Genomic DNA, 69,965 nt, shown 5'->3' on the forward strand with positions numbered 1-69,965 from the left:
TATCTATAATTTTAATTTTATTAACATGTGAATAATTTTAAAGAGAAAATAAAACATCTCTCCAATCTACAATAAGGAAAGAGATCTAATCTCTTTCTTTAATCTTTGTAAATCTTTACAAGAGAGATATTTTAATTTTAATTCTCTTTAAATTAAATCTTCCACATAATAATAAACATTAAAATTAAATTTTCTTTAATTAATTATGGTCGGCCCTACTAGCTTGGGTTCAGCTAGGGACTGCCACCTTAAACCAAGCTTAGGCCACCCTAGCTTGGTTCCTGTGCTAGTCACCCTGTGTATGTGGGTAGGGATATGGAACTCCATAAATAAGAGGCTACGAGGACCGAGAGGAGGAATTGTCTCGACTAAAATTCATCCGAGCATCCTGCAGTTCGCCTAACACTTAATTTTATCAACGATAATTCATTCCACTAGAGAACATCATCATTGCACTCAAGACAATCCCAAATTACATTTTGGCCCTTCTATTACGAGTGTTAGTCTCCTGTTTAAGATATCGAATGTCCACCATAAGTGAGTTCTCGACAACTCATTAATTAATATCTAAGTCAAGTACCACCAATCACAGCCGTCGTCCACTGCAGGTTTAACGACCTTATGAGCTCCTTCTGAGAACATTATCAACCTAGCACTAGACACGGCTTCTCTATAATCAACAAACACACCATGAGTGACACCATTTCCCAATTTATCGAGTTTATTGATTCATCTAATCACCCATTGAAAATTAAAGAAATAAATATCAAACATATGTGTTGTTATTATATTAGATTAAGACACTTCATAATAATCGAGGTCTTATTCCTTTATAAAGTCGATAGGAACGACTCAAAGGTCCCACTCAATATCGAGTGTACTAGTGTAATTATATAGTCAAGATAAAACTAATACAATTACACTACTTACTTATGGTTTGTCCTTTCCATTCGGTCGTGAGCATCGCTTATAATACACCGATAACATCATCTTCTGTATGTGACACCACATACTATGTTATCTACAATATAAATTAAATGAACAACTACAAACAAATGTAGATAATTAGACCAAATGTGATTCTTTATTCATAATGAATGTTTACAAAGCTTAGGCTTTCAGTATACACTCCAACAGTAAGACGTTTTAAAAAGTTACGTAAATCAAGAAAAACTAACCATCTATAGGGTAGAAAGAAAAGGACGATCAAATGCTACCGCTGCAACGAAGAAGGGCACGTCAAAGATGTTAGAGTGTATACTAAAAGTCTAGCTTTTTGTATAAACATATAAGAATCACATTGGTCAAATGTCTACATTTATATGCTAAGTGTAGTTGTTCGATTAATTTATATTGTAGATAATATGGTGTGTGGTGTCACACACAGAATATCATGTTATCAGTTCTTCATAAATTATAAACAGTAGCTCATGACTGAGATGAAAAGGAACAAACAATTAGAATAGTCGTAGTGTAATTAAGTATTAGTTTATCTTAACTGATAAATTACACTAGTACACTATGAGTGTATTGAGCAGGACTATTTGAGGTAGTTTTTTTTATACTGACTAAATAAAAGAATAATACCTCTATTATTATGGAAGTGTGTGCTCTTAATCCTAATATACTTAATATTTATTTTTTTGATCTATCAAATGGTGTGATTTAGTTCGATAAATCAATAGGCCCGATAAGTTGAGAAATAATATTATTTATAGTGTGTGTTGTTGATTATAGAAGGAAACTGTGTCCTAGAAATCTAGGTTGATAATGTCCCCAAGAGGAGCTCATAAGGATTATCATGTTAAACCCTGCAGGTGGACTTAGTCCGACACGACAATGAAGTTGAGTGGTACTACTCTTGTACTAAGATATTAATTAAAGTGAGTTGTCAGTAACTCAATTAATTAGTGGGCATCCGACATCTTAAATACAGAGAGATTAACACACTCATGATAAGAAGGAGCTCAAAATATAATTTGGGATTGGTGCGGTAGTTCAATAATAATTCTTTAGTGGAATGAATTATTATTGATAAAATTAAGTTGGGTGTTCGAAGCGAACACGGGAAGCTTAATTTCATCGGGAGACTGAAATTAATTTCTCCTCTCGATCCCTGTTATAATCTCAATAAAGCCTTGTATCTATCCAAGCCCATCTTCTAATTCGTACGTTGACATTGCTATGCAAGGATGCTTCTCAACGCTGATGTGTTAACGTTGGAGAAGCTTTGAGAAGTTTTTTTTAAAAAAAATTGCCAACGTTTGATAAGTTTTGAAAAGTCTTCACGTTGACACATCAACGTTGTTAAGCAAGTTTGAGAAGTTTTGAAAATTCTTCACGTTGACACATTAACATTGTGAACAAGTTTTGAGAAGTTTCTCAAACGTTGGCAAGCAAGCTTTGATGTGTCAACGAGTTTGAAAAGCTTGCTTGCCAACCTTGATGTGTCCACGCAAGAAGCTATAACCGATCATATTAAAAATAAAAGAATATTTTAATTTTTAAAAACTCTTCTATATTTTAAAAGAGAGAATTTTAAATTTTAAAATTTTCCTTTTTTTCTTAAATAGGTCACATGGTTTAAAAGAGAATTTTAAAAGTTTTAAAACTTTCCTTTTTGGTAACCATCCACATGGTTTTTAAAATAGAGTTTTAAATTTTAAAACTTTCTTTTTTTAACCATGATTTAAAAAAAGAAGTTTTAATTAATCTTCCATTTTTTTAGATGTTTACATGATTTAAAAGAGAGATTAATTTTTAAAACTTTCTTTTATTGCCATATACAATAGAAAATTTAAAAGAGAGAGATTTTAATTGTTATTAAAATTTCCTTTTTTAAAGGGAGGCTACAATTAAGGAAGTTTTAATTATATTTAATTTTTTTTTTTGCCAAGACCAAGGATTATAAAAGAAACGGAGAGGGTGCATCATGAGCACAACAACCTATTCTATTTCTCCCTCTCTTAATTCTTGTGGCCGACCATCCTTCTTTGTTCTCTCCTTTGCTTGTTCTCCTAGGGCCGGTCCTATTCTTAGCACTTCCTCCTCTCATCTTGCTTGGTGGCCGAAACTTTGATTGGAGGAGAAGAACTCTTGGACCGGCGGAATACTTGGAGAAGAAGGAAGTTTCCTTTTTTGGCATCACTTGGTGGCCGAGACTTGGAAGAAAGAAAAGGGCTTCGGTTGGATTTCTTTTTGGTAGATCGTCGCCCACATGACGTCCAAGAGAAGGAGAGGAATACAATAGAAGATCAAGAGGTTTTTGTTAACAAAGAAAAGGTATAACTAGTTGTTTTATTCCGCATCATACTAGTTTGTTTTCTTTGTATGAATTTTGAAATATCAACACAAGAGGCAATCAGTTTTATGTTTCGATATTGTGTTTTGTTTGTTTTTCGAATTTGTGATTCGATTGTTCTTTTTGGTTAAACCTAAAGTTATATAAGGAAATTAAATATTGAATTTCGTTAAAAAGTTTTGTCAAGGCAGTGGTGGATGCTCCCATACTCAAAAAGGCCAAGTGTCTCGCCATGTTTGACTTGGGAGCCGATTTTCGAAATAAATATTTAATTGAATTTATAACATAGGTGGATTTGGATCAATAATATTAAGTTCCGTTTGCGATCCAAGTCTAAACCTAAAAGAACAGATAAATTAAATTTGGAATCAATAATGTTAAGTTTCGTTTGCGATTCTGAATTTAATTTCTAAAGAACACAATAGGTTGTTAGGAGTTTAACACTTACACAAAATTTTTGTACAGTGAAACCAGTACGATCTTCCTAGGACCAACCAACAAAAGATAGCTGCCCCAAGCTAAGGAACAAGGACAAGGACAAAGGAAGGAAGCCTGTTCAAACGAACAAGTACAAGACACTAAAGGCGACGTGGGATGATACGTCGTCCGAATTGGAAGTCGAGGCTTTCTCCAGACTTACATTAATGGCAAGTCATCAAGAAGATGAACACGAAGCAAGCTCGTTAGAAATGAGCATCGAGAGCATCGATGAAGGGGAGCTTGTTGGTTGCTACTCGGAATGTCGTACTGATTCTCCTATACAAAAATTTTGTACAAGTCCTGAACCTTTCTTAACAATCTATTGTGTTCTTTTGTAAATTAAATTTGGAATCTCAAACAGAACTTAACATTATTGATTCCAAATTCAACTTATCTATTCTTAGAGGTTTAGACTTGGATCTCAAACGATACTTAACATTATTAATCCAAATCCACCTATGTTACAAATTTGATTAAATATTTATTTCAAAGTTCGGCTTTCAGGTCAAACGTGGTGAGACACTAGGCCTTCTTGGGTATGAGATTATCCACCACTGCCTAGACAAAGCCTTACAAAGAAATTCAATATTTAATCTCCTTATAGTAACCCTAGATTTAACCACTAAGAATAATCGAATCACAAGATCGAAAAGCAAAAGAAACACAAAATCGAAACATGAATTTGATAGCCTAGAATCGTTAGCCTCTTGTGTTTAGTATTTCAAGATCTAAACAAAAAGATGAACTAGTTATGATGCGGAAACTAATAACTAGTTATACCTTTTATAGCTTATAGACCTCACGATCTTCTGTCGTATTCCTCTTCTTATCTCGGACGTCATGTGAGCGACAATCTACCGAGACGAGAATCCACCCAAGCCTCCTTCTTCTTCTTGCAAGTTTCAGCCACCAAGAGTCTTCCAGAGATGAAGAACTTTGGCCACCAACCAAGCTCCAAGGGATGCTAAGAAACAAAATCTCCTTTCTCTACTTCTTCTCCAAGCTAAATCCGACTACCAAGGACTCCCCAAGAGTTGATGCCGCCGGCCACCAAAGAAGAAGAAAAGGAGATGAGGAAGGATGAGGGTCGACCACCACCAAGGAGGAGAGGAATAATAGATGTGTTGTTATGAGGTGAGGTACCTCTACCCTCTCTTTTATATTCCTTTGTCTTAGAAAATAAGGAAAGTTTTATAATTAAAACTTCCTTATATTCCTTGCCAATGTCTAAGAAGGAAAATTTAATTAAAAATTTCCTTATAAACCTTTCAATGGTCAGCCCCTACAAGTCATCCAAATAAGGAAAGTTTTAAATACAAAATTAAAACTTCCTAATTTGTTTTTGGAAATTTTTAAAATAAAAATTTCTCTCTTTAAAAATTCTTTTCATGGTTGGTTATAAAAGGAAACTTTTATAAATTAAATTCTCTAGATGATTACAAAAAGAAAAGTTTTCTCCAAAATTAAAATCTTTCTTTTAACTACAAATAAGAAAAAATATCAAACCTTTCTTTTAATCTTTTGTAGAAACTATAAAAGGAAAGATTTAATGTTAAAATTCTCTTTTAAATCATTACTTCTACATAAGGAAAGATTTTAAAAAATAAAATTCTTTTAATTTTATTGTGGTCGGCCACCAACTTGGGCTCCAAGTTAGGGCCGACCACCTACTTGATCCATCCAAGGTTTATCTTGGCCGACCCTTGCTTGGGCTCCAAGCTTGGCTTGGCCCGCCACCTTAGGATGGGTAAGAATGTGGGTATGAGTGGGTATAAGACTTTATAAATAAGAGGCTACGACAGGGATCGAGAGGAGGAATTGGTTTTGGTCTCCCGATGAACTTGAGCTTCCTGTGTTTGCCCCGAACACCCAACTCGAGTTCATCAATAATAACTCATACCACTAAAGAGTTATTATTGAACTACCGCACCAATCCCATATTACTATATGGGCTCCTTCTTATCATGAGTGTATTAATCTCCCTGTGTTTAAGATATCGAATGTCCACTAATTAAATGAGTAACTGACAACTCACTTAATTAATATCTAATTCCAAGAGTAGTACCACTCAACCTTATTGTCATATCGAACTAAGTCCACCTGCAGGGTTTACATGACAATCCTTATGAGCTCCTCTTGGGGACATCATCAACCTAGATTCCTAGGACACAGTTTCCTTCTATAATCAACAACACACACTATAAATAATATTATTTCCCAACTTATCGGGCCTATTGATTTATCGAACTAAATCATACCCTTTGATAAATTAAAGAAATAAATATTAAGTATATGTGTTTGTTATTATATTAGGATTAAGAGCACACACTGTAATACCCCGGTTCTGAGATTATGGTTAAATATGACTTAAAAGGTTAGATGATACTATCCATATCACCAAGGTGCACCTTCCTTTTCGGAAGCCCAAACTCAAAGAACTCTAAAGTTAAGCGTGCTTGGCTTGGAGAAATCTGAGGATGGGTGACCTCCTGGGAAGTTTTCCAGGGTGCGTGCGAGTGAGGACAAAGCACGTTGAAAGGACCTCCGGTGGTTTGTGGAGCTAGTCGTCAACCCGATGGGCAATTCTAGTGACGTTCCCGGTACGGTCTGGGTGGGGCCCGCCTGGGCCGGGGCGTTACAGATGGTATCAGAGCGACCTTGCGACCGTGATTGCGCCTGTGGTAGGAGCACACAGTGCACCACCTAGCGAGGGAGATTCTGGGATTTGTTTGTGGTGTGATTTGTGGTTACACAACGAGGACGTTGTGTCTTTAAGTGGGGGTGATTGTAATACCCCGGTTCTGAGATTATGGTTAAATATGACTTAAAAGGTTAGATGATACTATCCATATCACCAAGGTGCACCTTCCTTTTCGGAAGCCCAAACTCAAAGAACTCCAAAGTTAAGCGTGCTTGGCTTGGAGAAATCTGAGGATGAGTGACCTCCTGGGAAGTTTTCCAGGGTGCGTGCGAGTGAGGACAAAGCACGTTGAAAGGACCTCCGGTGGTTTGTGGAGCTAGTCGTCAACCCGATGGGCAATTCTAGTGACGTTCCCGGTACGGTCTGGGTGGGGCCCGCCTGGGCCGGGGCGTTACACACACTTCCATAATAACAGAGGTCTTGTTCTTTTATTTAGTCAGTATAAAAAGAAACTACCTCAAATGGTCCTGCTTAATACACTTAAGAGTGTACTAGTGTAATTTTATAGTTAAAATAAACTAATATCAAATTACACTACGACTATTCCAATGGTTTGTTCTTATCCATCTTAGTCGTGAGCTACTGTTTATAATTTATAAGGAACTGATAACATGATCTTCTGTGTGTGACACCACACATCATGTTATCTACAATATAAATTAATTGAACAACTACACTTAACACATAAATGTAGACATTTGACCAATGTGATTCTTTATTTCAAAAATAATGTTTACAAAAGCTAGACTTTTAGTATACACTCTAACAAGCTGCTACAAGGTGTATCTATTAACTGTCAAAATAACTGCTACAACTTGTAGTAGCATTCGATGTCCAACTGGTTGCAGGCATTTTTAGCAGCATTTGATGTCCAAGTGTCTACAGACGTTTTTAGCAAGTGTCGGCCTTGCATGTCGTAGCATACATCCTTCCTTCCTTCTACGACCACCATTCTAAGTTAGCTGCTACAAGTTGTAGCGGCTATATGGATAGTTAGCTGCGAAGTAGCTGTTGCAACGTTTAGCGGCAAAGTAAAGGCATTACATCAGTAAAAATAATTTCAAAATTTTTTTTACCAAGTTGATATACATCAACTTAAATATTTTTAGGAGTAATACCTACTAAAAAATATAGCTGCTACAAAAATGACTTACCAAGTGGCTGCTACATATTGTAGTAACTACATGGACAGGTAGTTGCTACAAGGTGTAGCAGTTAACTGTCGAAGTAACTACTACAACGTGTAGTAGCTACATTTCCAAGTGGTTGCAGCCTGCAAACGTTTGTAGCAGGCGTCGTCCTTACACGTTATATCATTAATCCTTCTAATATATGTTCAGATCACGGTGGGGAATAATAAATTAAAATGAAACAAATTACCATTGCATATGAAATGGAAGGAATTAAAGACATCGTCCTTACAATCGAGAATGAAGAGAAGTGGTAAGCACAACAGCGGCTGTCAAACGTGGTGTTGCCGGTGAAGGAAGAGACGAGAGAGAGAGAGAGAGAGCGACGAGATAGAGAGAGGCGAGCCAAGTAGCTTGCAGTGCCTTTGCTTTACTTTCTCGATAGGAGCGCGAGGTCTGACGGACGACAGAGAAAGAAGGTGTGAGAAAGAGAGCAACGAGGGAAATTTAGAAATTGAGAAATTTCGCTTGGTGATATTTTGAAAATAAGGTCAAAGGGAGAGAGAATAAATGAAATATTTTTTTTAAATAAATCGAGTTGACAATGTCATATCTACGCGTCACTCACGATCACACATAAAGTGTCTCTTAGCATATCAAGCATCTCTATATATGATTAAAAATTTTAAATTTAGATTACACGAGCCAATTAAGTATTAAAAAGTTTAAAATTTAAATCTAACTCTTCTTCTTCATCGGTATTTGCATTGGAGGTTATTTAATATAAAAACAATATTACATTTAATTTAGTAAAACAGAAGTTACTCTTTAGAAAACTGATTCATCTATACATTGACATCTAATTTTTAAATTTTGTTTTATAATATATAGGGAGGGCAAAACATAGAAGGTTTAATCAAAATTTAATTATAATTTCAAATAAATTTCAATTTTCCTATAGAAATTTAATCATCTAAGTAAATATTTTATACCTAATTTAGGTACCAAATCAGAAAATAAGGAAAACTATACGTAGGGTGGATTATTTTATAATTGAATTGTAATTAATATAAGTTTAGTAAATACTGTTAAAATCGAAGGTCAAATAATTTAGATGATTTAATAGTAATTATAATTAAGATAATTATTGAATTAGTTGAGCTGAAAATGAATGAGTTGAAATTTGAAAGGGGTGGACTACCTAAAGAAAAGAGTTGCATTCTTTCTTTGCTTCAAGAACCGTGGAAAAAGAGGACAAACACTAAAAAAAATATCATAGATGACTAAACCATACCTACGAGTCTATTCAATTTTTCAATTTAATTTTAAGTTTTAGGAAAACAAATTTTCTCAACCTGTAGGTCAACCCTAGCTAGTCGCGATGATTTGTGTAGGTCACGGGCCTAGATAGGTCAGCTCGTTTGGTTTCACTTTTAAATATATTGATAAAATTTTAATCTAATCTATGTAAATTATGTGGTAAAATGGGTTAATCCAACGAATACAATGGTTCTAATAACGTTGAAAGTAACTGATATTTTAGATAAAAAAAATAGTATCAATTTAATTATTTTTATAGAAGGGACGTTGTTCATTTGATGATTTGTTAAGTGAGATGCTTTTTTTTATTTTTGTCCAAAATTTCAAACTCATAATTTTTAAAAATTAAGAATTATTTGAGGGGGTGAATGAGCAATATAAATATAATATTTTTAACGATGGCAGAAAAGATTTTTTATTTTTTTATATTTTTTTTGGCAATACTATCTTCAAAGAAGATGACCATTTCCATATGTGCATTATATAAACATGTGCAATTATTATAGAACGTAATAATTCTTATCCTACTAATATGGTCGTATTTGTCATAATTTATCGTCTAACTCAATGATCATCTAAGTATATACTCATACTATCTTAAACGTATTTCTCGAAATTTTCTCTCAATAGATGCAATTCTGACTTTTTATTTAATACTCTCATTTTTTATTTTTTCCATCCTCATATATCTACACATCTATTTTAGCATCCTCATTTTTGTAACTTTCATCTTCTGCTCATGTGTTCGAGTCATAGTCTAACATTCAACTCCATATAACATAGATGTCTAACTGTTCTTTAAATTTTAGAGATACTTTACGATCACATAAAACATCTGACGCTTTCCTTCATTTCAACTATTCTGCTTGTATTCTATGTAACATATCTCTCTCAATCCCTTCATCGTTTTACAAAAATAATTATAAATATTTAAAGCTCTCAGTTTGATGTAACTCGTCATCTTTTATCTTAACAATTATCTCATTACTCTTAATATTGCTAAACTTAAATTCTATATATTCTATCTTTATTCTATTAAGTTTAAAACCTTTCCTTTCTAGTATTTCTTGCTAAGATTGTAGTTTAACATTTACTTATTCACGTGTTTTATCTATCAAAATAATATCATCTGCAAACAACATGCGCACAGTACTGTGTCTTGAATGTGTGTAGTGAATTTGTCTATAATTAGTATGAAAGATAGGGACTTAGATTTGATCCGTAATGTAACACTATATTTATTGGAAATGCTTCAGACACTCTACCTGAAGTGTTTACTCTGGTCGTTACTGTTGGCGCAACGGGGCTAGCAATGGGGGGGGGGGGGGGGGGGGACTTGCCTATATAACAAAAATTAACTTTTCCTGATCTTCCAACTTAGATTAATAGCACAATTATAACAAAAGAAATTGAAAAAAAAATAAAAATAAAAGAGACTAAGAAAGTACTTAGTTACAACCAACGTGGTTGTTAATCCAAGGTAAATGAAAATATCAAAAAAAGTCTCCTTCGTTGAAGGCGGAGAAGCCTCTCACACTCTTTGAATGCTTAGAAATAAGCTATGAAATGAATACAGGAGTTGTTAATTATTTCCTAGGTCCAGGAGTCTTTTTGTAGCTCCTGAAAAACTCTATCAGCAGCTTGAAGGTGCCTCCAATGAGGTCCAAGGGGCCTTCCGTCGAATAAGTTTTATCCACTACGGATAAAACTCTATCCGGACTAATGGCTATTAGAAGATGTCTTCAAAAGCTGTAAGGCACCTTTGTGCTATTCATTAAATGCGCTTTCCAAGTTATGGAAGGTGTCTTCTATACGATAGATCAGCTCCTTTATTGATCTCTTCGCGTGGGTGATGCTCTAACTAACCGGAGTTGAGCTCACCCGAACCTAATTCCGACATTCTCCTCAAGCAGCCTTTCTCTCCGGCTTCTAGTCCCTCGGACCAGCGTACGCATCATTCTCGTCCGCCGGTGTACTCTTCTGCATCATCTCGTCCTTCGGATGTATCGAGCCTGTCAGCTCCTTTCCCGTGTCATCCTTCTCGTTAGCTATGTCTTCTGCTTAACTTCTTGTATTCCTAAACTCCTACACACTTAGGAGTCGTCAAAGGCTCTGAATCAAGTAAAATTGAATGTATGCCTTTTTTACTTGGTTTTGTTCTCGTGTTTAATTTTCCGCAGGACATACTTTATTTTTTTAAAAAAAAAAGTAAAAGAATTTTTTTTGAAGCCCACGTGATTTATCCCCTTCTCACATGTGTCTTGATCCAACAGAATATTCCCTTGTGGCAAAAGGCGAAATCGCTCGCCCCTAGCGCTCCCGCCGCACCCGATCATAGGTCATCACGAGGAAAGTAAATCATGGCAGTCGAGAGGAATCTATGGTAGGTGGTTGCAATTCTCTAAAAAGACTGTTTCCTAGAGGGGATCCGACTGGCTCTAGGGCCAACCGGATGTATGCTGGGAACCTTGCATTGGAGAAGCGGGGAGCTGGGCCCTGTAGATCCGACTGACGCTGGGGCGACCGAGTTTTTGCTAAGAACCTTACATTGGAGAAGCGGGGAGTTGGGCTCCATATGTTCGACTGGTGTTGGGTCCGTCCAGGTTTATGTTGAGAGACTGTCCCATGAGGAGTGGAGCTAGGCCACATAAGTCAGACCGGCTATCGGCGAACCGGCTATAAATTGGGAGCCCTACCTTTGCAAAGTGAGGAGTTAAGTCCCGTAAGTCCAACCTATTCTAGGGATGATTAGGTTTATGTTGAGAACCTTGCATTGGAGAAGCAGGAAATTGGGTCCTGGAGATCCGACTGACGCTAGGGTTTGCTTGGGTTTATGTTGAGAGCCTGTCCCATGAAGAGTGGAGTTGGCCACGTAAGTTTGACCAGCCATGGGGCCGACCTACTGTATACTGGGAGCCCTTCCTTTGAGAAGTGGAGAGCTGAGCCCCAAAGGTTCGACTTGTTTTGTGGCTGACCGACTGTAGACTAGGAGCCATACTCTGTGAAGTGGAGAGCTGTGCCCCGTAGGTCCGATCGATTTTGTGGTCGATCGACTGTATGCTGAGAACTTTGTATTAGAGAAATAGGGAGCACTCAGCGGTGACACTTGACTCATTTCAGCATGACACTGATATGACCCAAGGTTTTGCTAACTCTGAGGGGCTCAAGATCCTATCGGACCAGCGGTCCAACTGACCAGCCCAATCGCCCAAGACATGTCACCGTGTTAGCCTTGAGGGTTGACCCATGTTGGTCCCTTGTGACAGGCTAGAGGGGAGGGAGGTGTCAATTAAAGTTATAACTTCTTTTGCTTTCTTGTTTAACAAAGACAAACACAAGCTAAGTAGTTAGAAATAAAATAAGCATAAATTAAAGAAGGGGAAAAATTTATTTGGTTTGCAATCGGAGAGGTTACTAATTCAAAACAATAAAAGTTTCAATAGAAAGATCTCCTTTTGCCAAAGACGAAGTAGCCTCTTACAATGTTGAAAGCATAGAAACATAAAAATAGAATTGGAAATTAAAGCTCAGAATTCGTTAACAAGTGTTGTACTGAACTCCTACGACCGAGGCTCTATTTATAGCCTACTGGTCTAATTTATCCGTTGGCTGACGTGGTAGCTCGGCGCTCCCAGCGGTCAACCTTATCTGCTTCACAATGGCTCTTCAACGGCTTGACGATAACTTTTTATCCTCACCCGGGTATCTAGACCGGTTCGGACACCTGGAGTGTTGCTGATGTGGGCTCTAAGAGTTTATCCTTGTTGCAACGGTCAAAGAGGTGCGTGTTCGGTACCACGGTGGTTCGGGCGTTTGGACTTGGCCCAGACGCCTGGACAAGTCAATATGATGTTGACTTGTCTGATTTCTACTCTAATCGTTTGAGTAATTTTTCGTGCATCTAGAGTTGACCTCATCCGAACCTACTTCGACCTTTTCCTCGAGCATACTTCTTTTCCGGCTTCTCATTCCTCGGAAGCGTCGCGCTCATCTTTCTCGTTCACCGTGTACTCTTTCACAATTTTTCGTCCCTTGGATGCACCGAACTTGTTGACTTGCTTCCCGTGAAATTCTTCTCGCTAGCTGCGTTTTCAACTCGATTTTTTATGTTTCTTAGTCTATGTATACTTATATATAAGACATCAAAAAGTACAGAACCTAACTTAATCGACCATATCAAAACTCATCCAAGATATTTATAATCTATTATTAACTTTGCCGTCTATATCAAACAGAAATGTTTTTTTTTGTTGACATGAAATTCAACTTTGTGAGTCCCACCTTCTTATTAGACATATCGAGATTCTAATTTCATTTTCCTTGATAAACCAACACAACTATGGTTAAAAACATCAAAATAAACGTTTATCTGCCCACCGAGAGTGACTCACCCTACAGACTCCGCAAGGCAGAAAGAAACGGTCGTGCTGACATACATATGCATGACGATAAACAAAGAAAAAGGAGGAGCCAACGACGACGACACAAATCCACGCCGTGGACCCGGCGATTTGAAGGCGAACCCGCGAATGGACTTAGTGTGCAGTCGTGGCGTTGCTGGATATCGAGGAATATTCGCTCACAGCGCGTTCACACTTCGCTGTAATTCCACAGAATAACACAAAGTGCTTACGAGTGGACTTGGCCAATGACTTCATTTGATTTGCTTGACTTCATCCATGTTTCTTTTTTCCCCGAGACGTCAAATGGAAAAAGTCATGCGTTCCTCCGTTACGACGGGCCCACCTGCGAGCTCCAATCTCCTCTAATCACTTATTTAATCACTTCTCGCTATGAATAGTTTGCTGATTCGATCGTGCCCTCGTACTCGATGGAGTTCATTGTGGCGGGAGGTGGCTCACCGGAGTTCTGCCGCCGCATGGGGCGGAGCTGCAGCAGCAGCACCGACTCCGGAAGTGTGTTCAGTGAATGCCGCAGCGAGCGTTCCGACGATCTCTCCCTACCCGGTTCTCCGTTTTGCGTCGGCGCCGCCTCCTCATCCGACTCCCTCCGTAGCTTCCTCTTCTCCTCGTCCGGATGCTCGGACGATGATATCCGAAGCCTCGTTTCCGACCTCGAATCGCCCTACGTTGAGTCGCAGCGCCGAGCAGCTATGGAGCTCCGCCTCCTCGCCAAGCCCAGCACCACCGATATCCGCATCCGCATCGCGTGCGCCGGGGCGGTGACGCCCCTCGTGGCGCTTCTCTCCCACCCGGACCCGCAGCTGCAGGAGCACGCTGTCACCGCCGTCCTCAATCTATCCCTTTGCGACGAGAACAAGGCCCCGATCGCCGCCGCCGGTGCGGTCCCCAACCTCGTCCGCGCCCTCGTAACCGGCACGCCCGTAGCCCGCGGGAACGCCGCCTTTGCCCTCGTCCCCCTCGCGGAGCTCGCCGACGTGCGCGCCTCCATAGGATTATGCGGCGCCATCCCTCCCATCGTGGATCTCCTCCAGACAGGCGACGCCCGAAGGAAGAAGGACGCCGCCGCCTCCTCCCTCTTCAAGCTGCTGGTCGTGGAGGGCAACGCTGCCGTGGCAGCGGAGGCCGGGGTGGTCCCTCCGCTGCTGGAGATGATGGCCGATCCGGAGTTGGGCATGGTGGACAAGGCCGCCTACGTGCTCCTGCGAGTGCTGGCTTCGCCGGAGGGCCGGGCGGCTACCTTGGACGAGGGCGGCGTGGGGGTGCTGGTGGATATGCTGGAACTGGGCAGCAAGAGGCAGAAGGAGGTTGCGATGCTGTCGCTCGTGGAGATATGCAAGGAGTGCGAAGCCTACCGGAGGATCGTCGTCCGCGAGGGAGCCATCCCGCCGCTCGTTACCCTCTCCCATTCCTGCTCCAGAAGGGTCAAGGAGAAGGTCGGTAACCGTACCATCCATTACGAATCGGTGTCCATATCCCACCCTTATTTAATAAACTATTTTTTAAAATTTATTTTTAACAATTACATCAACAGGTTACGAGTTTAGTTACGCTGTTACGTCAAAGTACGACTCGGGGGCGTTTAACGGAACCGGGGACAGTGCCGTCGGATGCTAGAAGTCACGACTTCGGTGACGACTCGAGGATGTGAGCAGACACCGTCCACGTTGGCAGTTCTCGATTCGTGACTTAAGTCGGTGCTTTTTTCGTGTTTTTTCCCACTGTAAAAATTAAAATATTCTTATGTTTTTTCCCCAATATTTTTTTAGAAAATATCGGTGGAATAGGGAACTAGATCGTTGTATTTTCCATGTATGCGCACAATTTTTTAACGATAGTTTCTGACAGGATTTTTATTCATTAATTAAATATATTAACGATTAAAAAACCAACAGATTGTTTGGAAAGATTATTAAATATGGTATACAAAAAATATGCACAATAATAATATTACTAAAGAATTTAATTACAAAATATAAATCCAAGTTTTTGGTAACCGTTCATTCCATTTATAGAGCGGTGTTCGTATCCTGCACTTATCTAATAATATATATATTTATTAAATAAATAGAAAAGTTGACAATGAAAAATTCAGCCACCAAAGAAAATACCGTTTTTCCAAATTCCGCAAAAATCATGCCCAGTGGATCTCGCTGATACGAATTGACGTTTATGCCCCAAGCAAATCCGTCTGGTTGACCCAGCAAGTTGCAAGACGAAGTCTTAAACTTTACGGCGTAGAGGGATGATTTTGTAAATATATTGTTCGCGATGGTGCTCCCAACCACGCACGGCGTCCTCAAGCTGCCACGTATGTTCCGCGTCGGCCTCCCTCGATGACTCGATCTCGCCTTCTTTTTTAGGGTTGAATCCTCCATCGCAGCGCTATCTCGTTCCTTCGCCGGCTCCTCCCTAAGTCCCAATCGCCCCTTTTGCGCTCCCTTACGTCAAGGTTTCACATGGATTTTTGCTTCTCCAGTGCAATTGATTGCTCGATCTGCAGTTGCTCCTTCGCAATTCCTTCTTTTCAATACCCTTTAGCCTTCGATTCCCCTTGTAGTCTTCGGTTTCCTCCCGTTTAGGTTCAGATCCGGCGCTGGGAGCTCTGGTTCTGACGTTTCGGCAGCTTTCGTCATGGGTAAAGGTGAATTCTTGCGATTTTTCCTCTTCTTCTTCTTCTTTGGGGTGGGTGTCGGGAGGGAGAGGACGGGGGTCAAAATAAACGAAGCAATCTTTATGGTGTGTTCTTGGTCATGCAGGTAGCAGGCGAAAGGCTGCTGCGGACCAATCCGACAGTAGCGATGTCGAAAGCATGAGTTCGGTATCGACGACTTTTTCGGAGCTAACGATGGCTAACGAAACAGAACATGTGAACTCCCTAGATTTCCAACTCGAAAAATATATCGATGCTCTCTACGAGAAGAGGTAAATCTCCATGTTTTCAGTTTATTTCCAAACTTTCTTAAATCATTCCTTGCCTTATTTTCCTTATCTAATTCTGTAGGGAAATATTCTTACTCTAGATTGAACTTAATATATACAAACTTGATCATTACTCTCTGAGTTGAATGATATAGCTTCTTGATATCCGAGAAATATTGGGTAGCAGTTGTATTGACTTTTTATTCTCACAATATTAGTCTCAGGTGTCTATTTCATTCATCCTATGTGTTGCTACTTAAACAGCTAAAATATGATGATTTATGTAGGATAAGCGGTCTCTTTTGTCCTGCTGGACAAACATTGTACTCTTATGCATTTAGATATCTCTGAATAAGTTCACATTAGTCTTAAAGTTTGTCATCAGTCATATTTAATCTGTACTCGATATCCGGGCTTTAATGTTTGTGGAAGGAACTCTTAGGGGTGGAAATTTTTCTGCCCAATTATACTGGTTAATACAATATCAGACATGGTGTTCCAGAGAGCTGTGCATTATAAATATTAGTTGGGACCTCGTTCATGTCTGTTTGGCATCTTGCTGCAAATTAAAGGGCAGGCTAGTGCGCGAAGCTCCCGCCAATGCGAGTCCCGGGGAGCGATCGATTGTATGCAGCCTTAGTTGCTTTACAAAAGGTCGTTTCCAAGACTCGAACCCGTGACCTCTAGGTTACACGATAGCAACTTTACCTTGTTGCAAACTATGGACAAAAAATATTTTCATTGGATCAATGAGTTTTCCATGACGGTGATCTCTCACCGTCTCATGTGGAAGAGTCATACCGAGGTATAAGTATGACTTGCAGAAATGGGGGTGTGGCATGCTTGTAATATCTGTTTTAGTTCTCAACAATCTTGTTGATATTAGTGGTGCAATAGCAGCTTTAAGACAGTTTTTTTCCTAGTGATATGGTGTTGATAATTTGACCCTGTTTTAGGTTCATTGCCAGGTTCTCTCACTTAAAATCTGATTGTGTCTTTTCTATAATCTTTCTTTATGATTGTCTTCAATCTCTTGTTGTCTCCAAGTTGTTAGGGCCAAGGCATACTTATAAAATTTGATTCTATGGTGAAGGGGATCTGTGAGAGAGACAGCTTTGTTGGGGCTTGCTGAGGCTTTTGAAGGCCAGGTCCTCCTTCCATTCATTGAGAATAAGTAAGTGTTAACTGGACCTTTATAAGTATGTTGGTAAGTGTTGCACTGCATCGGGGCATTATAATATATCTTTTTTCTATTTTGTGTCAGCAATGAAGATTATTGCACTATACATGGTACATATATTCTTAGACTTTCAGCATGTTAGAATTACACCTTCGTGCTTTTCTAGCATCATAGATATGGATGCAAGCATAGATGCTTTGTAAATTTGGAATTCTTGTCACTGCATTATCTATGCCTTTCAGTCTAATCTGATAGTTGATGCAAGCTTTGAAATTGCGAAGTCGTTATATTATGTACTTCATTGAACAAGGAGTACATTCTCTAATTATTATTATTCTTTTATATTTTAGTCTTCTTTATGATTTTCTGCAGATTTGTTACATTGCTACATCAGTATCTATCTTCAATCAAAAAGGGTTCTGCCAAGGAGGCCTGTTTAGCTTCTCGAACCATAGGTAACGTTCAATCTTATTTGATAATAGCATTTTTTCCTCCCAATTGCCACTGAGTTGTAACTTTTTTTCAAGGGTTGTTGGCCATCACCATTGGAGCTGGAAACAGTGCTCATGAAATTATGGAAGAATCAATATCCCCACTTTCTCAGGCCCTTGTATCAGGATCAGATAAGACAAAGAAAAAATCAGTATGCCCTATGCCTCTATTTCTCTTGAGTGCCTTAGCTGCTGATGTCGTTCTATGTAACCCCTTTTACCTTATGTGAAATGGTATGCAGGTGATGGATTGCTTAGCTCTTGTCACATTTATAGGTGCAAATGATCTGGCTGAAACTGAGACGTCGTTGAAGACCATATGGCAAGTTATTTATCCCAAGTCAGGGCCGAATGTAAGTATTGTGTTCTGCCACTCATATCCTGTGTTGTTTTATCTTTTGCATTCAAACTATTTTTCCCTTCTTACACAGGTAGGTTCAATTAAAAAGCCAGACTCAGCTGTATTATCATCCGCCATTTCTGCATGGTCATTTCTTTTGACAACTATTGGTAGTTGGAGAATTAATCCAGATAGTTGGAAGGAGTATGAAGATTCTACCTCACACTTGGTTCTATTGTTTCAATTACTAGTACTCTAAAAGGATATATGATTTCAGGTCGATTTCTTTCCTGTCTAATCTCTTGGAAGACTCTGATCGTTCTGTCCGAATCGCTGCTGGAGAGGCATTAGGTCTTTTCTTCGAGCTGGGGATATTTGATATGAACTTCCAAAAAGAAGGCACAAACATTGATAAACTTGAACATGAGATCTCAAAACATGGAACATTTCATCATTTACAAGGTTTGAAGGCTAAGATATTGGCAAGAGCTAGTGACCTCTCAACTGAAGCTGGTGGGAAGGGCACTGACAAGAAGAATCTCAATGATCAGCGGGATCTATTCCAGAAGCTTTTGGATTTTGTAGAGGTTAGTTGCATTAATTTGTGTTCTTATATATTCTACTTACAACTGTTCCACTGGAATATGACATCGAGGTTTATACTGTTATGCAGACTGGTGAGTGTCCTGAAACATTGTTGAAGATTTCAAGCAAACAAGGATTTTTGATGACTTCCACATGGGCTCAGATGATCCAAGTATTGATTGTTCCTTTTATGATTCTGATTTAAAATGTAGCTTATGATGAACTTTATCAATTATTTGCCCTGCAGCTGAACTTCTTGAAGGGTTTTCTTGGGAAAGGCTTTTTGAAGCATGCACAGGTTGAAATATAAACTATTATTTGTATTCATTTCCACAATAAGATAATTAACATTGCCAATTCATCCATCTTCACGTTTTCAAATTCATGTTTCCTTGTCAAACAGGATAATGAACTACTTCATGATATTTTTGATTTTGAACAAGATAGGACGGGAATATTATCAACAAAGGAAAAGGTTTGTTTTGGCTATCTTCTGGAAAAGTAGTTCTTATATGTTTCAGTGATATTACACACAGCTCCATGATGAAATGAGATAATGTAGAGGACTCTAAATGGATGGCATATGCTGTTTTGTGGTTGTATCGTGCACCGAAGAGGCGATTCTCAGATAATTCTTGTATTTGAATGCAATGTGCTTTCTCTGCCACAGTTGCTTTATAGAATGTGGCGCATGAACTTAGGAATGATATTTTATCTTTTGTCATGTTTGGTAAAGTGTTGGAAATATAATTTGCGTTCTTTTCCCTGAGTAGTTGCTGAAACATTTGAGAATCTGTAGTAAACCAATGACTCAAAGCTGCAACACGCAAAAAGTTATTGAAATTAAATTGTTTTGGGTTCAAATAAATATCAATCAAATCGATACTTTATGACTCGTTTTCATCCCTTTCTTCACAATGGTCATTTTAGGAATGTTATGGACCATATGATTACTTGGTATCTTTTGCCTTTGGAACTTCAATTAGGTTTTTTCTCTCATTTCTTATGGTTTCATTTAGTTTGGTGCACTTGTTAACGCAATAGAGTTCTCCTGTTTTTTGGTTAAACATTAATGTTGTCTTTGCAGATCTCTAGAGCGGATGACAAAGGTTGGACACAAAAGATGAACAAGGATCGCAAGCTGGCTCAGGTATACCGCTCTATTTTTAAGCTATGCATGTAGGCATTTTCCTCATTTTCTTTCCTTGTATTGCTTACACAAATGGGGAGTTGATTTACGAATAAGCAGATACAGTCACAATTCAGTCAGCCTCGGGACAGTCACTATACTTTCTAAAATACTACTAGTTATTCCTAATGCTGGTCAATATTATTTAATAAACTATACTGGTGGGTACTATTTTAATGAACAATAAGTTTTGGAGTTACAGAAGTCAAATCAGAGTATTTTGTAAGAGGGATAGAGGGGAGGTTAGGCAAAATATTATTCAGTGTAATTAGAAAATGGTAGAATTAAATTTGAATATTAAATATTATGAATGATATAGGTGATCATTAATGAGAAAAAAAATCATATAAGGAGACTAAATAGTTGGTCATAGCTTCGCTTGATATAACAACCAAGCCTTATCCCATCAAGTGAGGTCGGCTATATGGATCCTTTTACGCCATTGAGTTCTGTGCCCTACTATATCATCTTGACCAAGTTTTTTTTGATCTTCCTTTTCTTTGTTTGATGTCTGTATTGTCATAGTTTTATATCGCCTAATTAGAACATTTATTGGTTGTCTAAGTACACGTCCGTACTATTTTAAACGTGTCTCTAGGAGTTTTTCCTCAATAGATACAATTTCGACTTTCTATCTAATACTCTCATTTCTTATTCTGTCCATTCTCGTATATTCACACATCCATCTTAATATCTTTATAATTTATAACTCTTATTTTTTGCTCATATGTTCAGTCATAGCGCAACATTCAGTGTCATATAACATAACAGGTTTAACCACCGTTTTGTAAAACTTCCCTTAAGTTTTAGATGTACTTTACGATCACAAAAAGCATCCGACACTCTCCTCTATTTTAAGTTTCGTACTTGTATTCTATATAAGATATTTCTCTTAATCTCTCCATCATTTTATAAAAATAATCCTAAATACTTAAAGTTCTCAGTTTCAGACAACTCGTCATCTCATATCTTAGCAATAGGGATGACAATGGGACGGGTTCGGATCGGATTCCATATCATTCGTCCTCCTATCCGTCCCCCTACCCATCGGGGATTCGATATTCATACTTATATCCATTAAAAAATTGAATATCTTTTATACTAATAATTTTTTTCCTTTCCATCTAATTATCATTATTCAATTAGATCATTATTCAACAAAAGCATATTAAAATTAACATCATATTAAAAAAAATTATAATTAAAAAAATAGATTAAACATCTATATAGTCTAGTCCTACCATCAATAAAAATAATTAGTGGATTTGAGGAAAGGAAAATTTTCTTTAATATATATATATATATACTATTTAATTAGATATTCAGGTCAAATATCGGATATCGGTAGTCTCTTCGTATCCGTCTACATTCAGATCGGATATTAGATCTTCTATTGAATTTGGAATAAATTGTTATCCCTACTTAATAATTATCTAATTATGTTTAATATTATTAAATTTAAATTTTATATTTTCTGTCACTCTATCCTATCCAATGAAACCATATTTTTTTTAGTGTTTAAAATCTCATGATTTGTCTTTAATTATACATAGGCCACAATTTATGTTTGGCTTACATTTTTACGTTCTATTTACAGGCAAGGAAACAAGGTCATCTAATTTTTGAATATGAATAAAGATCAATTGGCTTCGATGTTACATTAGCTGGTCATGATTGTCGCCGTAAAAACTTTTAAAGAGTATACTGTGATTGTACGTTTGTCGTGAAATGATTGTCATTATGGGGCTGGTAGACGATTTTGTTTTCTTAGTTCATACTTGGCCTCTGTTACATGCTACATCGATCCAATAATGGTTCTGATGAATAGTTGATGTTATAACAACAAGCCAAAGGATCCCCAACTTAGTTGGGGAGGTTTGTTGTGTGTGCAATTTATGTATTTGATTTGGATTGCAGTCATAATCAAGCAATTGCGGTACTTTGCAGCACCTGAATAAGTAGGTCCATTGGCATTTTGTTATCCAAAACTATCGACGAACAAGGACTGTTAATTCTTGTAATTTTCTTTTGACAATTATATTAATATATTTCTATTAACTTTCTTCGATTATTCTGATTGCTCTGGAAGGATAATGCCGAGGGAACTAAGTTTCATAACAAAATGCTATATTTTTGCTCATATTTTTTATTATATCTTGGACAAATAAAAGTAGTGTTAAAATTAATGAGAATTAAATGTTTGAATTTTTAATTAAACTGAACTGTCGTAAAATTTTAAGGCTGCGGATAGGTGTAATGTAATTAAACTTATCATGTAATAAAATTTATAATGTAATTAATATTATATTATTATAATGTAATTAATATTATATTATTATGGTTGAAGAATGTGTTGTATACTATGTATAATATAATTTATATTATTATAAAATAATAAAAATATTCTGTGATCTCTATCGTTAATGGTCGGTGTACTGAGGTAGTTGATAATGACGCCAGTGGTCAGTGTATGGAGATGTCTGACGATGAAAATAATGTTGGCAATCGATTATTGTAGAAATGGATTAAAAATTTATTTGATATTTAAATTTTAGTTAAATATCAAGTTTGAAATGTAATTGAATTACATGAGATAGCTTGTAATTCAAATTATAAAATTTTATTATTTTTTATGATTTAGAGTATATTATAATTTTAAAATTCTATCAAATAAAATAAAGTAATTAATGTTATAATATAATATAATCTTGATTGAATTATAAGATTACTTATAAGCTAATTACCCCACACCACTCGCCAAGCGTAGCTAATGTACATAGAATGCCCATTTAAAGGCAAACTACTATGACATCCTGATGATTTTTAATATTCAAGGAGCAGAGAGAATTTGTTGAATAAGTGAATGGAGAAGGAATGGAAGAGGAAAGAGGTTTTATTGTGAATGAGATTTTAGTCTCACATTGAAAGTTTCAAAGTATTTTTGTTGACTTATATTGATTCACATACATTAAGAATATGAGCAAATGCACGGGGAGAAGTTCTCTCTTACGTGTGGGTGCGAGCACGACCTGCGCACACGAATGTCGGATTGGGTGGGGCAAAATTTGTCCAAGTGAAATAACTAACATTTTGCCACATTGAAATAGATGATCATTAAGATAATTAACTCCAGCCATTGATCTGAGCTTCTATACAAGGAGACTTCGATCATAGGCAGAAAAAAAAACACAGCAAGCAAAGCAAAGACTCTTCATTTTTCTTCCTCCTCCTTTGTCGTGTATCTTCTGCTTAGCGGAGTGGCCGTGGTAGCATTCGAGTACCATTCAGCTCGCTGTGATCACCTGTGCTTGGTCGATCATTGTATCCTGGGAAACAGACGACCCCTGTAAGCCTCGAAGCACAGTCGGAGGTGGGCGAATCTGTTTCAAGGAAACTGCGACTCTCGGATCTCAGTCAGCTTGCCCAGTCGGTCTCTTTGTCAAATTGACATACTTTTCTGCCCGCTCGGGATCTTCGCTTGGCCTGTCAGCTCGCCCGGTCGGCCAGTCTCTTTGACAGCCCGACCTGTCTGCTTAACTTAGCTTGTCTGCTCGACCCGACCGATCTCTCTGACAACCCGACCTGTCTGCTTCGCTCGGTCTGTCTGCTCAACCCGCCCGACCTCTCTGACAGCCCAACCTGTCTGCTTCGACCGGTCTGTCTGCTCGACCCGGCCGACCTTTCTGACAACCCGACCTATCTACCGCCCGGTCTGTCTGGTCGACCCATTCGGCCTCTCTTGCTCGACCTGTCTGCCTCGTCCGACCGACCTCTCCTGTTAGTCTGTCTGTCTTGTCCGACCGGTCTCTTTACTCGGACGCTCTGCTCACTCAGATACTCTGAGGTTGACACTCGGATAAAAATCAATCCTTGCCAGCAGTATGAGATTATCAGTTCAGTTGAATTTAATTCGAATATTTAAATTCGACTAATACCCTATATATCTCCGGCATCATATTATTTGTGTCCAATAGAATTCTGGAAGATTAATTGAATTTTTCCTATTCCAAAATCCAAACACCAACTATTCTGAACGATAAAGTCCATGATTCGTTTGAAGAGACAGAAAACATTTATTAATCTCATTGATAATTATTTGTTCTAAGCAGTCAACAATTAAACAAACACGTTTTCTTTCCAGTACCACCTTTTTACATGACATTCTCTTTGATTAGCATAACTAATACAACATTCTGTGTAGTGCCAGAGGAAATTGAGATGGCTCAGTGACATAACATGCAATCAAAGAGAAAAAGAAAAAAGAAACGAAATAAAAATAGAGAAAAAGGAAAGGAATAAAAAAACAAGCTACATAAATAAGCCATCCCAGGAAAGGCAATCCAACTCGTACAAAAACACTCTACTCTCCATCAAGCAAACATTTCTTCACACTTTATTACCTCCGCAACGCTCCAGTTGTAAAAAAAGGAGTTTGCTGTCATGTTAGTGATCACAAAGTTGGTAATTGAATCTTCTCTGTTCTTTATATCTTGCTTTCTGTTCGTCTTAGTTGCAAAAGATGCCCTCGGATACTGCATTGCTTTACCTGGTTCATGAATTTGAGGTAAAAATAACCAAGAGAAGTCAGAACAGCAAATATCTAGGACCAAGAGGAGTCAACATGCAAACATCATTTTCAGCCATTTGGACCTGCAGCAAGTGCTTGGAATTTAAACTTACATGCAGAGCTGCATGGGTGGACAAGAGATCTCTTGATCGAGCGAGAAGCACTTGCTCTTGCACAACCAGTTTAGTAACTTCAGAAACAAAGCTACTCGTACCCTCTACCTGTACAAATAAAAAACATGAATTTATTATGTCCTATTTATATTCTGAATTATGATTGAATTATTGAATGCGGACACAGCTTGGTGTAAGTCATAGGACCACATATGGTAGAAACAGTCGATGTTTACTGGGCAAATTGTCAACCAAGTTGAAGCAGATTAGTGCTGGGGGGACGTTGCAGAATTAACAGCAGGGGGAGAAGAGAACGATAATCGAACAAGTGGATAGGATGAAGAGAAGCTTCTGCATAGTGCAAAACTTCTAGCGTGTTCCTCATTCACATTAGTGATCTTGATCATAACCACCCTAACAACACATCTTTCATTCCACCAATAATATATCATATATTTCACTCAAATAGGAAGAATGTATTGAAAGGAGCACGGTTGAGGTTTATGCCATCCACATCAAACAAGTTTTAATAATTAAAATTCCTTTACAGGAAAATTTTACAGAATCCTGATCATATAGAGGACAGTATATCAATTTGCATTATTATACTTTTATCAAATAAAGCAAAGGCAATGCATCTTTTTCTTCTTTAACTTCTTTATGCATACTATATCTCTCCAATCTCAATTTTCATGTTTTGTGTTTAATTTTCTCCAGTCCATGGGATAAAAACCAAAAACATCAGAATGGAGATGCTTCATCAGAACTTGTTCCATTATTACTATATCTGGGATTGCTCCGATATATTTGGATACTGATACCAATAGGAGATTTATGAGTAGTCAACCAATTAAATCTTGAAAATATCCCATAAGAGTTGAGAGTATGCTAATAAGAATAAAAATACAGTATTACATACAATTACTAGCTAGCTTAGTAAAATAATTAGTAAAGTGGATTCAATTGTTATGAGGTTTCATCTGAAATAGGATTGACCACAGGTTTAAGTCATAGCACATGGAAGTATTTCCCATCTAAATCACTCCTACACAAGGTTTAAAGTATAATTTTGTGTCAGAGATTCAATCTACAACCAAAACCATAAAACTTCATTATCGTTGGCATTCAACACACTTCAAAATGTACTAATGATTATACGTTAATAATACTAAACTGAGTATTAGTTCATATCAGGGATGGAGCCAGGGCGTATATTCATTAACCATTGGGAGTGGTGCTTAAACTAACACAATGAGAATGATGAGGAATGCACTAGGGATAATTACCTTAGATAATAGAGAGCATATTGAAGATCGCATACCCTGCATCATGTCAACTGCTGAACCAATAGCATCCTTAACTTCCAGGATGTCTGCCTGTTCAATGGTTTGTACCCAAAGTTTTATTGACATTTCTGAACTCATGTATTAAAATGAAAAAACAGGAAATGCAAACCTTGGCTCCACTAACTATAGGAAGACGAAGTGTGCTAGCCTTTAATGCTTCAGTAGCTCCTGATAAAGAACTTGAATGATCTTTCTCCAAAATTGACAGCTCCTCCAGAGATGCCATCTGTATCAATCATGTTGTAATATGTTCAAGTACAAACAACAAGTAAACAATCAAAGTGAAGGAAAAAAATGGTTCTATTCCAACAAAGAATTTTGGTCTGAACCATCTTACAACTAAGATAGTTCAAGTCCCATAATAGGGGTAAAAAACCCAGTAGCTTATCCTCTATCATCTATTGCAAAAATGCCCCTTCAAATAAAAGTATCAGACCATACATTTAGATGTACAATATTACCAAGGTTTCTGGACATAAAAGGCCCACTTATTATGAGTAGCATGCACCTCGTATGATCTAACTGGGATTATGGTTTGCAGACAATAGTTAAGCACAAACAACTTTAGCTGACTTGCCATAGAGCCATGGCATATTGAGTATTGTGGCACTTCAGTCTGATGGTTGTAATAATATATCCCAGTAGTTGCCCCCCATGATCACCATTTATTGTATGGAAATACTATCTCCACATTTTTTTCCAAAACAAACATCCAGTAAGTCAGATCTATGTCAAGAGGTTATTTGAACCAAATAAAGCCTGAAATATCAAAGGTCATTTGGCCCTATTCATTAGATTATACAAATATAAATGTGCAAAGAGTTATTGAGGTTTTCAGATAAATTGGAGCCCATCATTATGGATGAAGATCCTTGCTCTCTGAGAGAAGCAGGACAAGGGAAGTTCAATCAAACTTTGTGTACTGATGGACCTAGTGCCAATTAAGCTCCATGATTTCAATAGATATTCCTCAATTTACTCTATGCAAGTAGTCTTTTGACATAGAATGAAGATAGAATTATATATTGATATGTTTCTTGCTCCATGTAAAATAACAACTTATTTCTGTGTAAGAGAGAATGTATACTTTGAATTTGTTAGCTTTCTCCCATGCAAACATAATATGCAAGATCCTAGTGGTCATGCTGAAGAAGATCACATTGATGGGATAAAGAATGGCTCTTTGAAATGGAGAACTATTAATTAGAGTTGAGAAGGTATCGCTTAAAACGCATCCAATGAAATCTTCTCTGCATTATGTTTGCATCTTTCATATAATCTTATTTTTGAGAAACATCATTTTCCCATTCAATACAACAACAACAACCAAACCTTATCCGGGTGGGGGCGGCATCATTTTCCCATTCAATGCATGCAAAAATAACTGCTGAGGTTTCTTGTCATTGTGTTTAACATGCTTAACTATCATTTTCAGTATTATTCCATTATTAGATTTATTCTGAAACATGAGGCAGTTAAAAAACAATGCACAGGTCCTCTCCCTGTCACTGCATTATCACATTGTTCCCCTAGTGCTCATCCTCAATGCATATGGCTACATCATGATGTGAGTGCATCAATTTTCTTTGTCATCTTTCAATTCGCCATCACCAGAATTCTTTTTATTTCTAAGTCTTAGTTCAATTGTAAATGATAAAATATAAATAATCTAAATATGATTAATATATAAACTTGCATTAAGGGGATCATGAGCTGGTGCTGCATATAACATGAGAGATTCTTCTGTAGATTCTGAACACCATTGCTTTGTTTGTGACCAGGGTTTAATGACATTGAATGAGGTAACTAATATACAGATAGGTTCACTTCTCAACTGATGATCCATTAATCAAATTACCAAGTCTGTTTATTCAATTATAAGGGAGACATGAAGAACTATAAAATAAAAAACAGGTTAAGAATGAATACCATAATGCTTAAAACATAGAGAAGCCCGGGAAATAAATACTTACTTGCCCCTTAAGAATGGAAAATAGCTTTAAATGTTGGGTCAAACGTTTTAGCTTGATCCTTTTAATAGTGATGGAATCACGCAACTCTGTGATAATTTTCCATGCATTATGGATATTCTTCTGAAAAAAACCAATAGAAGCATTAGGCAATAAATCATCACCAAATTTTGTTGACACGGAAGAGAGAATCAAAATCCTGAGATCACAAATGAAGTCATAACTATACCTTAAGGGCAAAAAAGAATGAGAATAATGTGACTAAGTATCAAAGCTACATCCATGCTATATAAACGATTTATTTTCTTATGACACAATCAAGTTTGTTAACATTATACGACTTCATTGTTATTAGATTACTATGCACAATACCTTCTCATTTGGACTGGAGGGTTATAACAGTTACATATATTTTGATATCAACGTTTTTTCTCAACCATGTATCTTTCTATATATGATATCTTTCACACCTGTTTTCCTTATCCCGAAAAAATTATTTCATTATTGTCCTTGATAATGAAATAAAATGTCAATAAAACAAGGCCAACAATTTATCTATCTATTTAAATCGCACAAATAGGTTCATGGCATTTAGCAAAGGTAAGAATATCTTAGAAACTGGCCAATCCAGTTCTGCCAGCAGACAGTCTTGTTACATTCAATATGGTCCTTTTTTGCATTGTCAATCTCCTGTTGTATTTGAACTGAACAACCTTCCTGATTCAATTCTCTTAAAACTTTGAAATTTGTCAATGACTATTAACCAGATTAGCAGATCAATTTAGAACATTCTGTTTTTTTTTTCCAAAGACAAGAAAACATCAGCAACAAATTTTAAATAGGAGGCAAAGGAATTACAATTTTGGTATTCTTGGCTTCTGAAATTCCATTTTTGAGCTATAATTTCAATACACTAATTAGGATGAAATGTTACTCAACAAGCATGATTCACTCTAAAACATATAAATCTCACAGAATTGGGACAATTTGTAAGAACTTTGGTAGTCAAATCTGACAGCCTTATGTGAGTAGGTGAGAGGATTTCAAGGAAAGTTTTAATTCAAAATTCAAGAATTCTTGCATGTGTTTCCAACTTACTCTTAATGACAATTCAAAATACAAAAAATAAACTAGAGCTTCTTATAAATTAGAAAAATATAATGAACTTAAACACCAATGATGCAGCAAAGAGACAATCAAACGCAATTTCAAGCCAAAGCAAACAACTTGACGTAGTAACTGACTTAAAAAGGTAAAAAACCGCATTCCTCCGCATGCCATGCTGGGTAAAAAAGCACAAACAAGGACGGAACCAAGATAAACTAACTTGATTACTGAAAAAGATGGATATTTTGTAATAGATCAACATGCAGTTACCTCCATAGTTAGTTTCTCCACTAGAAGTGCAGTATCGGATCTGGCATTAACAAATCGCCACTGTAAATGCCGGTTATCAAGCAGCCTCAAAAAGTGAGCCTCCTCAATCCGGTTTTCCCCTTTCTTTGCTCTCCGTACTTCAGCAGCAAAGTTTATGATCGAAGGTGCATTGCCTTGTTGACTTATCGGGGAGGTACTCAATGATGCATTACTTCTTGTCCGCATAGGAGAAGCTATGCCTCTCGTCGATAAAGCAGCAAGCTTACTTGGAGAAGGAGCTCGCAATGGTCGGAGTGGTGAAGAAGCTGACCTTGGAGAAGACAAAGGGCTCTCCACCGACAGTTTCTTTCCCACACCAATCTTTTGCTGTGCCACAGACCTCGAATCTGGTGAAGATACTGGAAAGTATGGTTCACAATGCCTACCCGTTCTATTGCTCGTCTCCTGGCAAAACCTTGCCAGCACACGGGTCTGACTGGTAGACACCTTTGCCTGGCCGTGCAATCTAGATTTGGGCATCCCTGAACTACTTCCAGAGGAGAAGCTATCCGTATCAAATGAAGCTGAGACATCAACCCCATCAAACGACGCTCTCCTTGTACAGTCATCAAACATCATTGATTGCCGGAGCAACCTGAATGTAGCCAAGATCGGTTCTTTCTTCTCCGATGGACAATTCAACCCATTAATTGACGAATTAGATGGTCGGGTTCTAGAGGAGGGCCATCTATGATGGTTTTCAAAGGGCCTCGAACTATCCAAATGATCGCCACTCTTACCTGGAACAGCAGCACTGGCATTAGATCGCCGCCGCTCAGGTGTGGGCTTCCTGGAGGGGCTGGGAGAGGCAGTCTTAGTGCGGCTGGTCTTGTAGAAGAACGAATCTCCCTGGAACGACACTGAGAGGCTCCGAGTCGTCATGCAGAGGGCACGGTTGGCAGAAGAAGAGGGCTCCGGAGTGGCCGGCCGCGAATCGGCACGAGGCGTCTGAGGCCGAGCCCGATCCACGGAGTGGGCTCGCTTCTGCGCTGCGGATTGAGGCAATGCCGGCGGCGTCGAGGGCCGCGCAGCAGGGAGCGGCGACGGGGACCGCCACGCGCTCGACGAAGAGCCCGAAGAAGAGAAGGAAGTAAAGGTTGAAAACGAGGAGGAGGAACTGTAAGACGAGAGATAGCGAGACGTGATCTCCTTCGCCCGCGTTCGCCTCCCGCCGTTGGCGCCGGCATTGTCCTTCTCGGAGGGGATCAACGGCGAGCGGCGATGGGTGAGGGGATCCCCACGATTCGGAGACAGCGAGCCGCTCTTGTGGCGGCGCGGAGGGTTCCGAGACGCGGCGGCCGGGACCGCCGCCGCCATCTCTCCCGTCAGATATCTCGGCGGCCTATGCTGATCTCCAAGAAAATGCGAACGGGATTGGCACCGAGGGCGGAGTACCGGACTCGAGCGACCTGAATCCAATAGAGGCGATTCGTTCACCCCGTCAGACACCGGATTAGGAAGCGAAGGGTGGTGACAGGAGGAGCGGAGCACCGGACTCGAGCTCCTCCACTACCACTTTGTAAGTGAAGTGATACGAGCCGAGTGAGGCGTGCGCGTCTCGCCGTGTGTGTGGCTTTTCCTTCCAAAGTGACAAAAATCAAGCTTTGGTTGAATACCCTATCTATTTATTTTTCTATTGATTTATTGGCTTGTCTTGTGTTTCTTTGTGACAATCTCAAGGACACAAATGTATTTTGTGAGCTTGTATTTTAGTGTGATTTTGCATCTAATTACTTGTTTATTCACAGACCAATGGGAAAGACAAAAGGAAATCCAAAATGGTTTTATTATAAGCTGCAACGAGGAACACATGGAGTCTTTTTCCAATATTCATTCTTATTGAATTCCTAAATATTTTACCATTGCTTCAAACTTTATCTGATATCAAGCAAATCACTTGAATGTTCTAGAGAGACCAATTCAGTCGAAATGAAAAGATGATTAGGTCGCATAAGTTCAATGATTACTATGATTTTTCTCATGTTAAAATTGGCATACTACTATTTTAAAGGTTATATACATTATCATTTTTGTATCAACTACATGATTTTATATCAACAAAATTAACTTCAGTTCGTTATATACTAAGATTTAGTTATTGACAAAAGAATTTATTTTTTAAAGAAAATATTATATAAATATAAGTTCAAACTCTTTTGCTATCTTGCCGGAGCTTCCTAGAACGAAATAACGAATAAAAAAAAATACAACGACAATATCAATATTGTATTCTTTAATTTGGCTCGTACGATAAATAGATAGTTTATTCTAATTGATATTGAATTAGAATAAATTGATCTATATATTTGCAGCGTCCATTTGAGATCTTTTCCATCTTAACGTCCAGCACAATCAGAATAACAAACAGTGTGCTCAGTGTAGAAAATCCAGATAATGCTTAACATGTTTAGTCAAGTTGGGCAATTCTCAATTATTTAGAATATTTTAGGACGAGATAAAAGGTTCTAAATGCACTTTTCAGAGATAAATGAACCAGCACACAATACTGCATTTCAGAATAATGCAATACATTTAATCATTTTTTTCAGAAAGATGTCTCACAATCAACATTCCAGTGTAAAATTATCACGCAAGATTTCAACTCAATATGAACCTACACATAATATTTCATAAATCAAGTTATTGGCTATAAGATTTCATAGGACACGAGTACAATAGATAAGATTTAAAATAATTGTTCAATATATTGCCCAAATAACTATACTTGAGCAGCAAGATCGACAACCTTAAACAAATACCCTTTGTATCTCAACTCCAAATGGATAACAATATAATCATTTTTAAAAAATAATTTTTGGGGGTTGTGATAGCTGTCAGAGAAAATAATATGAATATTTCACCTCAGAATGCATGTTGGAGATATAGTAAAACACGCACGGGGGATTTCTTTTGGAGAACTTATATATTATATATTATTTTTAGATATGTTTTTGTTAAACTAAAGAGAATCTTTAATTTGCCACACAAGATTTAAGTTTGAGGAATAAGGCAGTTATATTATTTTGATCTCCATTTTTTTTTTTGGCTTCAGAATGAATGCAACATAAAGCACATTTTCTTCACCAGTATTGATGGAATTCGAAGGCTTACACTGGTAAATTCTGGACTCTCAAGTGTTTGTATTTCTGATGTGTGTTGGTGGATCTTACACATTCTGTTAAGCCTTTCGTTAAGAGTGTCTTCAGGATTTCAACCCCTTCTTGCAATGCAACATCGATCTGGTTCATTGAAGAACAGACTATGTTTAACAAATTAACTGATAAATCAAAATGTAAAAGAGAATGATAGACATTTACCCTCTCCCGTGCTGATTTATTGAACTTTTGGAGCTGAAAAGCCTTGGGATCCATTTGGCCTGGTGGTCTACCTATTCCTACACAAGTGAAAATAAGGAAAAAAATTTATTAAAGTTGTCTAAGTGAGAGCTTGTTTGATGTGTTGAAGCAACTGTATCAGTACAAACCAATTCTTAGTCGGCCAAATTCTCTGTTACCTCTGAAGTGATAGATCACATTTTTCAACCTGATAAATGAGGCAAGTAGGTGAGCTAGGAATTAGGAGACTAGGAAAGTGATTATTTCATCAATCTCCTTAATAATTTAGTAAAGTACTATTAGTTATTATACATTGAGAAATAGTAGTTGACTTAAAATTACAAGCAAATTGAAATCGAAAGAAAAGTAGGCATTAAGGGTTCACAACGAGGGCATGGGCAATAGGGAAGAGTATTGATATATTGCCCAAAAGAAGAGCCAAAAAGAAAGTGTTACATTTTACCCGTTGTGACGCTGATGCCCTCCTTTAGGTTGTATCCGAAGCACACCACACGGTAAGTCCATATCGTCATACATCTGTACGAAAAGACAGAAGCATGTTACTTTCTCTTAAGTAGTATCATGGTAATGTGAGTAACAGAGTGTGTAAGGTTAAATAGAGTGATACCACAATTATCCGATTTAGGGGAAGTTTGTAATATGCTGCAAGTGGTCCAGTCTAGATGCAAGGCAACAAACACATTAACAAAGTGAATTCGTGTTCAGAATTGTATTTCCTTTATGAATGAGATTGCATAAATATAACTAGAGACAAAAACAACAACAAAAAAAAACAGTATCCTGTATAATCCATATATACCACGACTTATCAAGTCACAAAAAAATAGTACTCACACATACATTGAAAACTTAACAGAATGGACATTAGGGTGCCAGATCAAGTTTATCATTATTCTTTTAATACCTCATGTTGTTTTTCCCAAGACCTAACAAGACTTGTTTTTTTTAACTCAGGTTATGATATTCAGCAATAATTGATTTATTGTAAATCAGATGTATTTGTTTCATAAACAAAGACCAAGCAACAGCAGTACACGGAAATTTTGATATAGCAACTTCATATCATGTGTAATTCATCTAATATTCATAATGAATAACAATGTCTCGAACATTTCATACTAGTTAACCAAATTACAATTCGGAAACTACATTGGAGTAACTTCAAAGATAATACGTTTGTGTGCATCATTCTGTCATGGAAAAAATCCTCAACAAATGACAGTCACGACGAAAAGCAACCATCAAGATCTAGCAATTTGTATGAACTGTCTAGCAATGAAAAGTAGCTAAGCTACTACAATTTCATAAGCAATCAGTATCAATAGTGCAATGGTCCATAATTATCAAAATGTCTGATGCTGAAGCAAAGACAATCATTGAGTTACTTGGCTAATCCTTGCTATTGGACTAGGAGCAACCAAAAAACAAAAATCAATGCTTATCAAGTAAGTTTTTTCATCTCCTTCGAACAACTTAACTTGGAAAACAGATATTCAATACTTTTTTTTTTCTTCTGCAAGACCCTAGTGTTGTTAATAACTGAATATAGCCTCCATTTTCAACATAACTTAGATATAGATTAAATTTATTCTGCAGGATCTGAAGATTTTAATTAGGAACCTGACAGATACTAAGAAGGAAAGGTACAACTTACCTATTAAAGAAAATTTAATGTTTCACTGACATAGGATTATGGTCATAATGGTAATATGCTCCTCATGCAAAGAATAGCTTGATAATAGCCGGCTCACAAACTCCAGATGAACTTTTTCAAGAACATGGAAGGAAATTTGCATATATGAATCTACCTATTTTTCTTATCTCCCTTTGTGTCTAATCAGGAAGTTTAGTATGAATCTAGATGATATACATATATTGAGCAATAAACTACTTCCTAAGGAAAAGACAGTAGTAATTTGCAGCTCAATTAACTGTTTAAGGACTACTTACCGATTCACCACTAATATTCATGTAAGTCTGTGGTTTTGCAAGGAGAACAGGTGTGCCCCCAACCATCCCTGATAGAGCAGTAAACATTTAACAGAATAAAAACACAGTCCAAACATGGAGAAGTACAAGATGATGAAGATAAGATGAAAAAGGAGTGTTTACCTTCACCAAAAAGGGCTTTGAAATGAATGGATGGCATTGGAATGCCCTGTACCTGGGCAAATGCATCGATCATGTCAAAACCAACCTGCAAAAGTATAAAGGTCTCATGCAAGTTAACTGTGATGAGGGAATAAGAAGTTTTCTGATAGATTTCTTGTTTGTGCATTAGAGAATTCTTGATGGCGCATTACATTATGCCTCGTGCCTTGGTACTTTTCTCCAGGATTTCCAAGGCCAATTAAGAGCCAAGGCTGGACACAGTTTGAAGAAGAGGCAGTAGTGCAGAATGAACGTCTGAGGAGCTTGCAATGGAGAAACATTGATTTGTATGCGCTCATTTGTGCCTGTCTGTAATCCCAAAAAAATCTATTTCTTTACCTTCCATTTGCCAAAAATAAAGGATCATAAAGTCCGCATTTTACACTATCTAACCCAAACAGCCCATACATGTGAGATCCAGAAAGAGATATTAAGCATCCTTTAGAATATTGAACGAGCAGATCAAACCATTCTAAGAAAAACAGTCCCAACATGCAAAACGTAAAACATCCAGTAAAGCAAAGCCATTGTGAAAAAAAGAAGACTGATCCAGCAAACATGATTTATGACACTATGTTTAATATAAATAACCTTAAGATAGCCACTAAATCTAGAGAACAAACCTGTTCCCCAAAGCAGTCATGAGGAAACAAGCATAAGGAGCTAAAATAAATATATAGAAACAAGGGAGAAAACTGCATGCCCAAGTTAATGATAGTCCATTTCATAAACAGGCACACAACATCCTTTCATGGTTGTACAATTAGCAACGGTCCCAGTGCCATGAACTCAGACATCCTATACGCACAACCAAAAGACCTATGCCGCCGTTGCATGTAATCTCAAAAACCAAAAGTTTCACAAATATATTCAATTCGAGTACTGGTGTCACTGGAACTGAAACCTTCATAAGACATTATGTGCCCCAATCCCTCTCCAATCTACCATATCTGTCAACAACGGAATGCTGTCCTTCTCATCCGGCAACACAAAATGTATAGTTCAAGAGATAATCAAATACAAAAAGTAACTTAAAAACTGTTGATACAAAGTATCACAACAAACCTCTGCAGATAGCATAATATGAAAATGTGTAATGATTGTGATTGCCGATGGCGTCAATAATTCCTCACTGAATGTATGAGCAAACTATTATTAATCCGCATGCTCCATCTACTGGACAAATGACTTACATTTGGATACCCACCATATGGAGGAAAAGAAAGCTTGATCTTCCATGAAACACTAACGTTAACTCATTCTTTTATGTTTCCTCCAAGCTACAAGAATAGCGAAAACATGTCCCAACTAGATAATGTAAACTCTTTATCTTTTTTCCACTCAAATATTTTCGTTCACCTCTAGTTCCTTACCTCCAAATAAATACAGAATCAAGCATTTTATCTAAGAACAATCGGAGAAGAAACATGGAATTTGAAAATGTTAAAGGTAAAAATGACAAAGAAACACTGTATTAACGAAGCAAGGGCTTACAATAATCTAAAAGGCGCCGGGAGCTGAGCGCACTTGACAAGGCCCTCCACGAACTCAAGCACCTCCTCGTATGCGTGCGTCGGAAGAGGGGAAGGCAAGCGGAAAAGCCGGTCGAGGAGGGGGGCTCCGGCTGCCGGCCGGGAGAAGCTCGTGTAGTAGCGGCGAGGATCTTGACCTCTCGCCGAAGACAGGATCGGGGAGTTGAGATGACGAAGAGGAGAGGGCGTGGTGCGGTCGCCGGCCGGGAGTGCCCAAAAGGGGGAGGGTGGTGGCTGCGGCCACGGGCGATGAGGGCAGTGGCACTGCGCCTGCCACAGTGCCACTTAAATAATGAAAGCACAAGGGTTCCTTGGTAAAGTACAGGGGCGCCATAAGGATTATGTAAACAATATGGATTTATTTGTAAAAACCATAAAGCTTTATAGGGTTAACGGGGCTTACATCTGGAATGATGCCCTCTTTGCCCCAACGCCCCCTACTCGTTCCTCCTCTCCGACTCCGGCACCGGACGTGAACGTATTCGGCTTTCCCGTCCGCCGACCGATACCATGCCCTGTGCATCTTGTCCTATCCAACGCCAATCCACGCAACGGCGCGAGGTCATGGCTTAATTCCACCCTGCACCCACCCCTTCCTCTTCCGTGATCGGCGACTCCCTCGCCGCTTCCTCGCTTCGCCACCTCGTCCTCCCCTACTCGTCATCGCACTTCTAATTCCCGCTAGGTCGCGAGTCAACGACCTGCCGCAGCTTCCGTGGTGCGTTCCTTCGCGCTCCTCTCCTCCTTGGACCTCGTGCAGCTCCCCTCCCAGTTACCTCGAGGACGCAACCTTCTACCAGAGGGCTGCAGCAACCCCCTTTCTCTTTCGCTGACTCCTCGGCCTCCCTCCATCAACGCACGCGTCCGACGAGGTGCTTGAGTCGTAGAGGATCTTCTCAGGTGCCCGGAGACCTGACTGGAATTCTCGGTGCCTTCACATTGAGGTAAATCGATTTATTGTTTTTGATATTATCTTGAATTAGATGTTAAAATTTGACATTTTTTCCCTTTACAATTTTCAAAGTTCATGTTTTTCATCTTCATTATTTTTTTTCCTTTCACGTTTTATTCGAAATAAAGGAAAACTACGTTACCTTCTTTACATCTACTTTCACCAATATTGTGACTTGAATGGAACATAAAAGTAGTTAATGTGTGCTTATTAGAGGATCAGACTTCCTTTTTGTTTCACAATTAACATTAGTGTTTATTAGAATGAGGGTGAGTGGATGATCATTTGATCACTTGTATTGAGCATGAAGTTGTTGGTACCATCAGAAAAGAACAAACATGATGGCTCTTCAGAATATGATCCTTTTAAAGGATCATTCTACCATTTTCCTGTACATTTTGCCTATTCTTTTATCAACGAGAAGGTAAAGCATTTTGGAAACTAGACTAGTGAAGACTAGCTCCACAATGAGATAGGAAGTGGGTGTGTTCAGAGTACTTTAAGTTATTGCTCATTTTTGTGAAGGTTGACATTCCATCAGAGCTTATTTCCATCGTCCATTTTGGTGAGGTTCTTTTTGATTGATAGGGGCTCATAGGCGGAGGACACGATGGTGTAGACATCCTTCTTGCCAAGGATATTAATGCTATTCAAGTATTTGCAAAGATTAGTGTCACTCTAGCTTTCTATACACAACCACATCTCAAATCTCCTACAATCCAATTGCCTCAATCTTTGAGATTGGTGAAGAGGCAGCAACGAGGAGATTGGGTGAAGGGAATTGGGTGGACCTAGTAGGTAATGAATTTAATGAGTCTTTGTTGAGGAGCCCTTTAATGGGGATGTGGACCTCAAATATCTTGATTTCTGAGGATACATTCAGATTTGAGGGGCATGTGGACGTCAAGATGGACAATCATGATTGTGCTAATGATGATTAAGTTGTTGGAGGTGGGTTTGAGAGGATGATGATCTTGAGGCGAGTGAGGGGACACTTATTGCGGTTGCTCTTGGTGCAACCTCCTTTTGGTTTGGTCACATTTGGTTGTTGTTGTTTGGGGGAATGGAGATCTGTTGCGGAATCATATCTGTTGCTTGAGACTAGCTGTTGAGAGGTGAAGCAGGTGGAAGAGAGGAGGGAAGTGCATAGGAAGAAAGAACCACAAATGGAGGCCAGTGGCAAAGGTGTATTTCATGCTGGAAACCTTTTCTGAAATGGGAATAGGGAAGAAATCTTGTAATACCAAGATTTTTTTCTTCAGTTTAGAAAGAGAAATTGTATTAGATATAGTCTTGTTGCGTTCTTAGTAGTATTTTGATTGTATTAGAATCGGGAAGATGGCGTGCTGGTTACGTGGCGTCGATATTAACCGTGAGGAGACTTCAAGCAGCAGGGACCTGACACCGCGATCGAACCTGTGCATCAAGAGAAGAGCTAGAGGAAGAAAATGCGAGCCAGGGGGGTCCCCGGTGCTGATACTCCAATGCTCAAGTCAGGCAAACGGTAGTGGAGAAGATGAGGAACACTAACGATGAAGAATGAACTCTGATAGCAAAGCTTCGCGTACTTGCACTTGTAGGTGGAGATCCCCTTATATAGTGTTACTTTTCCCCTCTGCATGAATCTCGATGCTTTACTAAAATAGGGTCGATCAATATAACAGTCTGACACCTTTTCTGAAATAAGCCCGCAATTCCCGCACTTTGTAGGGTAGAAGCTTCTGAGTACAGCTTGCACGGGGAATATTCCCCTGATTCTCTTACAACGGTTACACAAAACACCAAAAAGGAATGTTGAGCTGATGGGCCATTAATGCGTTGTGATGATAGGTCGGTTGAGTCCCTTCCAACGTCCAATCGGACTTGCTCTCGGAGGGGGTCGATTCGGCTAAGGGATGTAAACCACTTTGAGGACTCAGGCTCCTTGAGGACTCGACTCAGCCTCCTTGAGGACTCGGCTCAGCCTCCTTGAGGACTTGACTCGACCTTTCCCCGAGCTAGGAGGACTCAGGCTCCAATTAGACCAAATGTCTGATCGGCTGTACTACTTGGCCGAGCCATGTGACTATGTTGGCCCCGATTGTCGACCACTCCTTGACTTTGATCACCACATCAACCAGCTTTCTTAACTCCGACCCCAACTTCAGGAGCCCTACCTTATTCGCCGTATCACTAATGATAGGGTATTTTCTAGACTTCTTATTGATCCTTTGTTGGTTTCAGTATAGTAAATATAGTTATTTTTTCCTCTCAATTAATGTTGTCTGTCTCATTGGTAGGACTTGGTTTCTCAGAAGCAAAAGATCGGATCAACTATCGTGCCAATTGTCTTGCTGCCTCCTTTCAAACATCTTGTGCTTTGCAAGTTTTTCCATTCTTTGCTGTCAACAGAACATCTTCCCCTGCCATGGATCCTACCATAATGAAGCTCCTTGAAGAGGATGAGGTATCGATTTTATCCACCTATACCTTGATTTGTTGATAATGTGCGTAGCTTGCTGCTGGAATTTGTGAGGCCATCTTTGCCTAATGAAGATAAGAGAGAAATTTATGATTGCATTTGCAGGATGAGAGCATGCACTCTGGTGCTGATGTAGATGCCTTGTCAGCAGCATTGAACCGTGATATTGGCGGTGATCAAGCTATGGTTGGCCCGCCCTTGGACCCTGATGCAGGTGGGCCCCTTTTCTCTTTTTTGGTATTGGCGTCTTGGCCTACATGACCAAATGCTTGATTCTATCCTGATGCTACTTGTATGTTCTTGTTTCAGTTCTCACATCTTGAGATGGACTTGTGTGCTACCACTTAAAGTAACATTTAGGAAATTTCTGTTGAATTTACTCACTCAGAACATAAGCTTTGTACTGTGTAAAGAGATACTCATATTAATACTTAAACTGGGTTTAGGTAGCAGCAGTGTTGATTTCCAAAATACTTATGTGGATATTTGTTGCAAAGTGATCTTTGGATGTAGTTCATTTACTAGGGGTAAAAGTTGTGAATAAGATGGTGGTACCAATAGTCTTTCAATTCTTTAAACTTTCTGTGTCAATAATGTTAGCCCTTGAGTTGCATGCTGCAGAGTAGTCTGTAATTCTTGTGGAGTGAGCACTAAGACCCACTTAAAAATGACTATCTATGATTTTCTGTTTTATAAAGATTCAATTTGGTCACAAGAAAAAAACCAACATCGTGAGAAATTTACTAAATATACACTTCATTCCTTATGGGTCTCACCCATTATTGGAAGCATTTGAATGTATGGCATTTCTCTGCATGGAGACCATTTGAGTTCAAGATAGATTTCCAGGTTGATAAGTGCTCTTCAGTAAACTGTAGGACATAATAGAGTTTGAGTGAATCATTTAACTATAAATTATTAGATTAAGAATTTACTGAGAAAGAACTGGCGCCACGTGATCGAATTTTTTTTATTGAATTAAGAGATTATAAACATTAGAGAATTTGATCTCTTTTATAGATCATAGCCTAAATAAATTAGGAGATGTTTGTGTAGCCATAAATCTGGCTTCTCTATTTTTGTCAGTTTTATTGAAGTATTTCAACGTGATCCCTTTTCTCCAATATATTGTTAGATCTAATTTTCAAGATCATACAGCAAATTTCCTATTTTTTTAACTTCTATCATTGTCATGTGTTCATCAGGTGCACCGATGCAAGCAGGCAGTTTACAATCTGAACAAGTAATTAGACAGTGGAAAACGTCCAGTGAAATAGGAAATGACCAGCATACTGAACAAAAAGAACAAGACCAACCTTTACAATCATCAGAGCAGCATTCATCTGGAGGTGAATTGGTTCAGACAAATTCTGCTCCTCAACCTCGAGTGGAGCAGTTCAATAATCTATCAGAACAAGACCAGATGACTCTTAAGCAAGAGCTTTCAGACTCAAATAACTGTCAGCAACACTCAGAAGCTAATTCACTTCAACCTGTTCAAAAGCAACTGGTAAAGAAACCTGAGCAAAGTAATATGCCAGTCTCAGATACAATTGAGGACACAAATCAAGATGTTGCCCAGCATTCTGAGAAACAACAACAGCAGCAGCACAGTGTCCAGCAGTCAAGCAATCAACAAACATCAAACACAGCAAATGCTGCTATTCAGCCTTCTGAGAACCAACAACACCACATAATGCAGCAGTCAAATAATCAGCAAACACCCAGTTCTAGTCAATCAAACATGGCATTAAGAAAGACTAAAGCTGCTTCCTCCATACCTTTCCATATGCTGATTCCAATTCTACGGCCTCACCTTGACAACGATAGGTCCATGCAGCTACAGTCTATTTTCGCTAAACTTAGGGTACGTGATTCTTTGAGCTATTCAAATGTCTTTATTCAATACAAAACCATAAAACAATTTGGTGTTATAGAACATGGAGATTTGTTGGGAATGCAATAGGATAGTTGACTTAGATTTTGGGGTGCGTGGGGTAGTGGTATGTAGCTAGTAGGAGAGGATACAATACTTGGCGAAATCCAACAAGATATGTTTTTCTTCTATCAATAAGTGCTGCTTAGTCTTTTGCTTTTCTCTTTTCATATTAACTTGTGTAATTCCATCTTTTTGGTAGATCATGGAATATGGCTAGTTAACTAAAACTACTTTTATGTTAACTTTAACTTCAAAACTTTCACTTGTATCCCAAATCTTTGTTTGACTGCCATTTTATATGTTCTTTTGTTATGCCCATAATAAATTACATGCTAGAACCAGATTCATACAATTTGATTCATTGTGGAAAATAGACCTAAATTTGCAACATATTTTCTAGAATAATGAAATCAGCAAAGAGGACTTCTTGAGAGTGATAAGGAATATAGTTGGTGATCAGATGCTTAGACAAGCAGCTCAAAAGGTACAAATGCAGGTAACTATCAGAGACATCTTTTCTTATCCTTTGATGCTGTGTGTAGAGAAATAGCTTTCTGTACATATTATTGCCTTTTAAAGTTTGTCTGTTTTCTTTTTGTTGACTTTCTCAGCAGCTTCAGGTGAAGACTGCTCAAAATCCACAGTCAAACACAAATCCATTTTCATTACCAGCTCAAACTTCCTCGCAGCAAGTTTCTCCTGGTGGTGTACAACAGATAACTGGAGCACGACCATTTCCTGCACTCCACTCCTTACCAGCACAGAATCTCAAAGTCCCTGCATCTTCTCCTGGTCAACCTCATGTTCCTGGCTTGCGTCCTAGCACAGGTCCTCAAGAAGTTGGGATTGGGTCAGATGGGAAAGGTTCCCATTCTGTTCAAAATTATACTACCAGCATGAATTTGTCCAATTCTGAGAGGGATGGGTCGATTGGTTCAACACTGCCAGTTAACAGGCCACAACAGTTGCAACCATCTATTTCAGTGCCTGGTAGCACTAGTAGTTATAATACCCATACCTATCCTAGGCCATCTATGAGCTCCTCGACTTCTCTCAGACCCAATCTAGATTCACATGCAAGAACAGTTTCACATACTCAGGGACTTGTTTCGACCCAAATAAGACCAACTCAGGCCATGAATATAGTAAAAATGCCAACATATGAATCAAGTTCTAATAGTGAAACCAAGAGACAGCAAACTGGTTCCTTGACAAACCATTCGACCTCCCTACATAACCCAATTACTTGGCAGATGTCAGCAAACAAAGATCAAAAAAGTACTGGATTGCAGTCAACTTCTTATGTAAAACAAGAGATGGTTGATCAAACATCTGAATCTGCAAATAAAATTCAATTTTCATCTTCAGAGACCACTTCATTCAGTACATCACATTTTAACCAAGGAAATTCTGCATTTGGTTCTTCAAGTATGATGGGAACAAATCAGGTTTCAGGCTCAGTACCTAACCAAGCAGATCAGAATATGCAGGTTAGTATTTGCAAGTTTATAGTTGTGGCAAATACCATTTTTTTTTCATAATCCAATCTCTATGCAGTTACTTTAAGAACCAAGAAAGAAAACAAATAACAACTCAAATAAAAATGATATTTCTTCTTTATAAAAAAATGAAGTTTATTGGAGAAAGTAATGGTTGGAGTCGCATTGTTAAAGAATTCCAATAATGTTTGACAAAATAAAAGTTTGAACTTGTGTCTCTCTGTGGCATATACTGTGCTCCGTTAATTCAACTGGGAACTGGTGTTATTAGAGGCTTTTCAAAAGTACTGCATGATATGCTAAAACCATGAGTATCAAACTAGAGAGTGTGCTACCAAGTTACCTTTGTGTAAGCTAGCCTCCTTTGTCCCTCAGGACTAGCAGAGAGTAGTATAGATATTAACATATTGTCCATTGATGACACTTTTCAATTTGATATTAGCCCTTGACTCACCCTTCTTGTATAAACCTTCAAAGGAATCTTAGGTTTTGGGGGGCATTGGATTCTCATCAATGGTTGCATTATCTCACATTCTCACTTCTGCTTCTGCCATATTTGCCTGCATCAGTGCTTCACTTTGAGATTGTGTTTCCTAGGAGGGTAGAAAGTGAGGGAGAATGAAATGTTGAAAGGGATGAAAAAGTATAAGAGAAATAATTGATTGCTTTCATGTCTCTTTAATTGAAAAAAAAAACATATATGGCTTTCTCCCCCATCATTTCCTTGGATGGGAAAAAGGTGAGTAACCATTATTTTGTTTTTTTAATAAAATAAATAATCCTAAGATAAATATTAAACAAATAAGTTTCTTTTAAAAATTATAAATACAATTGGCTATAGCTGGTTTATATGGACTCATTTAGGCAAGAAGCTAAATGGGCCCCTTTTCACTTTCTTCTCGAAGAAACAGAGGGAACCATTTACCTACCTCACCATGTGATTCCGGCAAAGGAAACATGACAAGTGGAACATTCATTCACTAATGCAATTTTTATGTCCCATAACTTCGACAGATCTTTTTTCTCATCCATCTTCAACACAATGGAATTTGATTGATAAACCATTACACTCTTCTGGGGGTGACCATTTATCTTCAGTCTGCTTAGCTGATTCTACACCCTTAACTCCTTTATCATTGGTGACCATTCAAGGGATTTAGCTGGTATTATTTCGTGCAAGGTCAACATCTACAGTTTGATTTGCTAGGATAAAGAAGAAAAAGGCTCATAAAAGATTTCCCGAAGTTGTCTTGTCCTCAAGTGCATGGTGAAATAAGAGTGTTAGCTTGGTGCTTGCAAGACAAAAACTTTCATTGAAAGAATAAAGTAATGGAAGTGATCAATACAGAAGGGCCTGGAAGCAGTGGGATTGTTTATAACCAAGACGGTATACCTCGTGAGCTAGGAAGGTAGCATATGGTCTTTCTTTCCCGGGCATACCTAGTTTCCTCCATTTTAAAGCGTTATGGATTCTGGATTTTTCCTTCCAAACCATCCCTTTCCAGGGGCGAGTTGAGGGAAGGAAGGTTATTCTAAGGGACGTGTGAAGGTGAGGTAGATTGCTTTCTAATGCAAGGGAGATGCAGAGAAGGAACAAGCGGGTATTCTTTGACATTGAAAGAGTTTAGGGAGGAAAAAATTAACCATCTTACAAGAATGTCCTGAAATGATCGTTTCCCTTAATTTATATATCATCTTCAATGACTCACTTGACAATTAGTTTTAGGTTGATTTAGGCTTATATATTATCCTTTCTATCACTGGACAAATGCCCGTTTTATTTGGAGGAATAGAATTAATTTCCCTTTCATGTTGTTGGCTTGTTGCTATAAAAGGAATGTCTGTTTTCTTTGTATATTATTTTGGAGTTGTTTATTCATAATGATGGAACCCTAGGCAAAATTTTCTCCTATAAGAGTCATCACTTATGGTACCCAAACAATCAATTATTATATACTTGAAATGGAACTGAACACTAGAATAAACCTAATCAGAGATGATACGAAGCGAGGGAGAAAGGACTACGATAGTAAGATTTACATGATTTGTTCTCATTTATCAAAAAGGTATCGTGAGCAAATAGAACACTTTTCAGTAGTATGAATGCAATTATGCAGATCATGAATATGATAGACCAAGAAGTCTGCAGTCAATAGAAAAACAAAACGACTTTTTTTTTTTGCCTACTGCTACTTACTCACTGTGTCTCATTTAAGTTGGTACCTGTTGCCAGTGAAGTACTAAAGTATGGCCGTCTTACACTGGCATGAAGCTACAGTGTTGCACTTTTTAAATTACATTTTCACCCCAGATAATGAATGAAATACAGTATCCTCATGTAAGACTATCTTACAATTTGGCATTTATATCGGGGGTATTCTATTCTACCCTCCAATGTTTCTCTTGAAAATGCCCCCCAACTTTGATTATTGTGAAAATGCCCCCCAATGTTTTGCATTTTGCAAATCCGAAGATTTCAATTTCATAAAATGTTCTCTAAAACTGACCTTCTGTAAAATGCACGAACCTCCTTTCACATGAAATTCTCTTTTTTATTTATGATTACTTTTTGCTGCTAGTATGTAAATGTAAATTCACTTGCAACAGGTGACTTCTGCAATTCCACCCCAATCTGGAGCAACCACAAAAACTCCCTTAAAGAAACCATCTGCTGGCCAGAAGAAACCACTTGATGCACTAGGTTCATCTCCACCCATGTCCAGGTTAACCTCGTACTCTTTTAAATGAGACATGGAGCGTGCCTAGAACTATATAAGTTGTAAATTCTTTGATTATGCCCTCAGCAAAAAACAGAAGACTGCTGGTGCTTTTCTTGATCAAAGCATCGAACAGCTAAATGATGTTACTGCTGTTAGTGGAGTTAATTTAAGGGTATGGACCTGGTTTTGTGCTTAATTTATGGATAGATAGTAGCTTTTGAAATATTTATAATGATATGATGCCACCAAATTTATATTTAGAGTATTTCTGATTATTCAATAGGAAGAGGAAGAGCAGTTATTATCAGGTCTGAAAGAGGATAGTCGAGCTTCAGAAGCAACTCGAAGGGTTGTACAAGAAGAAGAAGACAGGTTGATATTGCAGAAGGCCCCCCTTCAGAAAAAGCTATCAGATATCAGTTACTACCCTTTTCTACTTGATGAAATAAATGTTTCTTTCCCTTTATTTATTTATTTTTAAACCTTCGGAAGACATTTTGGTCTGACACTTCTAATCTGTGGTGTTTGTTGCAGTGTTGAAATGTGGTTTGAAGACTATTGGTGGTGATGTGGAGCGTTGTCTATCAATGGTAATATATATTTATATCATGTGCTTCATCTTGTCGGTAATTTATTTACTTAATAATCCACAATATTTGTCAGTGTGTCGAGGAGCGATTGAAAGGTTTGATATCTTATCTGATAAGACTGTCAAAACAGGTTAGTATAATAATGGACGTGTATGGTTTTATTTATGATTCCCACTACCCTTTGATTGTTATCCCTCTCCCAGAGGGTTGATATTGAAAAATCTAGGCATCAATTTGTCATCACATCGGATGTTCGACGCCAGATTTTTTCAATGAATCAGAAAGCCAAGGAAGAGTGGGACAAGAAGCAGGCTGAAGAGACTGAAAAACATAGGAAAGTAACTGAAGTGAGTATATAAATGGTTCCTCTTTGCTAGTAAATTATTGGTTTGCTTCTCAATTGTTGATACTATGTTATTGGTATATATCACCTCTAATTTAATGTACATGATTTCACTGCTCTGTTAATTCTTGTGTGTAGTGCTTGAAGGCTAAATTAGAATGAAATTTGATATAAGAATCAAGTTCACAGCCACATGGTTAAAATGTGAGTTCATATGTAGGTTAGAATAGAACATACCGAAAGGGGTGCCAATTCATGTTTATTAGGCTGATAAAGCTTGTGAGATGTACAATACCAAGATTAGTATGAGTTTACGAAGTGACTGAAAAGTGAGTGGGCAATTGTGATGAACTTGTGCAAGTGCCTGCTAGTGTCATATATGCTCTTTGAATATATCTTTATGTATATTTGTCATTCTTCATCGCATTTTGAAAAATTAAATAAAATAAAACAAGAATTTTCTCCTTCATTACTCATTCAAGACATCAAGGCAATTATATCCATCATTTACCATCGAAAGAAAAAAGACAATAGCACTCCTATTCATGGTTTTTCATTCAAATTTTAAAATGTTGAGCTAATTTTCTTATTCAAAGCATCATCCTAAAACTTGAATTAAATAAAATAATATTACAATTTTACATAAACGATACAAAATTTCAAGATAGCTGAAAACGGTGAGTTTGTATGTTGCAAGAAATTGAAATGTCAATTCATAAGTAGTAAGAGTAGAAGATACTTTTATTTATTAGCTGTACCAAGTAATAATAAGCCTAAAGATTATGCCACATGGCATTTTGAGAAAGGAAAAAAAATCATAAATTGCAAGTTTAGAGTAATTTGAAGATGATGAATGGATGGGCGTTTATTTTAGTATATAAAAGGACAATCACTTTCACGTAGATTGAAATGATGATCAGATGGTAATAGTTTGTGATATTCATTATTGTATCTAATCAAATTGTTAAAATGTTAGTAATCTTGAAAACATATTGGTATGCTTATGCACAATATTCACATGAACATATGCTAATCATCATGAAAACATTTGAGTAAATAAATTCAAGCTATTTGGGTTGCTTATTCTACTAGTATGCTCATCATAATGGAAACAATTTCTCTATGATTCCTTTAGTTTCTTATATAAGTTATACAAGGCTATGTTTGTCCATCTGTTGTGGTATGAATTTTGTTCATTTTGCATTCTTTTTAGTATTGAAATTTGATAATATTCATTTTTTAGGATATAGTCCATAGTTGTGAAAAGCACGAGCTTGGTTGCGCCTAGGCGCAAAGGCACAGCCAAGTGTGCCATTTGCGCCTAACCTCAAGCACAATACTTGAATGAACCACACTTAAGTGTGCACCTTTTGAGAGGTTAAAGCACACTTAAGGCACGATTTTCCTCGCTTTATTGAAGTTTTTTTTTTTTTTTTTTAAAGTCTAACTCATACCTTTAAATACCTTATAAATTAATTAGGATGCATTAACTTGCATGCATGCAACATATTTTTCTTACTAGACTCTTCCTTTCCCCTAGAAAATGAACATCAAGCTCTCTTGCAAACTTATTTCATTGATTTTCTCTTGCATGATTCTTCCTCTCCCTTAAAAAATCAGCATCAACCTCCCCTCCATTCCCTTTTCAAACGTGAACTCTTCTCTCGCCTACAACATGAACATCGGTCTTCTAGATTTGGCTACACTTTCTTGTTTTTCTCCTTTTGTTTCGTCAGAACGGTATGTTTTCTTCCTCACATATTGAAGTTCACAAGTTTTTTATCGGTTTTATTTTTTTTCTCTCACATAATCAAATTGTAAATTAGTTCAGAATTTACATTCTAATGATTTTGTTTTTCCGTTCCTCATAAATTTAAATTGTAAATTAGTTTAAAATTTTCATTCATTTGGATTTTTCTTTAATTTGAAATTTGATTTTGATTATGAAGATAAACTATTTTAATATTTGAATGTTAGTGAATTTTATATTTACATTATTGTTTAATAGTTTGTGAAATATTTGAATTTTGTTATATATGTTTGAATTATTAAAAATTTATGTCCAAAGTGTAAGGCGCGCATCTCATCTTGCATCTCAGGCCCCACAGCACCTATGCCCTTTTGGGCACCTCACGCCTAAAAGAACTATGATATAGTCTGATTATTTGACCTAAGATTTATTCATTAACCTTTCTTGTATCCTATTAGATAGGGCTATCACATGCAGCCATCTCAGCTATTTACACGTTGAAATATGTGAATCAAGCACTGCTACATGTATATAGCTATTGGCATCTGACTTTCTTCCTCAATTGTTTGGCCTGAGATGTAAATCTAAAGAGATTTCCTTAATCAATTTTCTGTTTGATTTGTTGAATTATCCGTTTAGCATATTTTGACATGATGCATGACTTGAGATGGAGACTACAAGTGTACAATAATTTCTAATATATGTAACTGCAGATGGATGGAAACACAGAAGCTGTTTGATGTAAATCTAAAGAGATTTCCTTAATCAATTTTCTGTTTGATTTGTTGAATTATCCGTTTAGCATATTTTGACATGATGCATGACTTGAGATGGAGACTACAAGTGTACAATAATTTCTAATATATGTAACTGCAGATGGATGGAAACACAGAAGCTGATGCAGACAAGGACAAAGGGGATCGTTCTAAAGCCACGAAGGTATCGTCAATCTTTTGTGGAATTATTGTCTTCTTTTCTTTTGCCCTGTAATTACTTTGTTGTATGGGCAGGTTAACAAAGAAGAAGATGATAAAATGAGAACCACAGCTGCAAATGTTGCAGCTCGAGCCGCTGTTGGTGGAGATGATATGCTGTCAAAGTGGCAACTCATGGCTGAGCGAGCTCGTCAAAAACATGATGGTCCTGATGGGGCTTCTGCTTCCCAGCTAGGTAAAAGTGCAAACAGTAAATCTTCACTGAACTCTGGAAGAGGTCCCAGAGAAAAGCATGAATCAGATAAGAAAGGCTCTTCCTTGTCAACATCTGGTAAGTCTGTTACCAACATATGACGCTTGATATCTCTGTGTGTGTTCAATCCCAAGTATAAAAATGGTATTAGCAGGTGAGTATGATCTTGTTAGGAACAAAAATGGTCACTTCTTATTCAGATGATTTAAATGGTTTATAAGGATTGGATTTGGACAGTCTGATCTAGTATTAGGCTAATTGGTTTCTCAGACTTAACAAGTCATAAGGTGTGATTATATTTGAGTGAATTTGTCTGATTCGATCTATTATCTGACTTGCGTAGAATTGAGACTTTTCGTGTCTGCTATCAACTAACCATTATAGTGATGCAGTTTACATATTTAGATTCAGTCCGATCCTTTGGTACTCTCCTTATCTGCTTTTGATCTAACACATAAAACAAGAGTTACTAGTAAAATTCATTGCAGTTCACTGCATCATATGCAAGAGTTAATATTATATTGAAGCCTGAAATAGCATGATTCATCCTGATCCTTTACTTAAAAATCTGATGTTGCAGGTGGTGCGAGGAGATTTGGGAGGAACAATGCCCTGGCCCATCCAAAAGTTGCACGTAACATCTCCGTTAAAGATGTGATAGCGGCCCTTGAGAGGGAGCCACAGATGTCGAAATCATCTTTGATTTACCGCCTGTATGAGAGATTGCCCAGCGATTCTCCGGCAGAATAGCTAAGGGTGAACTTCATCTCTATTAAACATGTGATCAGCCGTCCTTGAGAGGAAACCAGGATACCGAAATCATCGCCTGTACGATAGATCATCCAGTGATTCTGCAACCGAACAGTCTATGGAGAGCTTGATCTCTGTTCAATGATGTTTTAATGTATTTTCTGAGTACAAAAGTTTCTGCAACAATTAATTGTGGTTATTTAAATTATCGAACTCTGGACGATACACTGACACTGAAGGCCTGTATTTAATGGAAATTGAAGAGCAATTCTGCATTACAAGTGTAGTTAGAATTTGTATTGATGATTAAATTCTGTAATCTGCGGTTTTGTTGTATAGGTGCACTACCAACTTCTAGGAAACGTCGTTAATTGTTTCAGGGAGTAAATTTAAAAATGAGACATTAAATTTATTACGAAAGTATTTCTTGGATAGCTACTAAGCTCAATCAAAGACATTAATATCTCATAATTTAGTCAAAACAAGGATCCAATCAACAAAATTTGCTCTTTTACTATCAACAATATAAAATTATAGATTTTGAAGTACGAACCATGAACCATGTTCAAGAACTTATCTTGCCACATCGTGGCTGCAAAGTTCCTTTCCACAATGGCACAAAAGTCCAAAGTGAGCACTACAGGCATGATGAAGAAAAGCTACATTTTCTTATAATTAATGCCTCCATCTAGATTTCTAATCAACAATAAACAAAAAAAAATAATCATACATTCATATAATATTATAACGCCTCCATCTCTAATCAACAAAGGTCAAAAAAAAAAGATTCATACATAAATATAATATAATATATATATACATGCCTATGGCCATCCATTTCATATTTAAGAGAAAATTAATGATGGAAGGTACGTGATATATTTTAATTTAATCTTATTACAGTAGAAAAAGAGATGCCTTAAGTTAAGTGGCATTAATACGACAAAATATTACAGGCTTTTCTTTCTGAGCATGAATTGATTTCAGGTGGCCTCTCTTCAAGAAGATCATTTTATACCTTTAAGCATCCAACTGCAATATATATGTTAGGTTTGAAAAAGATAGATCAAATCTATACTTTCTAATTGAAATTATATGTATTTTTTGTAATGTTGGTTGATTAATCATATTTAGTCTTTTTTCTCTAAAGTTAGGCAGGAGGCTAAAGATTAAATCTTTAGTGCTTAATTATATCTTTATAGAACACTATATTTTTAAATGTATGTAGTGAACCACAATTGATCTCAATAATTGTTCAAACTTTCCAACACTTAGTACAAAGACACAAATAGTAGGATATTTACATATATATACATGGATACTACAATAAAAACAATCATTTTTTTGTCATTATTACTTATTTTTCGATCCTTTTATGAGTGTCCTTAAAATGGTGCTAAAAGGAGTTATTGAAGTGGCATCATGAATATGTTTTAAGTATTGAAATATAGTTGAAATGTAATAATAGATAGATAATGAATGATAGGACATCATATATTGTCATTAATATCAATGATATATATTAGATTATGAATAATATCATGTCCTATAATTAATTGAGGCTCTTAGATTATTAAAATATTGATTTCCGCGATTTGTACAATGAGATATGAATGAGATTCAAGTGTGGCAAAATTGAATGAGTAATTCATGGTAAATCTTTTGGAGACAAGCAACAAAGACTCATCTTCTTTCTATTCTTTCATGAGTTCATTAGAATTGAAGATTGGATTATTTTTTTTTTCTTTCAAAACATAGCCCAATTTCAATAAATTTCAACTAAATCTATTCTTAATTTGATGATATTTCAATTGGTGTCATCTAATTTTCCACTGAAATTTTAATTATTTCTAATTAATCTCTAAAACTCTAATCTTGTTAAACTTCTAATCAATTCAACCTATCTAAAAGATATTACAAATTGGTTAAAAATCTATTATTTAATTCAGATCTTCTCTCCACATCTACACTCTAAGAGTCATGAATTCAATCATGAGAAACTCAATAAGACAACCAACTCTTCTTAACTTAATTCTTCATTCATTGACAAGAAGCCAATATTTGACTGTATGATTAAACCCTAGATGCAAATATTAAGATCAGTTTCATTAATACGCCAAAAAGTTACATGCATTCAACTATATATTAATATGTTGTCAATGCACTCATCTCCTTTTCCCTTAATGCTTCCTCTCCTACCAAGCCATGCTTCCTCTTCAATGGTGAGCAAGCCTCTTCAGTCTTTATGCGTCTGACGTCTGTGTACCTATATATATCTCTCTTCATATTCGTGAGACCGGTATAGGATCTACATTTTATTATTGCAGCCTTTTAATTAAATTCAATATATTTCATTGATTAATTAACGTGATTATAGTTGCAAATTAATGGAATTATTATTGTACCTGATGTAGAGGAAGAAGGAGAAGGGGAAGGAGAAGGGCAGTTCATCGTCTTCTTCTTCTTGTTGGTGTCGTCGTCGGCTAATCCAGCAAAGAGACCGGCAGCGTTCATCTGCTTGTTGATCATGCGAGCTGCGTAGTAAGGGATGGTAATGGCGTTGCAGTCGTAATTCGATCTCCATTGTTGTTGTTGTTTTTTCTTCTTCTTCTCCGTCATCAGCACATTGACGAACATGATGGTGTCCAACAAGCTCTCCTTCGCCATGTGCTTCATGTCGTACGCCTGCGCCCTCCGCCACAGGCTCCTCGCGTGCCGGTTCGCCGGCCGAGCGAGCGCCAGCGCCCGAGTGGCGTCGCTGATGGCGGCGTCCGCCTCCCGCATCAGCACCCAGCACTGCGCCCTGTTGCTGTACAGCACCACCCTCTCCTTCCTGCTCCTCACCGGGCACACCTCCAGCGCTTCGCCGTACCGGATGACCGCCGCCTCCACGCTCCCGGACCGGAATTCCTCGTTGCCTCGGCGCTTCCTCGACGAGCTCAGCAGCGACCGCGCTGCGATCTCTTCTTCCGACATGCGCGATTCTCTGTTTTTCCTCTCCACTTTTAGTTCCCACAGGAACTTGATGGCGCGCTGGGCCGCCGTTTCTCCGGCCATCTTCGTCGCGTCGTAATCCAGAAGCAGCGTCTTCGTTATGGCGTCTCCGATTCTTTTCCTGGCGCCCAGGGTTTCCAGCTCCGCCAAATCGACGAGACAGGGGGCGGCGATCTCCAAGGCCACGCGTCGAGTCTTCCGGTCGTCCAGCAGCAAGAGGAGGCAATCGACGCCCATGTACTGCCAGTCGTCGGAGGACCTCGCGAGGTTGCACAAACTCTCCATCGCTTCCGCGCTTCGCGCCACCGCCGCCCGCCCCTCTGCACTGCGGCAGAGTATTCTCATCAGCCCGACTCCGGCAGGGGAGTCGCCGTTGGCCAGACCTCCCCACATCCCGCTCAACTCCCTCACGAATCCGGCTTCCCGGCGGAGGATCAAGTGCCTGCACGGCGTGTCCCTGTGCGCCAAGCAGCAGAGCAAATAGAGCGACCAGCACTGGAGCTGGCTCGCCCACTCCTCCGCTCGCCGGACCTCCGCCTCCGGCCCCCCGAGCCCCCGCGTCAGCAGATCGCGGTGGTACTCCACCCGGTCCCCAGGCTCCGCCGCCACTAACTCGCTGTGCACCCTCGCGAGGCAGGTGGAGGCGGCACGCATGGCCAGCTCCACCACCTCCTCGCGGCGGCGCGCCACGGCCGGGAAGGTGACGTCGTAGCTGGCCAGGTGGCCGAGTGCCCGGACGGCGACGCGCTGCTCGACCCAGGTGATGCTCCCGCGGAGGAGGTCGAGGAGCGGCTGCACGGCGCCGGCGTCGACGGCGAGGGCAGCGAGCTCAGGGAGGCGGATGGTGTAGGAGCCGAGGACGTGGGCGGCGTAGTAAGGGATATAAACGTTCTGGTGGCAGCGGAGCCACGCGGGGTCCGCGATGGCCTTGGCGATGAGGAGCGACATGCAGCGGAGGGCCCCGAGGGACGGCAGCTCGGGGTCGTCGGGCCGGGTCATGGCGATGTTCCACAAAGCACTGAGTACAAGAACGTCTGCCTCGTCGTCGCGGCGCGGCATGTTATCGAAGAAGCCGGCGAGAGCCGATCGCCGGCGGCAAGGATTACGCTCCTTCATGGCACAAAAAAAGCAGCAAATCGTACTCGAGACGTCGGCCGTCTCCTCCTCCTCCTCCTCCTCCTCCTTCATCAGCTTGTTGTTGTTACTCCTACTGCTACCTGTCATGATCTCCATGACAATCGATCGATCGAATTATATCGACAGGGAAGATTAATCGAGATGCGATCGATCGTACTAGATATAGAAATCAATCGACTGCAGGACGGTGAATTATATTGGAACTAGGTCAAGCGGGGCGGCGCATGACAAAGGTGACATGATTAATTAACTCGGTTGCTGCTTTTGATGAGATTAAGCAAAGTTAATTAGTGGCTTCAGCTTTGAAGAGATTAACTCAATTACAGTTATAATTAATTAGTTACTCCGGTCCTTGAACAGATACAATTGCATGTATTAATTAGTTAATTAGTTCGCGTATGTATGGTTAATTGCAGAGTGCAGGGAGAGGAGTCTAAAGTTGCGGCGGGTAATTACCGATGAAAACTGGCGTTAACTCTGAGTTATTAAGCTCCATCTGCATGGATTGTTTGTTTAATTAACGGTCGACATGAAGAGTAATTACTTTTGGTGATCTCATCGGGAATTAATGGCTGGAACAGGTGCATGAGCTCCCATCACGGCATTAAAGTTGAGGTTTAAGTAGTGATTATCATTTATTATATATTTTTGACTGAAAAAGGCATGAACTAATTATGCCGGCCGGCAAAAAGGAGGTGGTCCTTCCAGATGCCTATATATGCTCGCTTTGTCTTCCATCATCTTTATCGCATTGGGTGTTCTAGAGCATCCATATTAATTTTTTTTATTTAAAGTACATAATCTAGAGTAAAAAAATTATTTTATTAAATTTAAATATTTATTTTTTACTATATGATCCGGCGGTAAGAACAAGGGACCCCCGTTCTAGGGAGTCAACGCCACGAAAAAGTCAAAGGATCAGGTGGTCGATAGAAGAAGGATGAGCCGATAGAAGAAGGATGGGCCGACCGGAGAAGGATGAGTCGACCGTCCGGCCGGCCGACCGGTGACTAACAGATGACAAAAGGCGCCCCGGCAGGAGTCGGGGTTCCGGCGCTCATTGAATAGGATTGTAAGGCCGAGCGGATGACACGTTCGGCCGAAGACATAAGGTGGCATACTGCTAATGGTCTCCACAGAGCACCTTACCGGAAATCTCCCAAGTAGACCATGCTATGTGACCGGTAAGTAGAAAAGGACATCTGACAGCGGGCATGCTCTATAATCTGGCCATACTCCAAATCTTACGACAGAAGGATCCGCTGTCCCATCAGAGACGTGCTCAAACTGTTGCAGTATGGTGTTAGGTAAGCTCCTCTGACAAGCCCACACTACGGTATGGGGAAGGACACGTATACACCTCGGTATGTGTGCACTCACTCCTCCACAGCCCTATATAAAGGCCCTCACCCTTCGCCGGAGGTACGCGTTCTAGGAGATTTGGAGCCACTTTCTTGTTGTCGAGCTTTGCCTGACTTGAGCGTCGGAGGGTCGTCGCCGAGAACCCCTTCCCGGTCCAACTTCTGTGCAGGTTCACCGGAGGATCATACGACCAGTCGGAGATCCACATCAGCGACTCGGAGAGCGCCACGTGCCCAGCGTCCGTCGATTCAGCTTTCGGACAGGATCACTATACTATATATCAATTTTTCTATTAATTCTGTCTCATAGAATGAAATTCATTCCTTAAATTTATAGAAGCACTATTTATAAATATTAATACGGTGATAAAAGAGGGCCACTAAGTGTGGGTCAAAGGATGAAGATAACAATCTACGTAGAGGTCAAAGTCAAGGAGGCCAACGCCAGAAGACCGACGAATCCACCAAAAGGTGGCCGAACGGAGCCCTGCATCAAGGGTCAACCGGCATATGTTGCCCGACCGACAAAGAGATGGGCCAAGCGAAACGCCCGTGCAGCCAAGATCACCAGAAGTTCGTCATGGAGCAAAGAAACCTGGAGATGACTGAAACGTTATTCAAGTCAGGTAAGAACGTGCTATCGAAACTCATCACCATATGAAAGAGCAACCAAGTCCTTCCAAGCAGAGGAGTACTTGGCCGATCAGAGGAGTACTTAGCCGAGCGGCTATCCCACTCGGCCGATCAGCTGGAACGCTGACATGTTTTTATATATACTTTTGGGAGATAATGTCGCCAACATGAGATATGATCAACAGGTGAATCATACGACGGACAACTCAGAGGACGTGCCCATGGCCAATTGGAGAACGTGTCTATGACCACGTGTTTATGACCAATTGGGGAACGTGTCCGCTGTTGGCACAGCGGGGCCGACAAGAGAGGATTGAATCGCTGGAAATACTAAAATACCCTTCTCGTTCTTTCAACTCTATTTAAAATGCAACAATAATAATAAAATAAAAGTGACAAAAAAAATAAGAAAGAGACTCGGGATTTACTTGATTACAACCTACGTGGTTGTTAATCCAAGGCAGTTGCAAAGCTTTCTAAGAATCTCCTTCTCTGAAGGCAGAGAAACCTTTTACATATAATGCAAGCTCAAACAGTTGCTAGGAAGTTAATATAAGAGTTGATATTTTATTTCCTACCTCCAGAAGCCTTTTTATAGCTCTTGAAAATCCTATCCATAGCTTGAGGGCGTCTCCAAGGGAAATGGAGGGTGCCTCCAGCAAGGCAGCAACCGATAAAGGTTTATCCGTTACTAACGACTACTTTGGCCAAGTCAAGGGCGCCTTCCATAGGCATGGAAGGTGCCTCCCTTGATATTATGGCGCCTTCCATGCCCATGGAAGGCACCCTCCGCTTGAAGGGAGCGAAGGCGCATGGGGCACCTCGGAGGCGTATGTGGCGCCTCGAAGGCAACTTCTATTCCTTTAGAAGGCGGCTTCAGCAGATTCTCCAGCCTCCATATGGTCTTGAGCTGCTACGATCGCCTGGGTGATTGCGACCAAGCGAAATAGGGTTCATCCGAATCTAATTTCTGATCTTCTCCTCGAGCAGGCTTCCACTTCGGTGTACTCTTCCACAATACTTTCGTCCCTCGGATGCACCGAGCCCGTCGACTCTCTTCCCGTGTCATCCTTCTCGCTAGCTGCGTCATTCGCTCGACTTCTTGTATTCCTAGGCTCCTGCGCACTTAGACACATGGATCAAACAAAACACAGGACCTAACCTAATTTGGTTGATCATATCAAAACAACCACGGAGTTCAACAATCTCTCCCTTTTTGATGTGCATCAACCCAAGTTCAAGTTAGGATAAAACAAACAGATAAAAAAAATTTGCAAAACATTAAATTGCAATATAAGAAATTGTAAAAACAAGTATAATGCCATTTGAGTTAGAAATATTCAAATTGAAAAAAAAAAATCCTCACTCCCCCTGAACTTGTATTTTTCCTCCCCCTTTGATCACATCAAAAAAATACTACGAAAAAATTTTAAAATTAAATCTTTGGGGGCACCTTAGTAAAATAAATAAATCTTGCTAGTTAACCAATTTTTAAGTCATGAAATTTTCAAATAATTGACAAATATTAAAAGCATTATTTATCTAATTTGATAACTTTATCAGTTTGTCAATTAAATATTTAATTCAGTAATTAGCTTCCAGACTGTGGTGAGACACTAGATCTTCTTGGTCATTGAATCATCAACCACTTCTAAATAAAGCCTTTTAAAGAATTTAAATATTAAAATTTTCTAAAATCTAAAAACAAACGTTTAATCTAAATAAGATTTTGGAACCCAATATAGGTTCCTTCCTACTGGGTTAATCAAAAATTTAGGGGGTATATAATTTTTTTAAAAAATTTCTAATTTAGCCTTGGTGATGTCTAATATACCAGTTTAACTTGTCATGAATTCTAACTTTGATTTTTTAAAGTTATTTAATTATGAGCATGCACCTTTTTTTAAACTGACGATTTGCATTTTCAAGTTATCATTTTTAACCTTTAAATTGCTTAATTTGTTGGTGCAATATTCCCTAGGTCAAGGTTGACCTGGTTGACTGAGCTTGAATTGGTTCAAGCTCGAGTCTTGATGTTTGAGTTTCAATGTTTGATAATACATGGAGACAAGACATGGAGATTTCAGGTGCAATTGTTCATGTGGTGAGATTGTGAAGGAGAGTCAAGTAGGTCAAGGTTGACTGGATACTTGACTGGAAAATCCTAGTGAGTGAAGCTAGGTGAAAGTCCTGGTGAGTGAAGCCAGGCAAATGGAAAGTCCTAGTGAGTGAAGCTAGGCAGGAGGAAAATCCTAGTGAGTGAAGCTAGGTGAAAGTCTCGGTGAGTGAAGCCGGGCAGCTGGAAAGTCCTAGTGAGTGAAGCTAGGCAGAAGGAAAATCCTAGTGAGTGAAGCTAGGTGAAAGTCCTGGTGAGTGAAGCCAGGCAAATGGAAAGTTCTAGTGAGTGAAGCTAGGCAGAAGGAAAATCCTAGTGAGTGAAGCTAGGTGAAAGTCCTGGTGAGTGAAGTCAGGCAAATGGAAAGACCTAGTGAGTGAAGTTAGGCAGAAGGAAAGTCCTGGTGAGTGAAGCCAGGCAAATGAGAAGTCCTAGTGAGTGAAGCTAGGCAGATGGAAAGTCCAGGTGAGTGAAGCCAAGCACAGGAAATCCAGAAGGATCAAGTTTGATCAGACATCTGGTGTTAGGAAGCCCAAGTAGGTCAAAGGAATTGACCGGATACTTGGCACGGGAAATCCAGGTGGATCAAGGTTGATCGGACACCTGGTGAAGATAAGTCCAAGTGGGTAAAGGATGACCGGACATTTGGCACGAGGAGAAAAGTCCAAGTGGGTCAAAGGGATTGACCGGAAACTTGGTGAGGGAGTCTTAGCAGGTCAAGGGTGACCGGATGCTAGGCATGATGTACCAACAGGTCATGGTTGACCAGATGTTGGTTTATGGGACTTTGGACTTGATTTTGGGCAAACTCAAGGAGCTGATCGATCAGCCGATCGATTGGCTCATGCCCAATCAATCGGCCGATCGATTGGGTGAGTCCCCGCGACAAGCTTCCTTCCAATCGATCGGTGGATCGATTGGGAGAGGCTCTCATTCGCACAGAACAGCGCTGGATCGATCAGCCGATCGATCCAGAGCTCCCAATCGATCGGGCGATCAATTGGGAGGTGCGATTCTGCGCAATAAGCCCTGGATCGATCGGTGAATTGATCCAGGCGTTTACCGAGAGCACAGAGGCGCTCTGGATCGATCGACCGATCGATCCAAAACCTCCCCGATCGATTGGGAGCAATCCAATCGATCTGGATCCGACCGTTGACGTCGTATTTAGCTGCTGGCGAGCTGTTCTCTCGGTAGAACTTACACGGCCTCGATTCTTCTCTTCAACGATCTTCACAGCTACTCCACAAAGTTCTCACCGCCAGATCTTGAGGGTTCTTGGAGGCATTTCCAAGTCAAGAGGCGGATCTACAGCAAGAAGAAGAAATCTAGGGTTAGGGTTTTCTTGTGCTAACTTGTAAGCTTTTAGCTTGTATTTTGTTCCCTTTCCCTTTCTTCTTGTAGTGTGAACTTGTAGGGCTTCTCCGCCTTTGGTAGTTACAATAAAGGAGTGTTTTCATAGTGGAGGGTGCGTGAGTGTGTGGATCCTTGGATTAGTCACCTCTTCTTGAGGTGAATACCAAGTAAATCCTTAGTGTTAGCGTTGTATGTATTGTTTCTTGTATTTTTCGCTGCATATCTTTGAAGAAACAAGCAACGACGAGCACGACGAGTGAACCGAGCTATTCACCCCCCCTCCTCTAGCTACATAATCGGTCCCAACAAGTGGTATCAGATCAAGGTTGCTCTTCACCGGAATCATCACTGGAAGGGGCAAAGAGCTAGAGGGTGAAGAAGTTGAAGCAATTCTACAAGTCGAAGACTTCATCACAAGAAGCTCAACTTCAAATGGAATTCCAAGACGGACTTTGATTCGATACAAGGGTGCCTCCATCATTTATTTCAACAAGCTTCGATCTTTGGAAATCAAAGATCGAGAATTTCTTGATGATGGAGATAGAGCAATGGTTTGCTCTCATGGAAGGATTTGAAGCTCCAACAAACTCCAAGGGCAAGTCTCTCAAGAAAAGCAAATGGAGTCAAGAGCAAGTTCAAAGGAGCAAGGCAAATGATAAAGTGACCAAGCTTTTGGTCAATTTATTGCCAAGCAATATTTTGGCTCAAGTTGGAGAATTCAAGGATGCCAAGGAGCTTTGGAGAAAATTGACATTGCTTCATGAAGAACCCTCCACTGTACCAAGTTAAGATAAATCCAAAGAGGGTGACTCATTGGAGCAAGACCAAGTGGAGGAAGACTCCGAGGTTGAGAGATGCTCAACTTCCCAAGAAGAAGTCCAAGAAGCTTCATCTTCAAAGGAATGCAATGAAGAGGGCAAGGAGAGGGCATACTCCTTGTTCCATGTACAAGATGAAGATGAAGTAGCCTCCACCTCTAGGATTGAGGGGGAGCAACCTTTGGTGACACCGGATCAAGAAGAAGGAGAAGCTTCTACATCCGGGTCAAATGGAGAAGAAGACGATGCATCCTCCAAAAGTCGAGAAACATCAAATGGAGGATCATGTGTCATCCCTACACATGAAAGTATAAACGTTTCAATTAAAAATAAAAATCAAATTATTTTCTTTGAGTGTAGGGAAAAAGGGCATTACAAGAGCAAGTGCCCCAAATTGGCCAAGGAGAAGAGCCAAGTAGCACTAAAGGGCAAGGTGAAGTCCAAGGAGACCGTCCCCGGAACAAAGAAGAGTAAGGAGCACATTGTGTGCTTCTCTTGCAATCAAAATGGACATTACCGAAGCCAATGTCCCAAGGGGAAGAAAGCGGTCAAGGCTCTTGGAAGAAGCACAAGTCAAGGGAGAGCCTCCAAGGTAAAAAAGAAAGGTATCATTTATTGAGCCTACCTTTTTAAATAATGGTAAAAAACATGTAGTTCTAACTTTTATCATTTTAATGCTATTTACCATAAGAATAGAAAGCATGATAGATTTAAGGAAAATCATGTAGCTTTTCATGCTAAGACTACCACACCTAGGGTTAGGAAGGTAGATGAAAATCTAGCAAGAAAACTAAGAGTTTTAGTTACAAGCCTAAAAATAAAATTGCTCATGGATTCATTGAAAAACAAAAAACTAAGGATTTAATGATAGAAAATCAAGTCTTGAGGTCGAGGCTTGATAAAATTGAAAAGACTCTAAAAAGGATGGAAAATATCCTAAAAGGGTAAAATGAAAAAAACCTAGGTCTAGGAGTACATAAGGGTCATCCAAGAGCCATAAAGGTTTGAGATACAAATCTAAGGCTAAGAAGGATGTAATTTCTTACCATAGAGTTTCATATAGCTATGGAACCGAGTCTAGGTCTAAGGGTCAAGTCAAAAATACTAAAGAGGTTATCCCTAAGAGTATTTTTGCAACAAATGTGACTAAGACTTCTAAGAAATCTAGGAAAGTCACTAGAAAGGTCACAAGGGAAGCAATCCCTAGAGTTGACCTAGAAAAAGTGACCAAGGCTTCTAAGAAGCCTAACAAGGTCACTAAGAAGGTATCTAGGGAAGTTATCCCTAGTGAATACCTAGAGCATCCAAGGAGCACCAATAGGTGTTGGGTTCCTAGAAGCATTTTCTCTATCCCATAGATGGGTTAGAGAGTGTCGACTCCGATTAGAAGGGTAGTTAACCCAACTTTGATGAAGTTGGCACTCGGGGAGCATTTTCAAGGTTATTGTTAACCTTTGAAAATGAAAAGAATTTTTATTTACTCTTATAAGAGTAAAAAGTGTCACAATTTGATAAATTGAATGATGTTTTAAGTGACACAAATTGAGAAAATCATAAGAACTACTAAGTTGAGATTTGGGTACGTTCTTAGGAAATTAAAGGCAATGTATGCCTTAACTCAATTGGTTACTCTTTAAAAGAGTAAATTGTGCCAAAATTTGAGGAATGTGTCTAATTTAAATTGGCACAAATTAGGAAAAGCAAAAGAAATGTCAAAATTAGATTATTGGCATTTTCTTGGGAAATAGTGGGCAATCTAGGTTTAAATCTTAATTTGGCTAAGGCTTAAGGATACTTAGGTAGACAACCTAGGTATTTTATTTATGCTAATTTGCCATGCTTTGTTTGCCCATAATATGCCATGACATCATATTTATTTTTACATTCACATTTTATTATGAAAAATATAAAAATATCATGTCATGTCATACATACATCATGTAGTCATAGAAAATTTTCTTTTGGAAATTATTTCATTTTGATGTATGCCATAACATATCATGCATTGTGCTTAAATTCCTTTAAATTAAGGACTAATGACATTTATTAACAAGTAACATCCATGGTGGATGTTCATAACCTCAAAATGCCTAGATAAATACGCATGATCCCTAGATTAGGGCAAAATCAAATTTTACATCTCACAAAAGAACTATAAGGTGACTTGTATGTGTTTTAGTACAAATTGGATACAAGTGAGATGTTAGAATGATGAACTAAACTCAAGATGTTGATTTAGTGCATTCTTTTGAGTTTTAAATTCATCAAAACACATAGTTATGTGTTTTCCAATCATTGGGAAAGTTAATGTACAAGTCATGTGCATTGAGCCCAAGGAACATGATTGGAAATTGGTTTTGAAAATGTTTTAAAATGCCTTTGGAAAACCTTGATGAAGACTATCTTTTGATAGTAATCATCATTGAATAGTTGAGCACAAAATTGGAAGAAAATACTAAACTTTTTACAAGTTTCCAAGTTTGTGTCAATCTTTGAAAATATGAAGTATTTTCTTAGAAAACTATTTTTCCATGTTAATATATACCCTAAATAATGTCTACAACAAATTTCATGATTTTTAGAATTTTGTAAGATTTTTGGGGAGTTTCTGAAGTTAACTGAAATGGAATTTCAGTAATTTCAGAGCTTCAATCAATCACCCGATCGATTGGAGTGCCTCAATCGATCGGACGATCGATTGAGAAAGCATTTCTCGGGAGCAGAAGCTCGCTGGATTGATCAACCGATCGATCCACGCAGTCTGAATCGATCAGTGGATCGATTCAGCAGGGTTCAATCGATTGGGACCCAACTCCAATCGATTGGGGATGCTGATTTCGGTTGGGAAAGCCTGATTTTAGCATTTTAAATCCCTTTTAGTCTAGGTAACCATTCCTTGCCCCTCAACACACATTTGTATACATTTAGGGGGAGTTTTCATGATGAAAACAAGGATGAATTGGTTAAGGGAGACTAAGTAGAAGTTTATGTTGAGGTTTGGTTCAATATTGGATTTTTGAACTTCAAAACTTCTAAATTTGGGTTTCATAAAGTTTTAGGGATTCCAAGTCATTGTTGGTGCAATGACAGAAGTTACGTGCATGTCTTGAGGGGGAGTTACTCTTTAAGGACATGAAAAATTATTTTCATACACCTTGGAAGGTGGTTTTACCCTCTTTAGTGAAAATGCTCAAGGTTGAGCATGGGAATACAATGGAGAGTGGATATCTTCATTGTTTAGTGGTATATGCTCAAGGATGAATTTTTGATGCAAATAAAGGGTATGGGACCTTTATTTGAATCGTGTTGTGAACAACGAGTGAAGTTGTGAACAATGATGAATAACTCTTCAGGGGGAGAGTTTCTTTTTGATGTGTGCCAATACGGGGAGAATGTAGAGTTAAGTAAGGCCTTCATTCCCTGAAATAGAGGGAGAATGTGTGCATCACCCTATGGGAAAAAGGGAAGGATGAAGGAAACCATCATTCTCATATTGGCATGAAGGAAGTTCAAGCTATGGGATTAGCCTAACTTACAAGTGGTATTGTCAAACATCAAAAAAGGGGAGATTGTTGGTGCAATATTCCCTAGGTCAAGGTTGACCTGGTTGACTGAGCTTGAATTGGTTCAAGCTCGAGTCTTGATGTTTGAGTTTCAATGTTTGACAATACATGGAGACAAGACATGGAGATTTCAGGTGTAATTGTTTATGTGGTGAGATTGTGAAGGAGAGTCAAGTAGGTCAAGGTTGACTGGATACTTGACTGGAAAATCCTAGTGAGTGAAGCTAGGTGAAAGTCCTGGTGAGTGAAGCCAGGCAAATGGAAAGTCCTAGTGAGTGAAGCTAGGCAGGAGGAAAATCCTAGTGAGTGAAGCTAGGTGAAAGTCTCGATGAGTGAAGTCGGGCAGCTAGAAAGTCCTAGTGAGTGAAGCTAGGCAGAAGGAAAATCCTAGTGAGTGAAGCTAGGTGAAAGTCTTGGTGAGTGAAGTCGGGCAGCTAGAAAGTCCTAGTGAGTGAAGCTAGGCAGAAGGAAAATCCTAGTGAGTGAAGCTAGGTGAAAGTCCTGGTGAGTGAAGTCAGGCAAATGAAAAGTTCTAGTGAGTGAAGCTAGGCAGAAGGAAAATCCTAGTGAGTGAAGCTAGGTGAAAGTCCTGGTGAGTGAAGTCAGGCAAATGGAAAGACCTAGTGAATGAAGCTAGGCAGAAGGAAAGTCTTGGTGAGTGAAGCCAGGCAAATGAGAAGTCCTAGTGAGTGAAGCTAGGCAGATGAAAAGTCCAGGTGAGTGAAGCCAGGCACAGGAAATCCAGAAGGATCAAGTTTGATCAGACATCTGGTGTTAGGAAGCCCAAGTAGGTCAAAGTGATTGACCGGATACTTGGCACGGGAAATCCAGGTGGATCAAGGTTGATCGGACACCTGGTGAAGATAAGTCCAAGTGGGTAAAGGATGACCGGACATTTGGCACGAGGAGAAAAGTCCAAGTGGGTCAAAGGGATTGACCGGAAACTTGGTGAGGGAGTCTTAGCAGGTCAAGGGTGACCGGATGCTAGGCATGATGTACCAACAGGTCATGGTTGACCAGATGTTGGTTTATGGGACTTTGGACTTGATTTTGGGCAAACTCAAGGAGCTGATCGATCAGCCGATCGATTGGCTCATGCCCAATCAATCGGCCGATCGATTGGGTGAGTCCCCGCGACAAGCTTCCTTCCAATCGATCGGTGGATCGATTGGGAGAGGCTCTCATTCGCACAGAACAACGCTGGATCGATCAGCCGATCGATCCAGAGCTCCCAATCGATCGGGCGATCAATTGGGAGGTGCGATTCTGCGCAATAAGCCCTGGATCGATCGGTGAATCGATCCAGGCGTTTCCCGAGAGCACAGAGGCGCTCTGGATCGATCGACCGATTGATCCAAAACCTCTCCGATCGATTGGGAGCAATCCAATCGATCGGGATCCGACCGTTGACGTCGTATTTAGCTGCTGGCGAGTTGTTCTCTCGGTAGAACTTACACAGCCTCGATTCTTCTCTTCAACGATCTTCACAGCTACTCCACAAAGTTCTCACCACCAGATCTTGAGGGTTCTTGGAGGCATTTCCAAGTTAAGAGGCGGATCTACAGCAAGAAGAAGAAATCTAGGGTTAGGGTTTTCTTGTGCTAACTTGTAAGCTTTTAGCTTGTATTTTGTTCCCTTTCCCTTTCTTCTTGTAGTGTGAACTTGTAGGGATTCTCCGCCTTTGGTAGTTACAATAAAGGAGTGTTTTCATAGTGGAGGGTGCGTGAGTGTGTGGATCCTTGGATTAGTCACCTCTTCTTGAGGTGGATACCAAGTAAATCCTTAGTGTTAGCGTTGTATGTATTGTTTCTTGTATTTTTCGCTGCATATCTTTGAAGAAACAAGCAACGACGAGCACGACGAGTGAACCGATCTATTCACCCCCTCTAGCTACATAATCGGTCCCAACATAATTGTCCTTTTAAATCATCATTCTCTTTTTCTAATTTTTCCAAATCTTTAGTAAGAAATTTAACAAACTGAAAGGACTACTTGGGGGATAGAACACGTACCTCACTTACCTTAAGTTCTGATGCTCCCCCTTCATCATTGCTTTCTTCTGATGATCCTCCCCCTTCATCTATGCTTATCTCTCAGCTGGTCTCATCTTCTTCTTGATGGATTGTCGTTAGCGCTAGTCCGGCGTATGCTTCGATTTCAGATTTGGAGGATGACAACTCGTCTCACGTGGCTTTGAGATTATGTTTGGGTCAAGCTGGCTTCTTATTCTTTTCATTGTCTTTGTTCTTCAGTTTCAGGCAATCATCTTTGATGTGCCCTTCTTCGTTGCAATTATAGCATCGAACGGTCCTTATATTTCGAAGATGTTTTCTCGTCTGTAATTTAAATTTATTATATTTAATAAATTTATTGAACTTTCTTATTATAAGAGTCACTTCGACTTCATTGATGGATGCTTTGGAGTCTTGATCTTCCGTCTTTGTTTTTAGGGCAACATTGAGATTTGTATTTTCTATTTCTTTAGGATATGCAATTTGAGATTCGTGAAGTTCAAAAGTGAAAAACAAATTCTCTAACGTACTTACCTCAAGATCCTTAGAGATGTAGTATGCATCTACTAAGGACGCTCATTCTGAAGTTCTCGGGAAGACGTTGAGCTCATATCGGATTGGATCTCGATTTGTTACTGATTCTCCGAGATTGTTTAACTGAGTAATCAATTCTTTGATTCGTGCTTGGAGTTGCGCTACCTTTTCTCCATTGTTCATCCTCAGGTTTGTTAGCTGGGTTCGGAGAATGTCTCGTCTTGCTAACTTTGCTTCCGAGGTGTCTTCGTGAAGTTCTAGAAACTTCTCCCAGAGATCTTTGGCAGAGTCGTAGCTATCGATTCGATTTGCCTCCTGGGGCGGAAGGACACTGAGCAAATGGAACTCTGCTTTACCTTTCGCCACGAAGTCCAATTGCTCCTTCTTCGTCCATTGATATTCTTCTTTCTTGGCTCCGTGCTGATCTGTAGGTGCTACAAAATTATATTTCATTATTAACAGAATTTTGAAATCTATTTTGAAGAATATCTCCATTCGGCGTTTCTATTGTGGGAAGTCTCTGTCGAATTTTGGGGGGTGCATGCTTGCACCAGCCATCGTCTTGATCTTGATACTTTAGTCGGCGATTAGTCCTTCTAAGGCAGTTGAGCTCTAATACCACTTGTTAGCACAGCGGGGCCGACAAGAGAGGGTCGAATGGCCTAAAATACTAAAATACCCTTCTCGTTCATTCAACTCTATTTAAAATGCAACAATAATAATAAAATAAAAGTGACAAAAAAAATAAGGAAGAGACTCAGGATTTACTTGGTTATAACCTAGGTGGTTGTTAATCTAAGGCAGTTGTAAAGCTTACTAAGAATATCCTTCTCTGAAGATGGAGAAGCCTTTTACATACAATGAAAACTCAAACAGTTGCTAGAAAGTTAATACAAGAGTTGATATCCTATTTCCTAGCTCCAGGAGTCTTTTTATAGCTCTTAGAAATCCTATCCGTAGCTTGAGGGCATCTCCAAGGGGAATGGAGGGAGTCTCCAGCGAGGCAGCAGCGGATAACGGTTTATCCACTACCAACAGCTACTTTGGCTAAGTCGAGGGCGCCTTCCATAGGCATGGAAGGTGCCTCCCTTGCTTATGGAGGGTGTCTTCCATGCCCATGGAAGGCGCCCTCCGCTTGAAGGAAGCACGCCTTTTATTCCTTTAGAAGGCACCTTCAGTAGATTCTCCAGCCTTCATATGGTCTTAAGCCGTTCCGATCGTTTGGGTGATTGAGGCCTACCGAAATAGGGCTCATCACCCGAACCCAATTTTTGACCTTCTCCTCGAGTAGGCTTCCGCTCTGGCTTCTTATCCCTTATACGTCGTGTATGTTCTTCTCTTCCACCGGTGTACTATTTCACAGTACTTTGTCCCTCAGATGCACCAAGCCCGTTGGCTCTCATCCCGTGGCATGCTTCTCGCTAACTGCGTCTTCCGCTCGACTTCCTGTGCTCCTAAGCTCCTGCACACTTAGACACAGGAATCAAACCAAAACAGGACCTAACCTAACTTGGTTGATCACATTAAAACAACCATGGAGTTCAACATCCGCAACCAATGGGAGAACTTGCCCATGCCTCAAAAAGTGCTCACGTCGCCCACCAGGGCATTATATAAAGGAGGTCTGTACACCGGCGCAGGTACGTGTAATTCACTTTTTGCGCTTGTGATACTGTTGTTCCACCTTATTCTTCGTGTCGGTGACTGACTTGAGCGTTAGAGAGCCAACACCGGGACCCTTTCCCTGGCTTGACACTGACGTTTCTTGTGCTTGCATATGGAGCATGATCTACATCCAGTCAACGCAGTAGCCACATCCTCAGCTTTTCATTTCTATGATTTTTGGACAGAATCAAATATACAATTTAATGAATGAATAAAGTAGCTGGTGAAAAGATTTTTTAGCTAATCTATCTAAAATTTAAGATAAAAATTTTAAATAGTATAACTGATATGGATATTTTAACAAACACTAAAGGAGTGAAATCAAATTTCTTCGGGACATCTCATATAACTCTATTGGAGTTCAATCAAAGTCTCACATTGGAAAGATTTGATAAAGATCATGAGTTTAAAAGGATGTAGGATATCTCTATTGACATGAGACCTTTTGGGTAGAGCCTAAGAACAAAGCTATGATGACCTATGTCTAAAGTGGACTCGAAATTAACTACAGAAAATGAAAGGAAGAACAAACTGATCGCACTGAATTAATATTATTATTCTGTCATCTTCTTCGTTCATCTTGCATGCACCATTGCTAGCTCATAGTAAATGATGTGATTGAAAATTGAAGTGATCTATGATTGAAGACAATATAGCTAGGCCTGGTGGTTTTAAAGCATTGCATGATCTTCATCACTTGGATCCCACAATTGTAGGAGTGATGGGAAACATGGTGAATTTCACCCTGCCCTACTTCTTGTTGCATGGCGTCTGTCAAGGGGGATCCCACTCCCAAGCCTGGTAAAAGCTTCAGCACACTTGATCTTGTTTGTCCCTAGAAGAACTAACTCAATTACATGTTAATATAAGAAAGGAGAGGAGATCGATCGAATTATGAGCATTTTCATAAATATTGTGATGGAAACAGGATGCATGCATGATGGTTTGGTATGGAGGAAGAGGACGATCGACGAGGGAAAAGCAAATGGAGAACAAAAAGGATCGTCTCAGCTAGCTAAAAGCTTTAATTGTCTTCTTCCATGGCGTCACCATTAGCTTGTTCGAATATTGCA

The 69,965-nt window shown here is 39.1% G+C and overlaps 7 protein-coding genes across 10 annotated transcripts in view; 3 read left to right on the forward strand and 4 right to left on the reverse strand.

The window, feature by feature from the left end:
* The first annotated feature begins 13,298 nt into the window (after positions 1-13,298).
* On the forward strand, positions 13,299-15,213 carry LOC122053244 (U-box domain-containing protein 4-like). Its single transcript, XM_042615197.1, has 2 exons — positions 13,299-14,789; positions 14,888-15,213. Exons 1-2 carry the CDS (start codon positions 13,764-13,766, stop codon positions 15,002-15,004), a joined length of 1,143 nt encoding a protein of 380 aa, XP_042471131.1. The 5' UTR covers positions 13,299-13,763; the 3' UTR covers positions 15,005-15,213.
* Positions 15,214-15,684: 471 nt separating this feature from the next.
* On the forward strand, positions 15,685-22,009 carry LOC122053245 (interferon-related developmental regulator 2-like). The gene is made up of 13 exons (XM_042615198.1): positions 15,685-15,997; positions 16,113-16,278; positions 17,369-17,449; positions 17,828-17,910; positions 17,983-18,098; positions 18,189-18,299; positions 18,378-18,490; positions 18,564-18,873; positions 18,960-19,043; positions 19,119-19,169; positions 19,275-19,346; positions 19,959-20,021; positions 21,658-22,009. The coding sequence occupies exons 1-13, from the start codon at positions 15,988-15,990 to the stop codon at positions 21,694-21,696; spliced, it is 1,299 nt and encodes a 432-aa protein (XP_042471132.1). The 5' UTR covers positions 15,685-15,987; the 3' UTR covers positions 21,697-22,009.
* Positions 22,010-24,132: 2,123 nt separating this feature from the next.
* On the reverse strand, positions 24,133-31,549 carry LOC122053247 (QWRF motif-containing protein 2-like). Its single transcript, XM_042615203.1, has 6 exons — positions 29,434-31,549; positions 28,060-28,179; positions 26,196-26,312; positions 26,027-26,116; positions 24,741-24,848; positions 24,133-24,606 (listed from the first exon to the last, which is right to left on the reverse strand). The coding sequence occupies exons 1-6, from the start codon at positions 30,787-30,789 to the stop codon at positions 24,544-24,546; spliced, it is 1,854 nt and encodes a 617-aa protein (XP_042471137.1). The 5' UTR covers positions 30,790-31,549; the 3' UTR covers positions 24,133-24,543.
* An 831-nt stretch (positions 31,550-32,380) lies between these two features.
* LOC122053248 (peptidyl-tRNA hydrolase, mitochondrial) lies at positions 32,381-36,779 on the reverse strand. Its single transcript, XM_042615204.1, has 9 exons — positions 36,474-36,779; positions 35,132-35,288; positions 34,941-35,025; positions 34,779-34,846; positions 33,436-33,486; positions 33,271-33,344; positions 32,957-33,015; positions 32,790-32,866; positions 32,381-32,711 (listed from the first exon to the last, which is right to left on the reverse strand). Exons 2-9 carry the CDS (start codon positions 35,276-35,278, stop codon positions 32,580-32,582), a joined length of 693 nt encoding a protein of 230 aa, XP_042471138.1. The 5' UTR covers positions 35,279-35,288; positions 36,474-36,779; the 3' UTR covers positions 32,381-32,579.
* A 123-nt stretch (positions 36,780-36,902) lies between these two features.
* LOC122053246 (transcription initiation factor TFIID subunit 4b-like) lies at positions 36,903-50,981 on the forward strand. Of its 3 annotated transcripts, none has more exons than XM_042615200.1 (15): positions 36,903-37,455; positions 39,743-39,909; positions 40,030-40,138; positions 41,130-41,791; positions 42,264-42,359; positions 42,475-43,353; positions 45,970-46,085; positions 46,167-46,254; positions 46,366-46,501; positions 46,617-46,672; positions 46,746-46,802; positions 46,876-47,019; positions 49,642-49,704; positions 49,776-50,031; positions 50,534-50,981. In XM_042615200.1, exons 2-15 carry the CDS (start codon positions 39,871-39,873, stop codon positions 50,701-50,703), a joined length of 2,871 nt encoding a protein of 956 aa, XP_042471134.1. In that variant the 5' UTR covers positions 36,903-37,455; positions 39,743-39,870; the 3' UTR covers positions 50,704-50,981. The 3 variants fall into 3 exon arrangements, with proteins under 3 accessions (XP_042471134.1, XP_042471135.1, XP_042471136.1); XM_042615201.1 differs by having other exon boundaries at positions 42,478-43,353; XM_042615202.1 differs by lacking the exons at positions 49,776-50,031; positions 50,534-50,981 and having other exon boundaries at positions 49,479-49,706.
* Positions 50,982-52,710: 1,729 nt separating this feature from the next.
* LOC122053249 lies at positions 52,711-55,085 on the reverse strand. 2 transcript variants are annotated; one of them, XM_042615206.1, is made up of 2 exons: positions 53,109-55,085; positions 52,711-52,969 (listed from the first exon to the last, which is right to left on the reverse strand). In XM_042615206.1, the coding sequence occupies exons 1-2, from the start codon at positions 54,928-54,930 to the stop codon at positions 52,947-52,949; spliced, it is 1,845 nt and encodes a 614-aa protein (XP_042471140.1). In that variant the 5' UTR covers positions 54,931-55,085; the 3' UTR covers positions 52,711-52,946. The 2 variants fall into 2 exon arrangements, with proteins under 2 accessions (XP_042471140.1, XP_042471139.1); XM_042615205.1 differs by having other exon boundaries at positions 52,711-53,011.
* A 14,726-nt stretch (positions 55,086-69,811) lies between these two features.
* LOC122054220 overlaps positions 69,812-69,965 on the reverse strand; it is a 1,859-nt gene continuing 1,705 nt past the window's right edge. The window contains exon 2 of the mRNA XM_042616034.1: positions 69,812-69,965. This exon is cut by the window's right edge and continues 1,036 nt beyond it. The gene's annotated coding sequence lies outside the window, so the exon portion shown is untranslated.

Source organism: Zingiber officinale, chromosome 3A, assembly GCF_018446385.1.
Source record: "Zingiber officinale cultivar Zhangliang chromosome 3A, Zo_v1.1, whole genome shotgun sequence".
Classification (NCBI taxonomy): domain Eukaryota; kingdom Viridiplantae; phylum Streptophyta; class Magnoliopsida; order Zingiberales; family Zingiberaceae; genus Zingiber; species Zingiber officinale.

Coding starts and splice junctions, on each gene's coding strand:
- LOC122053247 (XM_042615203.1), bottom strand. CDS start 30,789: ATGGCGGCGGCGGTCCCGGCCGCCGCGTCTCGGAACCCTCCGCGCCGC. Junction 26,117..26,195: donor CTATAGTTAGTGGAGCCAAG/GTTTGCATTTCC, acceptor ACCATTGAACAG/GCAGACATCCTGGAAGTTAA. Junction 24,607..24,740: donor CCACCCATGCAGCTCTGCAT/GTAAGTTTAAAT, acceptor TTCATGAACCAG/GTAAAGCAATGCAGTATCCG.
- LOC122053244 (XM_042615197.1), top strand. CDS start 13,764: ATGGAGTTCATTGTGGCGGGAGGTGGCTCACCGGAGTTCTGCCGCCGC. Junction 14,790..14,887: donor CCAGAAGGGTCAAGGAGAAG/GTCGGTAACCGT, acceptor TTACATCAACAG/GTTACGAGTTTAGTTACGCT.
- LOC122053248 (XM_042615204.1), bottom strand. CDS start 35,278: ATGAGCGCATACAAATCAATGTTTCTCCATTGCAAGCTCCTCAGACGT. Junction 34,847..34,940: donor CAAAGCCCTTTTTGGTGAAG/GTAAACACTCCT, acceptor CTGCTCTATCAG/GGATGGTTGGGGGCACACCT. Junction 33,016..33,270: donor GGGCATCAGCGTCACAACGG/GTAAAATGTAAC, acceptor CTCATTTATCAG/GTTGAAAAATGTGATCTATC.
- LOC122053246 (XM_042615200.1), top strand. CDS start 39,871: ATGGATCCTACCATAATGAAGCTCCTTGAAGAGGATGAG. Junction 41,792..42,263: donor CTATTTTCGCTAAACTTAGG/GTACGTGATTCT, acceptor CATATTTTCTAG/AATAATGAAATCAGCAAAGA. Junction 46,803..46,875: donor TGATAAGACTGTCAAAACAG/GTTAGTATAATA, acceptor TCCCTCTCCCAG/AGGGTTGATATTGAAAAATC.
- LOC122053249 (XM_042615205.1), bottom strand. CDS start 54,930: ATGGAGATCATGACAGGTAGCAGTAGGAGTAACAACAACAAGCTGATG. Junction 53,012..53,108: donor TCCTTCTTCCTCTACATCAG/GTACAATAATAA, acceptor AATAAAATGTAG/ATCCTATACCGGTCTCACGA.
- LOC122053245 (XM_042615198.1), top strand. Junction 16,279..17,368: donor GATGCTCTCTACGAGAAGAG/GTAAATCTCCAT, acceptor TCTATGGTGAAG/GGGATCTGTGAGAGAGACAG. Junction 18,874..18,959: donor AGCTTTTGGATTTTGTAGAG/GTTAGTTGCATT, acceptor ACTGTTATGCAG/ACTGGTGAGTGTCCTGAAAC.